At 41.1% G+C, this 72,089-nt stretch overlaps 1 protein-coding gene across 1 annotated transcript; it reads left to right on the forward strand.

Moving 5' to 3' along the window:
* Positions 1-22,272: 22,272 nt before the first annotated feature.
* On the forward strand, positions 22,273-29,390 carry MSX2 (msh homeobox 2; the record flags this gene model as incomplete). The annotated part of the gene is made up of 2 exons (XM_081316389.1): positions 22,273-22,609; positions 28,966-29,390. 2 exons carry the CDS (start codon positions 22,273-22,275, stop codon positions 29,388-29,390), a joined length of 762 nt encoding a protein of 253 aa, XP_081172515.1.
* Between the last annotated feature and the right edge of the window lie 42,699 nt (positions 29,391-72,089).

Genomic DNA, 72,089 nt, shown 5'->3' on the forward strand with positions numbered 1-72,089 from the left:
CTCTTACTAAAATCAGCGGAGCAGAAACTTTCCTACGTTCGGCTGGAATATGTACTAAAGCTCTACACTCTTTTCTTTAAATGTCTGGGATAGTTCCACTTACAGCTACAACTAAATGTCATTGGTTATAGGAATCTGATGTTACCTTCCTGGGAAGAAAGAGAATGTTCAGTTTATACATTCACTATTTAAGAAACATTATAACAATGGTAAGCAGGTAGACTTGAGAAGGGAGAGGAGGCTTACTTAAGGGTGTGATTCAGATTGGATTCAACCTGTAGCCTGGAGATTCTCCATCTTTTTTTCTATTTTCCTCTCCTTTTTAGTAGAGAAGATGTGAAATTATAAAAGTCAAAATACAGTATTAAAGAAAATGCTTAATATTTCTCTAATGACATCGTGTTTCTTGAATTCACTGTACATAAATCCTTCTATAAACTTCTGCACTCTCAGTAATAACTCTGTTCTTAAATATTGCCTCCAAGTTTCCTTGTCCATGTTCTCCTTAATTTTTTGATTATTAATGTTTGATCAAGTTTCATTCTGTAATAATGAATTTGAGAGTTGCATGAAGGACTATCAAATAAATATAGTATTTTTTTTAAAAAAATGAACATCCTGTGATTCTCTGGTGTACAGAAATACTAATTAATATCATACTACCAATTATGATAAAGAGGGAAAATTTTCTTGTAAATTGTTATTGAGGATTCTTCTTAAACAGGACTGAGCCTAGCTCTAAAAGCAGGAAATACCCTCGGTAACCTAAAACAGAACAGAGTTACTTGTGGCTAGGCTGGAGGGACATAGAACCTGTGAAGTGTTCAGGCAGAAAAAATTAGCTTATAGTTTTATTTCTGGTAGGGTATGGAAAGAAAGAAGAATGTGAAGGGATGAAGTCTTCACTCTGGACAAAGGAATTGAAAGTCTTTTTTCTTGATATATTTTCTTTTCTTTTCTTATTTTATCTGTAAGCTGCTCAGAGTCACCATGGAGCTGGGTGGCCTCAAACTTCAAATAATAAAATAAATAAAATATAAAATTAAAAGTTCATAGTATTCTCACCGATGACTCAATATCTATTTATAACTGAAACTGTCCTTGATTAGACAAACATTTGGAGAAAAATCCACCATAGGTATTAGCAAGTAAAAAAAAAAAACCTCTTGTGTTCAGAAGCAGCAGAGTATTTTTGCCTGCCAAATATTAGGTACCTGGAAACCTGGATCATATGAGAAATAATGCTAGAATTGCTAGGAATGATTAAGAATGAGTTGAGCTGTGGAAGGAGTCACTGGTTAAGGGATGGAGGAAATTGAACTTGAGAAGAAAAAGGACCCTTACCTATGGCTGTATAGCAGATTAGGTATGCTTACAGATTGGATTCAGCCTGTGGTCTGGAGATTCTTCATCTTTATTTTTCTCTTTTACTGGGCAATTTCTGACAACTGTATACATGGACCCAGTTCTACCACTTGAATTTAAAAGAATAAGTTTTCCACATTAAAAATAATAATAACAACAATCCTTGCACTTCAGACATTATTTTATTGAGTGGATGTAAAATGGGTTTCCTCTAGAATAACCTTCATCATTTCTATGATAGCATATTTATAAAGATTGCAGCTTTAAAAAGAATAATGTGAACACTGAGTATTTTTCAGCATATAGACAAACCGTTCTCCCACCATCAAAGAATCCTCCTATGTGTGATACTAGTTCAAGACTTCCTTTCCCTATATTTCACCACCTGGTATTGATATTCAGTGGGACTACAGTGACCTCAGAAAATAATAAACAGGCACAGATACCATACTTTCAACTAACAAGCATGGAGTTTATTTTATTTTTCCTTAAGACTTCCATACAGAGAAGATTTTCTGGGAGTGGCAGGGCTGAGAGAGGGAAGTTTGAGTTCTTCTTCCCCATTGCAATTTCTCCTGAATAAACAGATCCGCGTGATAATTAAAATTATGGTGGGAAAGACATCAATAGGCAGACGGGATTCAGGGAAATCAGTGTGATAGCTTAAAAAAACAGTTCCCTGCAGAGGATCCCCTACTTAGCAATGCCAGCAACCTAGCCCCTAAGTAAAATTTTCGGATAACTCGGATGCTGTTGTGAGGAAGAAGAAGAAGAAGAAGAAGAAGAAGAAGAAGAAGAAGAAGAAGAAGAAGAAGAAGAAGAAGAAGAAGAAGAAGAAGAAGAAGAAGAAGAAGAAGAAGAAGAAGAAGAAGAAGAAGAAGAAGAAGAAGAAGAAGAAGAAGAAGAAGAAGAAGAAGAAGAAGAAGAAGAAGAAGAAGAAGAAGAAGAAGAAAGCATTGCCTCTCTGAGTTCGGATTTCGACTCCCCAAAAAAGCAGAAAAAGCGGTTCTTGAGGAAAACAACACCCCGTCTCAACCTCCCCGCCCCCCCCCCCCCCACGGGAATAATACCACGATTCTCAGTCCCCTGGAAAAATAGGATTTCTAAACCACAAAAATCCATTACAGCATCTAAAGACAGAGTGCTCGGGAAAGCTCTGTTTTCTTCAGTCTGAAAGTCTATATACGCGAAACTGTCTGCATAAACCTGCATTTCGAGGGGAAGCATCGCCTGGTAAGGGTGCACGGGACTGCAACCCTAAAGACACGTGAAGAGGCGCTCCTGCCCCTTGAGCTGGCTTACGTTTAGCTCCGGTTAAGTTGCCAGTCCTCTCGAGAGGCTTGCGCGCTCCGGATTCAGGAAGCGGCGGAAAGCCCGGCGGACGCGCCAAAGGGAGGCCGTGGCCTCTGCCGGCCCCTGGGCTGCCCCGCGATCCGTCGCGGTGAGAGAGACACGGGCGCCGCCGACCCATGCAAGCTCTTTAAGTCTTCTCAATTGCTTCTCTTAACTTCCGGCTGCCAAGCCGAATCTGAAGGAAAGTAAAGCCCTACTTCCTGAAACACAGTGGGCTGACCTAGACTTTGGGAGGGTAGCCTTCCCGAGCCGGGCCCTCCAAAAAGATAGAATCGCAATTCCCATCATCCCCAGCCAGTGGGGCCGTCGGCCGGCCGGCCGGCCGGCTGGCTGGCTGGCTGACGCTGAAAGGAAGCTCATGCTTGACTGGGTAGTCTGAACTGAAACCCGACAGCGTTTGAGGGGAGATAGTTTAGGAAAATGTTTGCATCAGTCTCACAGGATAATACTTGGACGAAATGAACCCACCTCTAACGAGAAGCCCTGGAAACTAGCCCTGTGAATAAGCAAGCAAAAGAGAGAGAGAAAGCTGACAGATGTAACTCAGCAACAATTGTGTGTGTGTGTGTGTGTGTGTGTGTGTGTATACACACATGGATATGCATCTATACACCTACAAAAAGCAGAGTACCCCAAATCTTATCCCATAAGCAATTATATAAATTATATTAAATCTTCAATTATATAAAGTACATGAAATGTTTGGATCAGTTGCCATTTTCCTCTAAACACTTCCTTTTTAAAAAAATTGTTAATAGATTTTATGTAGTTAATAAGAAATACATCCAAAGACAGAAAAAAAAATATAGCAAAGCAAGTAGAAAAGTAGGTAAAAAGAAAAACCAAAAAAGAAGATAAAAGAAAAAAGAAAAAAAGGCAGCATTTTAAAAAAGTGAGTATCCTTTTCAGGAGTTATGCATACAATCCTGGTCAAACCACTACAATTTCGTCATAATTCCCAACTTTCTGTAACCTATTTTTTTTTAATCATCAATACCATAAATCATAAAATCATTTTCTTTCTGATCCAAAAAGTCCATAAAGGGTTCCAGTCACTGATGAATGTCAGCAATGACTTGTCTCTAATCAAAGAAGTTAATCTCTCCATCTCGGCAAGTTTTGTCAATTTCACCAGCCATTCCTCCATAGTAGGTAATGCCAAATCTTGCATCTGTGCTATCATACAATGAAATAATCTTCCATGGCTCTTTTCTAACTATTCAGCTATCAATCTTAAAAGGAAGGTTCTAGCTTTAGCTGAATATAAACTTTTAAAATCCTCTGAGTATATGTATATATTTCAATACAAATGTTTTTAGTGTTTCAAATGTTCACCAAGCATGATAAAATTCCCTTCATGTGGTTCACATTTCTAACATACATTTGAAATACTTTTATGCATTCTAGATAATTTCTCTGGTGTCATGTACCAATAACACAACATTCTGTAAAGCTTTTTGAGATCATAACATAGTGTAATTTCTACCCTTTTGCCACATATTTTCCAATTCGTCAATCGGTATATTATAACCAAAATTATTTGCCCATTTTTCTAAATACTTTCTTACTTATTTGACTCATGACCTCTGAACACTCCTATGTACAATAACATTTTCTATGGAAAAAATAAAATATTTTTTGTACATGGGGCTTGACTTTTGGTACATGCTTGCTGTGTGTGTGAGAGAGAGAGAGAGTGTGTATGTGCACATATATACACTTAGATCTACTTATTCAAATGTTACACATTCATTCTCAGTACAATCGTTATAGCTATTATGCTGTATTATTTTAGTTTTTCTGTTTTGTTCCCTGGCTTGCCTCTTGCCAGTCCCCATGACTTCTTTCTCTGCATCTCTGGTCTTCTTCATTCTTTCCTTACTCTCTTTTCACTACAGGTAGTCCTTGACTTACAACTGTTCATTTAGTGACCGTTCAAAGTTACAACAGCACTGAAAAAAGTGACTTATGACCGTTTTTCACCCTTACAATCATTGCAGTATCCCCATGGTCACATGATCAAAATTCGGATGCTTGGCAACTGACTCATATTTATTATGGTTGCAGGGTACTGGGCTCATGTGATCACCTTTTGTGACCTTCTGACAAGCAAAGCCAATAGGGAATCTGGATTTACTTAACAATCGTGTTACTAACTTAACAACTGCAGTGATTCATTTAACAACTGTGGCATTTCTGTGGCAAGAAATGAGACAAAATTCAGTTAACAAGTGTCTCACTTAGCAACAGAAATGTTGGAGTCAATTGTGAGCATAAGTCGAGAACTACCTGTATTTTTTAATGCCTTTTTCTTTTCATACATGTAAGCTATGGTGGGCAGGCTATGCTTTGGTTCATTTTTGTTATCATAGTCCAAAGGATCATATATCATGCCAAGGACTATTGTCTTCCCACCAGCAAAGTGAATCCTGAAAGAAAGACAAAAATGACATGTGGTGTTTTCTTATACATTTTTTACAACTTTTATAGATTTTTGCTTTGTATACAGTGGTTTTTCCAGGATAAGGAACACCTTCCTTTTGTTTATGCTGAAATAGCTGGTTTGTCACGAGCTTCCACATTCTGATGGCCACAGTTTTTGATGACTTCTCCTGTAGCCAAAAGGGAGAAAATGAAAAGTTTCTTTCTTGGTTGGGCCCAGCAGTGCACAAGCAGTGAAAGAAGAATGGTGTGTTTCTCCTATCCTTGCTGGCTCAGCAGCCACCTCAATAAATTCAACATAAATGTGTGGGATTTAGGTTTATGGGATGGAAGTATGAACAGCAGCAGTGAGAAAATACTGTGGGATAGAATTCCTTCAGTTTAACATAGGAGCATGATCTCCAAGTGGACAAGAGATATATACCAACATAATATTTCAATTTAAGAAGTTTCATAGTGATTTTAGTTTAGTTTCCAATCAGCAGAACAAATGTTTCACATGATCCTTTAGCATCCCACCTTTTCAGATGTGAAGACTAGCCATATGCTGACTTTGTAAACCAGTTAGAGTGGGCTGCAAAGCACTGTGAAGCAGTATATAAGTCTAAGTGCTATTGCTATTGCTTTATTACAGGTGGGGGAAAAAGCAGTCATTTCTCTTCAGATTTACTCTGGATAAAGTGTGCATCCAATTCTGCAGCCAGACAAAGCTTCTTTAAAATAAATGGCTTACTCAAATGGGATCTTTTGAAAGGCATAATGTTCTGATCTTATCTATGTAAGCTAAAACATCAAGAGAGTGGGATTAATCTAAAAAGTTAGTAGCAGCAGCAACAATAACATTCCTATATCATCTTAGAGAATATAGAACAGCCTTTCCTAAGGGGAGGGTGGGGGAGACGAGCCATTCTGACCACTGGCCAAGCTAGCTGAGGAATGATAAGAGCTGTACTTTAGAGCATTTAGGATGCTACACTTGGTCTGTTTTGTTTCTAATGAAGAAAGATTTCGTTCACAAAGGCTTATGACAATTATGTTACTGAGTCAGTGCAGCCTTTCCAAAATTGGTACAACCAAGCGTCCTGGAACAACAGTTCCCAGAATTCCCAGTACATATGACCATTGGATATGCTGACAGGGGATTCTAAGGATTGTAGATCCAACTACATATGGATGATGTCTCTGGCTTCTTCCTCACATCCTCCTTGTGGCAGAATGATGCCTGACTAGCCATTTTTGCAGGCCATACTATCCAAACGTTGTCTTTATCTCATTTCCAACTCACTACAAAAGCAGCACACATTCTAATTTAGCTGATTCTGTTTATAAGTATGTTTTCCATCTTCTTCAGATGGAAGTATTCACACTTATGCTGGTGATGAAGTAATTAAAAGCTGGGTTTTACTTGCTCCCATGGGCTACCTGAGGCTTCTGCAGACGTGCCTCTGGTCCCTGGGATCTGTTTTCCACAGCTGTTCTGCTTTTGGAAATGAGAATCTCCAGTTTTCTCAAACTGAGCTCTATTTAAAAAAAAACCTCACTCTCCCCACCTCACCTGCCAATCCTGCTAGGCTGCTAGGACTTGGAGAGATGGCAAGTATAGTGGAAGGGAAAAACTGGAAGCCAAGCAACTGCTTTCTCCCCCTTCTCTTATTAACATGCGTGAGGGGAGAAAGGAGGGGTGTTTTTGAAAAGTGTCCAGTGACCTTTTGGAAGGCTACCAAACATATGTCAGCACTCCTCAGACTTATCCATGTGGTGAGTGGGCACTTCCTGGCAAAGCAAAAAACCTCTACTCTTCTGCTCTCTTGGGAAGCAATACCAACACCAGTGATCAAGCAACTGCCTTTCTGCACAAAATCCTCCCCTGCCGATCAGGCATTCCAGCACTTAATCTTTAGGAGGAGGTTCTGCTTAGTGAAATGAGAGATATTCTGCCAGGCCAATTTGTGCCTGAATCATGGTGAGGAGGGAGGTTCTGCCCGGTAAAGCAGAAGTTTTATTACTTCACTCATCAAAACCACCAACACAGATGCACGCATACCCACACATGTACTATGTATTAGTTTCAGATCAGAGTTTGACAATTGGACCAACTTTATCTCCTTCAGAATAACAGAATGACATAGTTGGAAGGACCCCCGACCTCCTGCTCAAGCAGAAGACCCTATACCATTCCAGACAAGTGGCTGTCCAGTCTCTTCTTAAAAGCCTCCAGTGATGGAGCACCCACAACTTCTGAAGGCAATTTGTTCCACTGGTTCATTGTTCTCACTGTTAGGAAATTTCTCCTTAGTTCTAGCTTGCTTCTCTCCTTGACTAATTTCCATCCATTGTTTCTTGTGTTGCCTTCTGGTGATTTTGAAAATAGCTTGACCCCCTGTTCTTTGTGGCAGCTCTTTAGATATTGGAACTCTGCTATCATGTCACCCCTAGTCCTTTTTTTCACTATACTAGACATACCCAATTCCTGCAGCTGTTCTTCATATGTTTTTTGTCTTCAAGCCCTTAATCATCTTTTGTTGCTCTTCTCTGCACTCTTTCCAGAGTTTCCAATCTTTTTATATTTTAGTGACCAAAACTGGATGTAATATTACAAGTGTGGTCTTACTAAGGCTTTATAAACCATACTCATACTTCACATGATCTTGGTTCTATCCCACTGTTAATGCAGCCTAAGATTGTATTGGCTTTGTTGACTGCAATCACACACTGCGGGCTCATGTTCAAGTGATTGTCTACTAGGACTCCAAGATCCCTCTCACAGTTACTGCTACTGACCCATGATTCACCTAATTTATATCTGTACATTTGGTCTAGAACTTTACTTTTCTCTCCATTGAATTTCATTTTGTTAGAAAGGGCCCAGTGTTTGAGCTTGTCAAGGTCCATCTGGACCTTGAGCCTATTTTCTGGGATATTAGCTATTCTTGCCAGCTTAGTGTTGTCTGCAAATTTGATGTTCCCCTTCTGTTTCTTAAGGGGAAAGGTTGGTCATTGGTGGGGTTTTTTCACCAGCAAATGATACAAGGAGGAATCAACAATCACTATCCTTAAAATAATCATCATCGTTATCATTATCATCAACAACATCAACCTGATAATTATTTTAGCCATTGTCTATCCAGTGCAAGATAAAGGCCTCTTCTGCATGTTTTCGACCAATATGGTCCTGAGCTTTCTTTTGCCAATTGGGCCCGCAATACTTGCTGATGTCATCGACCCATCTCGTTTTAGGTCTTTTTTATGGACACTTTTTTTCAAGTGGGATCCATTCTAATGACTGACTTGGTCCACCTGCCATCAGTTCTTCTTGCTATGTGATCAGCCCATTTCCATTTCAGTTCTTTTACTCTCTTGATGAAATCATATACTTTTGTTTGCTCTCTAATCCATGTGCTATCTTGCTCTAACATATGCCAGTGAAACACGGACACTAACCGTACAATTGATACAAAAGCTAATTGTGGTACAAAGAGCCATGGAAAGATACATGCTCGGCATTACAAGACAAGATACAAAGACCTGCACAAGGACCCTTAAATTATCCCATATTAAAATCTGTAAGGACAATTGCTGCAGCAGAACCGTGTTCAACAATGGGGTCAGGCAGATGAGCTGGCATACTTTCATGCTGCCTCATGGACTGGAGGCAATTACACTGAAGTGGCTCTGAGGAAAAGCTCTTCGTCATTCCTTTCATAAAAGGACACAAATTCACTAACAGAATTGTAGCACAGACCCACTGAACTAAATGGAAGAGTTAACTGAGCTCTTGACCTTGCTTTTCTTCCTGTGAATTCAGTAGGATAAATATATATATATATATATTTAATACTGATGGGATTTGTCCTTTTAAAGACATTGAAAGCTGAGTAAAGTCCACAATATAAGCCACAAAAACAGAACCTAGTAAAATGTAAATGGAATCATTGTCTTCTAGATCTGTAGGAGAGCTGTATCAGTTTATGGTGGTAAAAAAAAATCAGGAGTCCCAGATAGTCCTCAACTTAAGGCTGTCACTGGGACAAGCATTTCCATTGCTAAGCAAAGCAGTTGTTAAATGAGACACACCTGATTTTTATAATCTTTTTTGCCAGGGGTGTTAAGTCAATCAGTCCACTTATTACAGTACATAAATCCAGTTTTCCCCATTGATTTTGCTTGCAGGTCGCTGCCTGTGAAGATCTCAAATGGCAATCACATGATCCCAGGGCACTCCAGCTGTCATAAATACATGCCAGTTGCCAAAAGCCCAAATTTTGATCACTAGACTGTGGGTCTGCTGGACTGGTTGCAAGTAACGTTTTTCAAGGCCATTATAAATTGTTCAAGGTTGCTAAATAACGGTTGTAAAGTTGAGGACTACTTGTAGTTGGAAAAGGTGCCATCAATCTGATGAAATGAGCTGCAGCTCAGGGAGGTTTTTGCTTTTTAATAAAAGGCATTTGTCTGACCAGGCTTCTGATTTCTTTTTTATTTTTTTCCTTCCAGATTGGGTGCTTAATAGCTTGAGGAAATACTTGCCATCTCTAAATGAACTGAATAAATGCTAGGGACTTGAACACAGGACCTTAGAAGCATTTTGTCACCTGAAATCTAGGTTTGGCATTTTTGTAAATCTATTAGAAATCAAAGAGGAATTTGGATGGATGAGTTTCAATGTCAGGATATCAAAGAACAATTTTCTTCTTGTTGTTTTTATTGAATAAATCCCGTGTTGTAATGTGCACAAAGTTTCTCCTGCTGGGGTGTAAATGTCTAAGCTTATAGCTGATCCTCTCTCTCTCTCTCTCTCTCTCTCTCTCTCTCTCTCTCTCTCTCTCTCTCTCTCTCTCTCTCTCTCTCTCTCTCTCTCTCTCTCTCTCTCTCTCCACACACACACACACACACACACACAGAGAGAGAGAGAGAGAGAGAGAGAGAGAGAGAGAGAGAGAGAGAAGTAACAAAGGCAAGATCTGTGACAGTTTGTAATATTGTTTTACAAGGTTATCAAGTGCTAGCACATGGACTATTCAGAACGGTGTTGCTGGACCATAAAACACACTTTTCTCAACAGGAACATCAGCCCGGTCTTCATTAAGCCTCTCTGACTGCGCTATTTGAATGCCTCTGATTTTCAGTCCTACTTATGCACAGCCTGGAAACTGAATTCAAAAGACTGCTGTCCCACTCCTAAGGACACGTGAATCCCCCGGGCCACTGTTAAAATAACAGAAATGGGAGGGAGGCAGAGAGAGCGCCCTTTGCCTTTAGAGCTGGGTCTTTAGCTCCGATTTCCTGACGGAGAAATGGTGAGCTAACTTCGAGGGAGAAGACTTCGGAGTGAAGCGCTGTGGTTTTGATTAAGCCTCCCCGCCTCCCCGCTCCCCTGGTTTGAACGCTGCCCCAGGCCGGCTGGGAACCAATCTGGAGGCCAGAGAGCCCCGCCTCCTCGCCTTGGAGAAGTCCTCGCCAAGCCTTCGAAATTGGCTCCAAAGGCAGCGAGGAAGCCGCAGGGCGCAGGCGCCTGCTGCCAGCCGCGTTTAAAAGCCGAGGAATGTCGCTCGTCTAACCTTCGCGGGAAAAAGCCAGGAAGGAAGGAAGGAAGGAAGGAAGGAAGGAAGGAAGGAAGGAAGGAAGGAAGGAAGGAAGGAAGGAAGGAAGGAAGGCTTAAAACGGCCATTCGCTTGACGTCTCTAAAAACAGAGAAAAGAAAAGACAAAGGACAAGCAAAATGTACAAGCAAAAGTGCATTTGAACTTTGTATATCTGCAAATCTGGACGGACTTCTCGGGACGTTGAAGCTCGGCTGAATGCAGTGTTGCTTTTGATTCCCAATTAATGTCCTTAAGACCTCGTTGCCTGAATATTTCCGATGAGAGAGATCCGTTTGCTTGAACGTCCTCTTTCTTAAAAGAGGGGCGAAGCAGCCTGAAGCTGCCACATGGAAAGTGGTTTCCCCCAGCTATGATTTCTTCTTCACCCCGCTATATCTAGAATTCAGGGATGCGTTCCTAACTTTATGAATATAAATGCTAGGAGGCTACAAACTACTAAACAAACAAACAGACAAACAAAAAAAATAATCAAACACGCCTGTGTGCTCTTAAGTGTTCGGGTTTTTTCACGTTTAGATGTATTCCTGAAGCGTGCCCAGATGCTTCAGGTGCAGCAGGCAGTGAACTGTAGGATTACTTATTTGACTACCTACCTACAATTACGTAGGTGATATTTGATGATGAATGATCGAAAGTGGGGTGTAAAAAGGAAGGGCCGGTGGAAATCAACGAATCTCTGCCGTGTAAGAAAATAGAGAGGATGTAAGAAGACGCAATTTAGCTTTTCCTCTGTGACTTGAACGGTGAGGAGAGGCAAAGCGATTTTAGAACACCTAGGAGCTAGGAAGGAAATTAATGGTAGGGAAATTCCCCTTTCAAACAAAAGACAAAACGCAGGTTCAGGTAAAACAATTAGTCAAGAATCTCTCTAATCATTTTACATTCAAGCCTCTGTAACTAAAGGTGCTTATGCCTCAGATAATTTCCTAAGGGAGCAGGTAGAAACCCTCGTATTTTGTTTTAGGTTTAATATTCTAATTCCAAGAACGTTCTAGCAGGTGCAATAATTGTTGCCAGTCTGTCGCTGTGAATGCAAGATGATTAATATGCCACCCTCTCGGGAAAACTGCTTCTCCACAGAATCTTTGTGGAACAAACGAACATTCCAGAAACAATCTAAAGCCGGGAAATGGGGGGGGGAGGTTCCCTTGATATTTCGGGAAGTGTCCTGCTCTCCCTCGCGCGGAAATGTTCGGCAGCTGAATAAAAGACTCCCGGCGACTTGAATCTCCCTAGAAACAGAGTTTAAGAGAGAGAACTCTTATTTTGGATCTTTCAGCTCTGTAGTCTAACCAAAAGAGTTTCTTTATGTGTTTATGTAGCCTTAAAGTTTTATTCCCAGTTTTTAAATACAATTTAATATTTTTTTTAATATTATTGTTTCTGAATTCTGAAATAGTTACTACTGAAGGATAGCATTGATTTTCTCACCTACCGGAAGCGAAGAAACTCATCTGCTCACATCTTTGATAATTACAATCAATATCTAACATTTCTAATAACAGTATACCTAGCATTTTACCAGAGAGGGATAGACCTAAGGCAGCAAAAACTGAAGGGGGAGGGCATAAAATCCTTCAAAGTGAGCCTATAAAATATCAGAAATTAAGCAGGATGCTGAAATTCTAAATGCTGGTTTTAAATAAGAATAACTGAGAAATTGTTGGGATAGGTAATATCTTCAATATGAGTAAAAAAAAATAATCCCCAATGGAATACTCTTGTAGTTCAAGCAGTTACCAAGAAATAAACCTCACTGGATTCAGTGGATATTAGCTCCTAATATCAGAGTACAATAGGAACCTTCATTTTTCTTCTTCCATCAGCTCTTTCCCTCCACCCATAAACATGGATATCTGATATGAAATTGTGTGCAATGGTACAGAAAGCAAACTCTTGTTTGAAGACAATTTACACTGATGGAGGGATGGCTCCAATTCTGTAATGCATATATGTGCAACTGATCTTATTGATTGTTTACAAACATGAATAAAATTCATGAATTTCCGTTGTCAGAGAAGGAGAAGGCTAATGAAGGCAAGGTCTCCTTGATTTTCAAAAGGGCATAAAAGTGACTCCTTGTACTCCATCTTTCTCTCTCTCTCTCTCTCTCTCTCTGTGTGTGTGTGTGTGTGTGAGAGAGAGAGAGAGAGAGAGAGAGAAAGAGAGAGAGAGAGAGAGAGCGCCTGGGATATACTTTTGTTCCTGGACATATCCACTGAGTAACTTATTAAGTTCATCCACTAGCCATACATGTCAAAAGCACAATCCCTTTGTTATAAAAGGATGGAAGAAAATTGTAAAAAAATCTAACTTCTTTTTGAATTGTAACATGGTTATAGCAATTTTGAAGAATACTAAGGAAGCCCAAAGTTATTGTGGAGAAAAAAGTAACAGAGCTGATTTACCAAATGATTGCAAATATGGATGCAATTGTTTTAGTTAACTACACTCTTCTTGAAGAACAAGTTCCAAAGATTCCAGTGGACTTTATTTCTAAAAATGCATTGTAACAGATCTTCCAATATTACTTGGAAGTAGTTGTATAGATGGCAACATGCTTCACTCTCAGATACATGTACCTTCTCCAGAGGAAGCCTTAAATTCTTCCTATTGACCCCTAGATCAATAAGATCCTTAAACCTTAACTTCCTTAAACCTTAACATCCTGAAATCTTGCTGAAATCTGTCTTACTGGAAAAAAACTCAGACTTCCAACTACCAAGTCCTAAAAACCTGACTCTGCTCAAGAGGGCATTAGCACCTCTTAGAGAGACGAAGTGTAGCTTTAGTCTCACTGGATAAGCAGCACAGGCCTGGCCAAACTGGCCCTTCCTTGGAAGCAAAGCAGCGCTCATACTTAGATATGTCTACCAGGAAATTTAAAACGAAAAGAAATCTAGTTGAAGGCAATACGTTTGTATGGTCACCAGGAAAACTTCTGAAGGTGTCCATTGTAGATGCTTTCTTCAGAGTTGGCCTTACTTCCTGCCTGAAAAGTTTCAGAGTTGTAAGGATAGCAACAAACTGGCCTTCTTCAAGGAAGCTTTGCCTGCCTGTCAGGTGGAAACCTGAGTGCTAAGGAGACCTTTGAATGGTGAGTATCTGGTGTGCTCAGCCTGTGTGGAATCTGCCCCGATACAGACAACCTGAAACTTAGAACTTAGTACATACATAATAAGAACCAAGGGAGGCCAAAATTCAAAGCAGAAAAAAGCTTTGAAGCTGGGAGCAGAAGCACCGGGAAGCTCTCCTACCCTGGATGTTTCCCCCCCCCTCCCTCTCATGGTGTCTGAAGATAAATGCACACAACATTACTTATAATTAAGCCTGTTTTCTACTGACTTCAGCTCCGCCCTTTTCGTTTGTTAGAAACTGAAAGGGTGGAGGGAAGGAGAAAGAAAGTCTATTCATCTTTGTGTTGAGATTGCAAAGACCAAAGATTAGAGTTTAGTCAATTTCCTTCTTTCCTTTGGAGTGAAATTTACTTCTTGGAAGAGGGGAGGGGGGAGGAAGGTACCAAAGGGAAAATGGATGAGTCTCCATTTGATTAGGAAGGTATTATTTTAAAACATGCTACTGATGCTTTAAGGACGAGAGTTTCTAAACAAGGGACACCTTTTTTGGGGTGGGGGGAATAAGATGTGGTTTTGTTGCCTCTTCCTTAGCCTGTCTCATTTAATATTTAATATGGAAAGACACATATTGCCAAGGATTCCCAAGGATTTCTTCTGAGCGTTATCTGTTTCTGTGTCCAGGCTTTTAGCTGCAATCTTACACACACGTTTTAAAGGAATGCTAGACAGACAAGGATCTCAGCTAGCTTCCCCCAGTCTAAATCGCTTCTGTCACATTTGGGACCACAACTTCCACCATTCTCATTCCATCCCTACATAATCTCCCAGAACATAGCTGACAGTGGTGAGAGTTGTGGCTCAACACGTGGGAAGGATTTTAGTCTGGTGAAGATTGATCTCTGCTCTCTACAAGCATATATTAACAGCTCAAATCTGTGTTGGCTTCAAGAATCTCACCTGCATCTATAATTTTATTGCAGTTGTTTTGCATGAAGAATAAAGTTTATGAAAATACAGTCCCTTCTTCTCATTTAATTCTGATCCCATTTTTATTTTCAGTTATTCACACACAATACTTACAAGCAACCCAAATCTGAAGTTGTCTTTAAATGAAGGGACCATATTAGTGGAAAAGACAAGCTATTTATTTCAACTCACTTTTTGAATTTGGTATTTGGAGAAAGCACTGAGGTCCCCATTTTTGGAAACATCGCGATTCCTAAGGAGATGGAGGGGGGAGGGGGTGTCACGAAAAGCTGTTTATACACAGAAGCATCTTCTTTATGCTTCATATGAATAGAGAGAGTTCGGAAATGTAGGATGGTTTTGATGGTTTTGATTTGGTTCACCTTTAGCTTTTTTTTCCCTTCTCCTGGGGCTTTCTTTAGAGCTACCGTAGAAGGGAGGAAAAAAGGAAAAAAGAAAAAAAAACATAATTTGTGTGCGCTTATGGGCGCACGAGAGGGGTGGGGGGGGAGAGAGAGAAAGCATGTGTCAAGAATCATTCAACACACTTAATTTAGCAATTGGATTAACTCATTTTTCTGGATTCATAGAACCAAACCAGCTGAGTTCGGGCAAGAAGTTAAGCCTCCGCCAGCAAGAGTAAACGCTTCTCCTGATGTGATTTGGGACAGCGGCTTTACAAGCACAGCCGGTGCGTTCTGCTGAGAAAAAGCGCTGTTTTTGTCCCTCTTCTTTCCCCCCCCCCACCCTCCACTTCTCCCAGTAGTTGCGATTCGGTGCAGATAAGGTTACGGATGCAACTTTCCCTTTGTTCGATTCGGGCTCCCGAGATCTGTCCCTTTCTCTCCTCTCTCCTTCCCTGCCGCCCCATTTACGGCAAGGGCACCTCTGAGAATCCCGCCACCGGTACCCAGCCGGCATCCCTTTCCCTCTTCAGGATCTTTCCAAACCACACACACACACACACACCCGTCCTAAACATCCTCCCCCTCCCGGACAGAGTCACCCCGGGGTGGTGGAATCTGCGGGCGGCCCTCCCCGTCCCAACTTCTCTGGGGCCGGAGCAGCGGAAGGCAAGCCGAGCTGGGCAGGCTGGCGGCTGCCCGGGGCGGGGCGGGGCGGGGCGGGGCGGGCTTGCTTGGGACAGCCCGCAGCTTCTGCTCTCGCTGGAGCCGGTCGAACTGCACAGCCACTTCCCCCAGGAGGTTTGCTTTCATCTCCCCGCTGCTGGCGCCTGCAAACAGCCTTAGTTTGTCTGCCGCGTCTCTCCCGCCCTCCTCCGTCTCTCGCTCCCTCCTGCTCGCCACCCCTCCTCTAGCGAGCGACTGACTTTCAGAAACTGGGCGCATATTTCCCAGCTGCTGTAATTGACCGGAGAGGGGCGGCGGCGGCGGCAGAGAGAGAAAGCGGAGGGGCGGCGAGGCGGGCTGGGGGGAAGAGAAAGTCGACGCGGAACTGTTCTGGGAGCTCTCCGCCTTCATGGGCCTCTCATCTCCTTCAGGAGGGAAAGTCCTAGAAGAGCTTGCCCCCCCCACCGCTACTCGGCCCCTAGCGCCGGCACAACGGTCCCTTGAGGCCTTGGCTGCTCCATGCCCTGCGCGATGTATTCGCATCCAGTAAATAATATTAAGACAGTTCACCATCGGCCCCGTTAATAATAACAATCAAAAGGTCTCTCACACACACACTCCAGGTTCTCCTACTTGACCAGGAGATCCCTAGAAGACCTCCAAGGTCCCTTCCGGCTCTATTCTATTCCATCACACCTAACCCCAAACTTGGCGGGCACATGAACTTTTTTTTTTTGGCAGTTTGATCCAACTGGAGCCCTTACAAATAACTTTCGGAACCTGAAATCGTAATTTCCGTCAGCCCCCACGGAATCCAAAGGTAGGTACTGAAGCGAGGCTCCTAAGGACATCGGCCTTCCCCCCCCCCTTTTTTTTAACGTTAGCCGGGCGCGTAGGACGGCACATCTCTCTTTGAATGTGATAAAGACAAGTGATAAAGTGATAAAGACAAGTTGCACAGCGCCTCGGAGATGGCTAAAAAAGTGTTCGTGGCAAAACAACAATGCCGATCTGTGCAATCCCGCTTAATTGCCCGAATCGCTAACTATTATTACTGTCACTATCAACCCGATAATCAGCCACAGTGTGTACACACTCTCTGTAGTACAGAGGCGTTTCTCAATCTCAACCATTGTCGGCAGAAAACAAGAAGCGCTTTGCTGGTGGCAATTCTCGCCTAAATTCTAGGAGGGACTCCTTCTCCTCTCCCTCTTGTATAAACGCCAAGCCTGAGGTAAAAAAAAAAGTAAACTTATTGGGAATCAGGAACCAAACTGGCTGAGTGGCGAAAGCGCGGCTGCAAGCGAATAGCGGGGCAATGTACTGTATGTATTCGTGCCTGTTCGGGAAATCTCCTCCAGTTGAAGAAAATGCCAGCGTTTTAAGGACTGCAGGCCAACAGGGAAGAAAATTCGGGACCCTTGCAGTTTGCGGCCAGGTATTAATTGTGGCCCGAACATTCGAGAGTGCAGTTCTACGAATTGCTCATCCCGGAGGCGGCTAGTTTAACGCGCGGCGTCAGTTCAGGAAAAGCAAGAGCCAGCCCCGCCAGAATCGGCAGCTCCACTTCTCTGATGCTGTCGGCTAGACGCGCATACGCCTTTAGGAAGGCATCCTACCGAAAGACAAACCCACCCCCCCCTTCCTTGTCAACGGGCGAAAGGCCGTCCTGCTGGGAAAGATGTATTGCTCTTTACAAAGACTGTGGCAGCCCGAATCCCTTCCCCCCCCCACTCCTTCCAGCTTTTGACTTCAAAGCCCCGGAACGGTGAGAGGTTGACGCTTCCACTGACTTCAGGGGAAAGTCCTTCCACGCGTCGGGCTGCTGCCCTCTAGGCGTTTGGACGCCCTTTGAACTCCTTGGGCCTGTATTGGATTCGAACTCTCCTCCGATCCATTCTGCTCAAGAGCAAACAACCTTCCCATCCAGCCCCTCCCTTTGGCTGTCTTCAGAATGGGGAGGGGAGTGAATCAACAAGCCCTTTCAAAGACACGGAGAGCCTTCCTGCCTTCCCCCCCCCAATGCATTTTCCACCCACCCCCCTCCGTTACATTTTCTCCATTGAACTCAATGGCCTAGCGAAGGGGGAGGGGGCTAGGGAAGTCCTAGCTACTGAAATAATACTTGGGGGTTATATGGAACGGATTATTTGTGCTGCCTTGAATGAAATGATTGATCCAGTTGAGCGTTTCAAATCCCGAACCATATAGTTGGGTCCCCCTGTCTCTGAAGCCTATGGGAATATCCCTCCCTCATTACCATCCTTTAACAAGGCCTTGTGTGCAGGGCGTGGGAGGTGGGTGGGTGTCTGCGAGTGGTGTTGCTATTTCTTCTCTTGCTACCTGTAATAAAAAAATAAAACAAAGCAAAACTTGCCAGCCACTGAAGTTACCAAATGTGGTTTGAATGGATAAAACTTGCAAATCACAAAACAAAACAAAAAAGGGACTCAGCTGGGCAGACGATCAAGCTGAACTCATAACAAAAAGAAGAAGAAGAAGAAAAAGGTGGGAGCAATAACAGGCTAGGAGAATTCAAAAGCCTTAACCTGTCCGTTTGAAGACACAGAGTCCAATACGCCCGAACTGTAAACCAGGTCATTTTGACCTAACCTGATACCTGTTCCCATTCATTGTGGTCGAAAGCGTTGCATTGACTCGGGGTAATTATCTGAAGCTTTTCGACGGAGCGTCATTAGCTTTCACATTGTTCCTGTTTATTCACATTGTTCTCGATTTTCATCAATTTTAATTTTCCTGTCACTGAGGGTGGGAGGAGAATCGGGATGCAGGCTGGTTGCCACCCCAACGGTGATAGTTTTGCAAAGAGGACTCAAGTCAACAAATTGGTCACTTTCTGCCACTCGGGTGTTTGGAACCTGTCTTTGGTTCTTGTTGGCTACCTGTTTGACAGTCCTGAGTTTTGAAAATAGCTTAAAAGTGGTACTGGTAGTAATAACTCAGATAAAAGAGGGTGGGAGAATTAGAGAAGATTAACCTCCCCAAGGTTTTATTTCAAGTTCTGTCTACTCCGGTTTGATGGAATAATTGATTCATCTACCTAATCTAAAATACTTCTCAGACGGAGGCATGTTGTACCAATGGAAGAGAATATCTGTAGTTCAGGGTTGAACTGAAAGAATCCTTGATGCTCTCCGAGCCTGGTTGTTTTCTTGCAGACATTTCATTACCTAACTGAAGATGTTAGCCTCCTTGGGTAATGAAATGTGGGAAAACAACCCAGCTCGGAGACAGATCGCTTCCAAGTTGGTCCTGGCATTCGCGGGGCTTGGTGCTAGGGAGGAGACCCAGGGGTACAGACGTGGGTCAGTTTGGAGGAGGTGTCCACACTTTTATCCAAGCGGCACCCCTTTGTACATAAGCAGAAGCCTTAAAAGTGAAAGGTGGACTTTAGAAGCTTCAGGGCTGGGTTGGCAAATGAATAAAGAACTTTGCGCCTTCTTCTCCGGGATTCAGAACGTTTAAGGGGCTGATTTGAATAACTTGCAGCTCAAACCCGGTGCAGCTTTCCTTAGGATGAGTTCAATAGCTTGTCATCCTAAATTACTACTGCTTTTATGCGATATGTAGCATAAATAGTAGTGGTAATAATAATAACAATAGTAATTGGCTGCAAGACCTGACAATAACAGCAATTACTTTGGAAGTCCATGTGTTTTCTTGCACAGCCTTTCAGGCTCCTGAAGGCACTATGATGAATTCCATAGGGGTGTTGCCATGGTTTCAACGGGAGGTGGACTGTCCACCCTCCGAAGTCCAGCGGTTTTTCTCTCACATCCACTGTTGGAAGTAATGGCTTCGGACTAAGGTGGGGGATGGGGGCGGTGGAAAACACCCGGATCAAAGCAACTGTCTTCATACCCCGCAGGAGAGGGGGCAGCCTTTATTTTCGCCTGCCACTCTGACAGCCTTCTCATAAACAAGGAAATGGTGATCTCTATCATCTTGTGTAAGGCAGCAAATTAGGGTGGTGTTTTTTTTTTTGAGCATTAATGATCAAATGAAAAAGGCAACAGGTCTTATTTCAAGAAGAAGTGAGTAAGCAAGCCAAAGCCATCTGTTTCTCCAAAACCACTAGAGCGGGCTGCTCAAAAAAAGTCCGGGGAAGCAGAAATTCAGATAAATTCGGTGTGCATAGACCTCTCCTCCGATAAAGCTGCAGGCCGAGGTGCCGGAGGGGGGTGGGGGGGGGAGAGAAAGGTTTGGCTTGAAATACCATTCGCTTTTGTCCTTCTAGCTAATGATGGAAAGTCCAGCAATGTTGGGGAGGCGCCTAATAACTGCGATAATGGCAGATTTATCATTAAAACCAGCAGTTTTACATAACCGACCAAGCGCCAGTTCTTTATTTCTCCCAGTCTCTTTATCCTCTGGGCTGGCTAAAGAAAGCTGGAAAGATTCGAGTCGCCTTCGCTTGAACTAATCCTAAATTAACTCCTTGGAAAATAAGTGTTTATGAGATCAAAATAAAAGGGCATCCCTCTTTCTCACTTTTTGAGAATGGGGGCTCGAGACCGGAGAATATTGTTCTCCTGTTGTGGTTCTGCCTCTCCCCCCTCTCGAAAACACCGCCATCCGATCGCCCTCCCCACCGCTTCCCCAGGCTGCCTGCCTTCTTTTTAATAGCCACAATAGTTATCAGCGAATGATTAGCTAGCTATCATCAACAGATTAAAATTAATTGCCAAGCCAAAAAAAATGATCCACTTTTCTCGAGCTGCTAATTGCAATGCCATTTAAATTGAATCCACCTCCTTGGCCTTAATGGCACGTCGTGGTGGAGGAAAAAAAGCACAGGGTGACAATTGCCCTCCTTGAGGCTGTTTGATGCGCTCAAAAGTGAAAGAGTGCCGACTCAGGCTTATTAAAAATGCATCTGTTTGTCATCAGGGCTTAGGCGCCTGTTGCAACTGAGCATTACCGACATAATTATTTTTTAAAACATTTTAAAACACACACACACACACACCAAAAACCCAGGTTCTCTCCAACACGCTTATGTGTCCCTTAGAGCGGCGGGAAAGGATTCCTGGACAAAGTGAGAAAGCGAACTCCAAGTCCCAGGTATCTTGGCGAGGTGGTGGGAACAAGTCGGTTGCCTCTGATGAAATCCCCGAAGATCTGCAGCCTCGGGAGCTCATCCCGCCTCCCACTCACTCCTTCCTTCCTTCCTCGGGGCAGTTTCGTCCTTGTCCCGCGAGGGTCTCCTTTTATCGTTCGGAGGGGCAGAGGAGTTAGCGGAGGCGTTGGAAAGGCCTCGTCTCGGAGCACCGCCGACTCGCGTCGGGAGACTTTGCGCAGCTCGCCGGTTTCACACACACCCCTTACCCCAAGGGAGCCTCAGTATCCCGGGCCGCGCTTTGAGACTGCGTGGGTTTCGCTTCCACTAAGAGAAGCTCTGCCCAGAGGACGTCCATTTCACCTCCCTAACCTGGAAGTGATTCGTGCCATTGCCTTGTGCCACCCTTCCTCCCTTCTCTTCCTCTCCCCCCCCCCCCACCCCGACAGCAGTGGCTCTCTAGAGTAAAAAGAGATAATTATTTTCCATCGAGTTCTCGTTGCATTTTCAGTATGGGCAAAATAGATGGCAGCCTTATTATGTAAACTCCACAGTTCGGACTTGACTGTTGTCAGGGGAAACGGCTGTCTAGTTTTCAAGTGATTCTGGTTGAAAACCCAGCGGTCTCTCTCCCCCTCCCCCCCTTTTTTCCCAGGGTGAGAGAGAGAGAGAGAGAGAGAGAGAGAGAGAGAGAGAGAGAGAGAGAGAGAGAGAGAGAGAGAGAGAGAGAGAGAGAGAGTGTATAAAGGGGGGGGGAGGCTGAAATCTGCTCTCTGAGTTTCCTTTTGGTATCATCAGTTCTAATTACTCCACTGACTTTCCTGTTGTTTGGCAGGGTTACAGAGCTGGAAAGCTCCCTAATAACACAGCTCCGTTTGCTGCCCATGTCATTAACTTCTAATTTATTTAAAAGGAGGGGGGGGGGGAAACTCCACTTATGCTCCAGGCCGCTCAGAGCCAATCACATGAGTCACCGCCTTACGTCGCCATCCCGGACAGCTCTCATTTGCTGAGCCGCGCTTACTCAACTTCCCAAAGGAGGAAACAGCCAGAAGTCTCCCAAAAAAGGGGAGGAAAAAAAAAGTTGGGTCTGTTGTTGGGGGCTGAAGTGAGCGGAGGTGGTGCGTCCAGGAGCGCCTGAGCGAGAGATTGATTGAGAGGTCTGGACTCGGGAACAAGAGGAGGAGGAGGAGGAGGAGGAGAAGAAGAAGAAGAAGACAGGCGGAGGAGGCGGCGGCGGCTGCTGCGGCGGCGGCAGCGGCGAGACGAAGGGCGGCTGCTTCTCTACGCAGGGATCTTTGCGAAGCTGCGCCGAAATGTCTTCTCCTTCCAAAGCCAAGGAGGTTTTCTCCTCGGACGAAGAGGGCCCCGCTGCTGGGCCCGAGGATCACCACAAAGTCAAAGTCTCCAGTTTGCCGTTTAGCGTGGAAGCGCTGATGTCCGACAAGAAGCCGCTGCGAGAAGCCAGCGGAAGCCTCGAAGGGGCTGGCTTGGGTACTTCTAGGAACCTGCTCTTGCCCACTCACGTCTCCAGGGAAGCTCCCAGCCCCGGCGGGCTTACAAAAACCTTCGAGACTTCGTCGGTGAAGTCCGAAAACTCCGAGGATGGCTCGTCCTGGATTCCAGAGGCCGGCAGATACTCCCCTCCCCCAAGTGAGTGCTTTAGCCTGGGGGAGGGTCGAAGGGCGCTAGTAGAATGAAGTTGGGAGACCAAGTCAGCGGTGTGTGTGTGTGTGTGTGTTGGGGTGTGTGTGTGGGTGTGTGTGTGTGATGTGGCTTCACCCCCCTACAAAACTGCCATCCCGCCGTTGTCCGGACTTTAGAACAGCGGGAGGGGACGGAGCCTGCGAGTTTTTGTGTTGTTTTTTTTTTTTTAAGAAAAAAAAAATTCCGAGAAAGAAAGCATTTATCAGGCTTGCATCCCCCAGGCAGGCTTCACGTTAGGCAAAGCGCTTCGGTTTGCAGGCGAGCGAGGCTCATGTCCGATGAATAATTTCGGCGCCGTCTCTCGGCCTAAAGTTTTAAAACGGCTTCTTTTGTTTGTGTGCCGCGAGTTAACGTTTTGACTCGCTGGCGACGCGGCCTTAAAGTTTAAGCTAAAGCCGCCCCCTTTAAGCTGCCGAGTGCCCGGAACTGTCCAAAGAGACGCCGCGGGCCTGGCGCCACTCACTGACGCTTCGCAGTTCAAGGCTCAGCTAGATCCCGTCCACCACCACCACCACCCGCCCCCAAGTCCGAGCGACTCTCTCTCTCTCTCCCCCCCCTCTCTCTCCTCCCCCCCCCTCTCTCTCTTCCCCTCTCCCCCTCTTCCTCTCCCCGATCATCCGGACCCAACTTTGCCTATAATTTTCAGCTTCTGCTTTTCGAGAGCAGAAAGGAGCTGCTCACGCTGTCTTGCTTAGACCTCAATCACCCCTCGCCACTTTATTTCTTATTTATTTATTTATTTATTATTTAAATTTATATACCGCCCTATTCCCATAGGACTCAGGGCGGTTTACAGGGAAAATTTGATACTTGATGCACTTGGACGTGAAAATTTTGTCCAGATACTTGTCACCTGCCCGATCCCCGACATGCAAGCCAGAACCCGCCGGTGCGAGCCGCCCCGTGACCCCCCACTCCCTCCAGTCTCCCCCCCCGCCCCTCAGTGAAAAGTCTGCTTCTCTGCTTAATTCCCTTAATTCAGTGGCTTTACCCCCCCCCCCCCTTTCTCCATTGCTCCTTCCTTCGCCGCCAAAATCGTGGCTTGCTTTCTAGCGGGGCGAGGGACGATCCTTGCGCTCAGCGCCCTCCGGTGCCTTCTTCCGTGCACCTGTAAGCAACAGCCGCCTCCCAGGCTTCGCTGATTGCCTTCTTTTTGCCTAGTCCCGTCGGCAGAGTCCAGGCCCGGGAACCAAAGAACTCCGGATGGTGAGGAAGGTTCGCCTTGCTCTTTTATATAATCCGCCGGCAACTTCCCGCTCCGCTTCGCCTGGACCGCGCGAGTGATTCGCTCGAGGTCGGCTGGGTCGGAAAAGGAGCCTCGGCAGCGTCTCTGCTTAGGCGGTTCAGCCGCACCTTCTTTCCTTTTTCTCGTTTTGTCTCCAGGAGCCTTTCTGCCATCCTGGTACACCTCCCTAGCTCGTCTCAGGCAGGCTTTTGAAATGAATATATTTTAAAACTCTCTCTTAACCGAGTTCCCCCTCTCCCCAAAAATCAACGGAAGGAAGGAAGGAAGGAAGGAAGGAAGGAAGGAAGGAAGGAAGGAAGGAAGGAAGGAAGGATCGCTCCTCTTTTATATTTTTGACGCGAAAACAGTTCCTCAAAAGATACTTCTTTCCCCTGTGTCAGCCTCTTCTTCTGATTCGTTGGAGGAGATGAGAAAACAACTTATTTTATTTGCAGCTCTCTTAATTCCAGAAAATGAGTGCAAACAAACTGCAGTGTCTTCTCGATAGTCTATCATATTTTTTTATGGCCCTTAGTGCTGTTTTGGTCTTACATCTGACAAATGATGGAGTCTGGCCAATGAAAACTTGTGTCAAAAACTGGGTTTGTTTTTAAAGGTATTGTGAGACACACTGTGCTTACCAGTTTTAATGGAATATATTTTCTACTACGTAGGTTTAGAATCAAAGTACACTTTAAAAAAACAGAACAAAAAAACTATTGTTTTATACTGTTGAGTATAAAACACTTCCAAGGGGAACCTTGTTTGGAGGGGAAAACACATAAAGTAAGATAACCTATAGCCATCCATTTGTTTTCCCACACACCTTTCTGTAAAATCATCCTGAAAGCAGTCAAAGATTGTGCCTCTTTTTCCTATTTGGTTCTATTGCCTGGTCATATTCAATCAGTCTTAATTCCTGAGTAAATATGGACAGGATTGCACCCTGATCATTCCCTTCACATGATCAAACAACCCCAAAACAGTCTAAATGTGACTTGCAGCCCAATTTAGAAGGTCTGCCTAAGCAAATATGGAAGGATAGTCTTGAAAAAGTAAAGCAAAGTAAAATAACTTCTGCTAATTGACATTTCTGCTTATTTTTTTTCCTATGGAGTGAATTCAGATTTTAGAAATGATGAATTTAAAAAAAAACCTTTTAAAATAGTCCCAAACTCATCTTAAATCATTTTTACCTAGAAATTAAAATTGCACTAGATTCCAGTATGACCTAAATGTGTTTTCAACTGAAAGAAAAGTGAAATGGGAAAAAAAAAATCATAAGACAATATTACTTTCTGAAAGGTGGAGTATTCCTGCTTGAGAGTCTGTCCCCTTTACTGAATTATTTTGACAAGTAATCTTACCTCTGTATAATCAAAACATAACTTTTGCTAACTTCAGTGGAATTTGCTCCCATGGATTGTATCTTAAAGTCTTCCTGTAGTATTCAGGCCTACTAATTTGCAAATTAACTCTCATTGCTCCTGAAGAGGGAAAAACTTATCTGGAGGAGATCGGGTCTCATCAAATAACCAAATAAACTGAAATTCACCTGCGGTATAAGGGGGAAAAATGCCCCAAATTGGACTGTTTGGAAGGAAATGCCTCTGATAAAATTGCAAGGATAGTTTCCAGCTGTTGCTCAATATATATTTTGTAAATAGTAATAAAACTTTTTTTTATAGTTATACTATGGTGATGAACTGTGGCAATAAATGGAATGAGACCATATGACAGATGGCAAGCTGCTGTAGAAGACAATTTAAAAAATACAGCAATTATAGTGATTATATATTTTTATAATGCACATCATATTTTAAAAGCAGATGTAATGCCATTTGGAACCTTAGTTATTAACCAACTTCCATTAAGTAAAACTACTGATTTGTGCTTTATTGCTTCAGTCAGAAGATATATACCTTCCCTTCTTGTCCTCTCTATTATCAATAGGGGCATAACACTCTAACTGAATTTATGTATACTTTCCTAACCTAAGCCCAGTTAAACCAAAGTCATCTATGCATTTGAATAGTTTGATAGTTTAGCACATTCTTCGTAGCTTACCAAAACTCTTATACAAATACGAGAACATATTAAATGTTGCCTTCTGATAACGTCTTTGAGTCAGTAAGATTTCTTCATTTACAAACAATTTATAATTTTTAACAATATCTTAAACCACAAAAGCCGTTCTTCCATTTATCAACTTTATTCATCAACATGTAGAATCATTCTTTACTGGACCACTTGTGCTTTGCTTTAGCTCGGGAGAACTGAGGAAAATTGAACGATTCTTTTAATATGGATCATAATAATAAAAAAAGCTACTTACATTATCAAAAACCTATTCCATTCACAATTAATACACTTTAAGATAAAGCCTTTATTTCTGCAGCATGTTGGTGACATTTACAACATAATCCTAAATGAAATATGAAAATAACTTCATTTTTTTTAATTTCTGTGAAAGATTTACTTGGGAGTGGCTTCTCCCTAAGTGTGCACATAGGAGTGCAATCTTACTGTATTTCATATTTCTGAACATTCTTTCTAAAGACCAAGAAAAGATTGGCAAGCGTTAAAGAAAAAAAGAGCCCTTACAGACCAGTGACATGACATCTTTAGCATTGATTGTGCAGTGTAGCAACTACTTACTTTGTTCTTGAATTCCACACTATTCTGGATTTATACTACCCTCTTGGTCAAAAACTGGCTAAACACCTAATAGGTTCTGTGAAAAATAGCCTGTGTTATTTGTTTGTGGAGTAGGAAGCTAGGAAATTGAGTCAGTTCAGGAAACCATGTTAAGGATATGCATAGGTAAATCTGGCATGTAAAGATAGCCAAAATTTGCCTCTTCCACCACTAGTTCCCTTGAGCTTATTCTGCAACCCTAAATATGTTTATAAGGGAGCAAGCCTAAGTTGAACACAAGAGACTCACTTTTGAGTAAACCAGCAGAAGTTTGCACTCTAAGTTTACAAGTGGCTTCCTTAAGGCTGATTTTCACGAAGTGTGTTGGAAGTAAGCCACCATGATTGATATGGCACAGTAGGAGTAAGAAATGTGTGGGTTTTGATGCTGGCAGTTATTCTTTCTCCAAGGAATTGGAAATAATAGTTCATATTATTGAACCTCTGGATATATGCAGAGCGTGCTGCTGAAAAGAATCGCAGCCTCCTCCATTAAAGGTCTTGAGTAGTAATGGAATATGATAAATCTCATATTTGTTCAGAATATATATTTTCAGGATTAGCACATGTCACAAAAAACTGTATGTTAAATCAATACATCGGCTTTTTGATCTCCATCTCTTCCCCTCCCACCTGCCACTGCTGCCTAAACATACAAGAAACTAAATTAATTCCATCAGAGAGGCGATAATCTACTCTGTTCAAACATCACATATATATCAATCAAGCCTTAATTTCAGTGGAAGTCATATAAGCGAACATAGACTTGAACAAACAAATTAAAAAACATATCAGCTTTTATACTAGTGCCTGTAGGCAAAACTTCAAAAATATTTCGGCTAGATAAATCATAACATGTAGTGACTGATGTGATATCTAGTTTTCTACCACTTACAAGACTTAAAAAATAAACTCACCTAGCTGAGTTTCTTTTAGTATTATGTTCCCCTTTTGCTTATAACCTATTAAAATTCTTTTTTCCCCAAGATGCACTAAAATGAACATATAGGCAGCATATGATGTGCTTATTCTTCCAAATGGAGGCCTTTCAGTGTCTTCACCTTCCATAAGTTTCTTTACTGTTTTATTGGACTATTGTACGCAGCCCAGGGCCACTTTCTGTGAGATCGTCAAATCAAAATTAAAAAAAATAACTTATTTTATCCAGGCTATCTGGCATGGAATAAATTATTGCAGAGAGGACTATGTATTGACTATGTAACAAGCTGATTTCCTTCCTTCCTTGATGTGATATTGGGGATACAGAATATGAAAGGATAAACTTGGGCAACACTTTGCCATATAAATTGTGGGCTGTTCTGTCACATTGCACATTGTGCAATGTTATACTGACATACTGTTTCTAAATATGATAATTCTCAGTAAATCACAACTTTTGTTCTTTACTCACTTTCTTGGAGAAATACACATGGTCACTGGATTCCTGTAGTGGAATGAGACATGTATGATAAATGTTAAACTTTCTTGGTAAATTCTAATATTTCTAATGGAGGAATTTAAAGTATTGCTATAAACATATAGAGCGTTCTTAATTATTCCATTTGCATTGTTTTCTAATGGTATTGCCAGAGTGTGCAAAGTGTACACTTCAAACTGGGTAGTTGATACTGTGTCAAACACATGTATTGCATAGATAAACTGAAAACAACAATTGGCTACATATCCCTGTCAAGTGTGTGCTTGGTGATAAACCCCAAATTTGGCTGCTAAGTAATGTGTGTGAAATAGCTCTCACACCAGGAGAGTTTCTAAATAGACTGTTAAGGACAAAGCAACTCTTGTGCCTTTGATTTGCTAAGTTGCAGAAGATTTTAAACACTGTAGATAAAGACTCTGACTTAAGTGGATTATATTGGCTAAATTAATAAACACAATGGATTGGATGGGTGATTGCTTTGATCTAGTGTAATATTTTAATGTGTGGGCATGGGAGGTTTATCTGATAATTTGATTTTGCTAAGAATCATCTTAAGACATTCACATTATGAAATAAAAGGATATTAGAAGCCAGAATTTCACAATTAATTCCTTCTCCATTTTAAAACTTCCGTAACATCTGGAATGTTCTTATTCTATGTTATTTCACATACTCTCATCCGTGTACTTTTTCAAAATGGAATGTTTTATCTTATTGGCATCAGTGTGCGCGTTGCACATTTTGTGAAATAAGCTTAGTTGCCACTCCTGTACAGGCTTTTATATTCCTACTTCATTAGGCTATGGACATTATATTTTCCCCAACAATTTATGCTGTTTATATGCTCTATAATGTATAAGGAAAAAAAAGTTGGTATTCCTAGCATTTGGCCATCTAATTCTCATCTCATCAAGTAATTGGTCTTTGTTTGCTTTACTTCCAGGACACCTGAGTCCCACAGCCTGTACGTTGAGAAAACACAAGACCAATCGGAAGCCTCGAACACCTTTTACAACTTCCCAGCTGCTAGCTTTAGAGCGCAAATTCCGTCAGAAGCAGTATCTATCCATTGCTGAAAGAGCTGAATTCTCAAGTTCCCTCAATCTTACAGAGACCCAAGTCAAAATATGGTTCCAGAACCGGAGGGCCAAGGCAAAAAGACTGCAGGAAGCAGAGCTGGAGAAGTTAAAAATGGCAGCGAAGCCCATGTTGCCATCTGGTTTTAGCCTCCCTTTCCCTATCAACTCGCCTCTCCAGGCAGCCTCTCTCTATGGAACATCTTATCCCTTTCACAGACCTGTGCTTCCCATCCCACCTGTAGGACTCTATGCTACTCCTGTGGGCTACAGCATGTATCACTTATCATAAGAAGACCAGAAGAAAGGGATGATGGAGTGTACTCAATTAAAAAGTGCTGTACAGAACCGTGACTGGTCATTTTTCACCTACTTGTAATGTGCCTTATCAAATATATACCTAGGAGTTTGAACCCAGAACCCGTATTCCGCAACTTGGGAACCAACCAAATGTGAGCTCACCAGCTAGAATCTGATCTTGAATGAAAGTTTTTTTTTAATATGCAGACTTTAAGGAATATAGTTTATTTATATATTGCATAGGGAAGGAGGATTAGAGTGATAACTATTCCCATGAAAATGTACGATTTAATTACGAAGTTCCCAGTAAACCTGTGGAATATCATTCACACTCACACTCACACACGCACACACCTTGAAGTGAGAAACTTGCAGTCTTTTCTTATGCCTGTTTACTCAGAAGGAATATATCTCACTTTGTTCAGTAGTACTTATTCCCATAGAGTGGTGTGAGTGCAGGCATGGAGGTAAAAATGCACATGTATTCTTTGATTGATTAAGGAAGCTTAAACATATAGATGATCTTTATTTATAAAACCAACTTCAGAAATAAAAGCTGACTTGAGACTGGGTTGGTTTCTGTATTTCTCTTTGGACCCTTCACTGCATTCCAGTCCTGGAAACTGAAATGCAACTGGAATGCTTCAGATGCAAAAAAACGGTGGATGGGGTGGATTGTTGATCTGATCTGGCAAAGTGAGTTTTCCATTCCTTTATAAAATTCCATCCCGGAATATTTCCTGTAGAATGGCACCCATGAAGTGGGACTCCCCATTTCCATCTTGTAAAGGATTTCTACAGATGCAACTTTTGCCAAGTTTCTGTCTGCAGTTTATTCTTGTTTGTAAGGCAGCCTTCCGATGGCTACAGGGGTATGCCGTGGCAGAGGAAAACCCGAGAAGCCTCTTTTAGATTTGTCTTGGTCCCAGTTGCCCCATGTCCATTTAATCATTTAAATCAAGTCTGTGTTCAAATGACATTTGGATATTGGGAACAAACAGGTTAGTGATAGGAAAAAGAGGATATAAGAGTTGTGCATACGTGCAGAGACATGATGAAACCAGAGTTGTTTTGTGTTGCAGAGTTGTTTTGTGTTTATTTCAATAATCTTATGATTTAACCATTATTAGCTTGTAAAAATGAATTAAGCTTAAATGAGTCTTGACACACCACAAATCCAGAGAATGAAACAAAGCTATGAGAACAAAGTTGTCTCGCCCACTCTAAAGGTAGGACGGCTCTCCTCTTTTTGACTTATTTCAGAGGTGGGCAGGGAGGAAAGAGTTCTGCTTGGCATATAAGGTACTATATAACCCATTGTTTTGTTTTATTATTAATATGGCTAAACCTTGTGGTAAAGTGTCTACAGAGGAGGCGGGTTACTGAAGACCAGATGTTTCCAAGTTGTGTCTTTAGCATGTCCTCAAGAGCGGGAAGGAATCTGCCCTGCTACAGGCTACGTTGTGAATCTTTTGCCTATTAGTTCAGTGCTGGCCTTTTACCCACCCCATCCCTAGCCTCTATGAAAATCCCTTTGAAAGGGACGCCTTGTACAATTTTATATATTTTATTGAAGATTTATTATTTCTTATCTCTTTATTTAGAATTAAATTAAAAAAACATCTTGTTTAATGGTGTGTTGATTTGTCAATGTGTGGAGTGAATTTGTTTCTAAAAAGGTCAATTTTGTCTTGTCTGTCCTGGGTCAAAATCAAAGACTTGGGGGGCAGGTCAGAAAAATTTTAAGAAAATCCAAAAACAGACATTGCAAGCTTGTGAGCCGCCCTGAGTCTTCGGAGAAGGGCGGGATATAAATGGAATTAAAGTAAAAAAAATAAAAAAAATAAATTACCAATTTACTTCTAAAGAATTTTTCTTTGGCACCTTTACTATGGACTTCTTCATTACTAGAGTTTGTGATTTTGGTAGGATGACTTTATCAAGATGTTCAGAAGGGGGAGAGAGGTGAATAGAATTCACTGGTTCTATTCAAACCGGTGACATCTTAGATCTGAATTAGTTGCTTTCGGAGTAGACAGATCATTAGGGCCTGCTCCCTAATAAGTATTAAAAGGTTTCACATCCTGTTGGGATCTATTTGCAGGGTCAGATTAGGAGATCCTAATAGTGAGGGGAAAGTTCCCAAAGGCTGTTAAAAAAAATCCAGCTTAAGGGATGTCAGACAACCTGGTGGGTGACAGAACCATGCACACAGTTGTTTTCTCTTAAAGGATCAAAAACATAAGCACAGTCCATAGGAAAATATAAAGTGATCTTTTACCACTGGAAATTGCTAGATAAGAATTCATGGAGATGAGAGAATGTTACCTTAATGCTTCCAATCTAAAAAAGTCTCTAGGCTGCAAACCTGCACACCTTTTAACAGAGAGTAAACTTAGATTCTGTTGAATTCAGTGGCTCTGTGTGTGTGTGTGTGTGTGTGTGTAATTATACTAGTACAGGACTAAGACAATGACTTCACCGTCCTTGTCTTTGATCAGGAAGTGCCTCTTGTGTATTCCCAGTTAGTTCAGCTGATAAGTCTTGTAGGGGTTTTATTTTTGTCATGAAGGGACAAATTGTAATAACAACAATACCTTTTGTGTCATTTCTGACTTCTGGTGGTTGTCTAGAAAAATTCCTGCAAGATTTCAGAAGTGGTTTGCCATTTCCTGCTTCCTGGAGCTGTGAGAGTGTGGCTGGCTCAAAGTCACCCAGCTGGCTTGGTGCCATAGGTGGGACTTGAACTCCCTTATGGGGGTCTCCAGGTTTCAAGCCTGGTGCCTTAACCACTTCACCAAACTGGCACTCAACCAAATTGTGACTTCTCTTTTTGTCCATGGTTCCTCTTGGGATTGTCTTCAAAAATCATACTTTAGAGATATGGAGCTTCACAATCTTGAGATCTGAAAAACCATAATTTGAGTGGAACATCTGAATTTATTTTGAAAATGAAACTTCTAAAAAAAAGAAAAACAGACCAGGTCAGCACTACCAGTTAATTGCTGGGGGAATGTGCTGTTAAACAATAATCCTGTAACCCAGGCCCTAATCTTCCACACAGTAAGTTCTTGCAGAGGAAGCCCTGCTGAGTTTAACGGATCAAATTCTTAAATGCATAAGAAATGCTCAGAAGGGTTTCACACCCATCATAGTCTTATGTTTTTATTAAAGAATAACTCTCACTAATTTCAACATGGCCTGCTTCCAAGAAAAAAAGAAAAAACTCACATAGAATTGCACTGTTTATGACATCTGCAGCATCCCAATTGGATCAGTGTCTTGGCGTGTCCATTTTACAAATTGGAATGGCTTCCTTTAGGCCACCGATTGAAACTCTGCACCAGTTTCCTTAGCAACAAGCCCTTCTGTAACTTTGAATGAACAGCCTTACACTGCAAAAGTGGCCTGAGTTTGCAGCAAGAGAAGAGAGATGATCCTTGATTTGGGTATATGGGAGAAGCTCCGGCCCTTTCTTGGAGAATAATCTGGCCTCTCCAAGATTGTTCCTTCGCAAGGGTGGTATGATAAAAGGATCCAAAGGATCTGCTTTGACAAGAACAGGAGGAGCACCTAGATGTTTGTGCAGAAGGGACAAGTGTCTACACTGCCCAAAATATACAAAGTCTGCTTTAGTCCATTGCAGGGATTGTTTTGAGTTGTCTAAACAAAAGCCTGGAAGAAAACAGATTAAACCCCTTTACCTCTGAGCTATCATCAACTCTTAGTCTCTAATTTCTTCCACCCATGCTCTCCATGGTCTGGTCCAATTATTCCTCTAATATGTATTTTTAAAAAAAGTACTCCTGAAACATACAACAACAAATAATGTCAACAGACATTTGCCAAAGTGGATGATTTTTCTTTGTATAAAGAAAAGGGGATTTACAGTTATCAAATCTATACCTGCTAGAATTAACCAGACTCCACTAGTTTCCACCAATTAAGGGCGCAGAACTCTGGAAACATTCACAGCAAGACCAAAAGCAAGATTGGCCTGAACTGAACATTCACCGAGAGTCGATGCAGTTCACTTAATTAACGTAATTAATGACGGGGGGGTGGGGAGAAGGGAAGCAAGAGGCTCCAAACCGCCTGGCTTTCCTGAGAAAGGGTTGCCGCGAAGGGTGGGAGATACCACCGAAGACGGGCCAACGGGGTTGGGCGGGGATTCCCGGGAAATCTCTGCGCTGGAAAGTCTCGGAGGGCTAGGAGGCAGGGAGGGACCGCAAGGGCGAGACCGCTCCCCAGCTGCTCTGCCTCCCTCGACACTCCTCTAATTTCACCCCGGCGTTTCTGTGACTGCTGCGATCTGAGCCGAGCGAATCGCACCTTGCCCTTTATGGGCAGATTCTGTCGCGGCTCCAAAGGGAGCTGTCCCGGAGACAGGCAGATGGTTGCCGCAGCTCCTGGGAGTCAGGAGTCCCCCCCCCCCACCCACCACCCACCCCCTCTCCGGCCTTTTCGTAGGAAGCTGCGAAAACTATAAAAAGGGGGTAACTGAATCGGAACCTCCGAATCGCTATCAGAAATTAGTTCTCTGATGGGGGATCGCAGAGAAACAAGATCTTCCTGATGGTATAAGCACAACGATCCCGGTCAAAGCAGACAGTAGCTGGGGCAAAACTTGGGATTTTAAAAAGAGAAAGCGGAGGGAATCATCCGCGACGTAAAACCTAGTTCAAATCTTGGGGAAGCGCGGTCCCCAGGTTCGAAAGCAAATTCCCCCACCGAAGCCGTCGACATTTCTTCGTGGCAGAACTCTGGGCTTAAAGGTCCTCCGGCGCGACAGACCCTCAACGGAGTGGCGCTGCGGGAGCAGCGTCCCCTCTAATCACGGTCCGGTCCTCCCCTCCAGCCTCCTTCTCCTCCTCCCCCCCACCCTCAGGTTGTGCCAACGCCGAGGCTCTGTTAATTCTAGGCGTAGGTTCAGTCCGGGCTTATTAAAAAAAAAAGGCAGGTTGATCTGGCACACCGGTTTGGTTCTCTTTCTCTCCCACCCGCGCAACCCCCCACCCCCAGGGATGGGCTCTCTTGAGTCCGAGCTTGCAAACTCCCAAGTAAATCCCGCTGGCTTCTCCGGGACGCGTTGTGCTGTGTTTGAGTTCCCTCATCTTCCTAGATCTCGAACAGATCTGCTTTATTTCGGACTAATTTCTGGGGGTTGGTTGGGTTGGGCTGGGCGGGGCGGGAGAATCTCCAAGAAAGCGCTTCTCCGGCGCGGTTCTTCCGGAAGATGGACAACTTTGACAAAGGCATTTCCTCACTAGTGACATATAGCATCGCGGCGTCGGGGCGATAATAAGCTTCCCCATCGCGGCGGCAGGGATGTTCCCTTCTTTCAAGAGGCTGCTTGAAGTTCTGTCTCTCCGAACAAGCGCTCCCTCTAAAGGAGGAGATGGCCATCTTCAAATCCCCCCCCCCCCACACACACACCTTTTGGACTGCTCCTTGCGGACCGATACAGGGATGCGACCATCAAGGCGTAGGTAGGCCAATTTCCCTCCCATCTGAGCCACCCCGAGTTCATGAAATCTCCCCCAGGACCAAGTCCTGTGATGTGCATTTCGGACACCTTTCCAAACAGCTTGGCTTTCTTCAGGCAGCAGCTTTCCTCTCGCCCGAATCGGCCGCTGGTTCGGGCTTGAACCTCGAAAATTCCGAATATTTAACGGACAGTCAAGGAAAAGTTCTTGGAAGTAGACACTTCTCTATTACAGAATAATAAGCGCACACACCTCGTCGTCGTTGCTGTTACTACAATAACTACTCTTCCCAATTACCATAGGCTTTATGACCTTGTGGATCATAAATGACCTTGTGGGTCATTTCTAGCAGTCCAACATCAAGGCAGGTTTACGCCCATACTGGGTTAATTGTAGGAAAAGGATTTTTCTAACCTTGTGGTTGCATGTTTCTTTGAGCGGAAGTTCATCTCCGACTCAATTCATCTACTTTAGGAATTCCTTTGGTGTTTTCCTTGGATTGGGTTGCACGCCTCCCCCTGTCTCTGTAGTGGCTTCCCTTCCAACTCCTGGCCCCAAAACTGTATTGCTCGCGATGAGCTCTCTCTGCCTTTTTTCTCTCTCTTCGGCATTAGAATCCCCTGGGGGGGGGGGAACAGGTGGGGGCTTTTTTGTTATTGTTGATAATTCTAGGGCACAGGAAAGCTAAAAGCAAAACAATTCGATCCTATGCCTCGACTAAAGTGAAATACAAATATTTATGTGCAGTTTCAGAAATGGGTCCGAGTGAATACAAGAGATCCCGTTCCCCGTGAAGACAGAAGGAGGAGTCCTTTCGTCCCGTGGCACTTGCTATTGCAACCCATCCCCATCCCCACCCCCTTTTCCCTCTTTAAAGTAAGTCTTGCAAAGGCTTACTTTATATGTTATATGCCTGGCCAGTATAGGTTCAGTATATGATGTAAAACTTGCAAAACTTTCAGAAACCTTTATCAATCGTATCAATAAGTTGATCTTATTTCAAATCCTCACAGCGTAGAAGAAATTCTCCTGAAAGCCCAAGAGGTCGCTAACTATTACTAGGGAGGACTCATTTCTGAATCTGCCCGATCTGCTTCGGGGCTCAGGCGAGACAAGGCAAAGAAAAAAAAACCTTGGAAATCGCATTCATGCCTTCCTTTCGCACTGAACTCAGACTAAAGTGAACTTAAAAGAACTTGCACCTGCACTAAGAGGGGGAGGAGGAGGAGGAGGAGGAGGAGGAGGAGGAGGAGGTGGTGGTGGTGGTGGTGGTTTTTGTTGTTGTTATTGTTGTTTTGAAAAGGGGAACACTCAACTTGAAAACAGAGGGCTGTTTTCTGAGGCAAAACCTGGTCCAGGAAGGAGAGTGTCTCGCCTGTTGATTTTCACGGGATGTTTTCTCTACTAAACCTCGTGTTACAAAGAGCTGCCACAGTACTCAGACCTACGGAATCCAGTTAGGATCCCACCTGGGTGGGGGAGAAATAGAGAGACAGCAAAGACGGTCCCCAGGCAAGCGCAGCTCTTCTGCCTGCCTCTCTCTCAATCTGATAAACCACCTGGGCTGGACCCCTCACTTTTCAGGGAACAGGAGATCCGGCTTAGCCTTGCAGCTCATTGAGCTTGGCCATTATCCTATCGAGGAAAGGCCGTGTTCCGTCCCTCTGGCCACTAACTATCAAGTTCTCGACTTCCATCTCAAGGATATGGGGAAAAGCAAAATGCGTGTTGCGAGAGGCGCACGCTTGTGTTGTTGTTTCTTTTTCTTTCTGTTTGCTGCATCGCAAACAGAATTCTGGAAGAACTGATTCTGGAAAGGGAAGGTGGCAGAGGCAGGTTCTAAAAAAAGAAAAAAAAGTCCTCCTTGCCCTTAGGTAAAGGTAAAGTTCCCCCCCCCCCCCGCACATGAGTGCTAGTCTTTTCCGACTCTAGGGGCTGGTGCTCATCTCCGTTTCAAATCCGAAGAGCCAGCGCTTGTCCAAGGACATCTCCGTGGTCATGTGGCTGGCATGACTAGACACCAAAGGCGCACTGAATGCTGTTACCTTCCCACCGTAGTGTCCCTATTTTTCTACTTGCATTTTTACGTGCTTTCGAACTGCTAGGTTGGCAGAAGCTGGGACGAGTAACAGGCACTCGGGATTCGATCCCGCCAAACTGCCAACCTTCTGATCGACAAGGTCAGCGTCCTGACCCACTGAGCCACCGCGTCCCTTACGTAACCACAAAAACCTCCCTACCTGCCGCTTTCGGGGGGGAACCTTCTCGATCTCTAAAAATCCCGAGGACACCCCTGCCCTCTCCCACCACAGCAGTGAATGCCAGGGCTTTTATTTTATTTTATTTTTTTTATTTTGTTTTCGAGGGCTTTCAACTCTCCGCATTGCCTTTGGAGAAACGCCTCTCGCCCCCATCCCGCACGACTGTTGGTGTCCGTGCCGGCCAGCCTCGGGAGCGAAGGGAGCAGGTTAGAAGCCGCGCTTGGAAACGAAGCCCGCTTTCTACCCCTCGCAGCGGGGAAAAACAACTCTCCGCTGCAGAAACAGCGCTTCTTTCCTTTCTTTTAAAAGAATGCCCGATTCGTCTTTGAAATTAGGAAGAAAAAAAATCACAACGAGAAGGAGGCCCACGTTCCTTAGAAAGGGAATTCCCCTTTCGCTTGAAGTTTCTTTTTGCTCTCTTCTCTCCCCCCCCCAAGATTCATTATTGGGGTTGCTTTAGAAACGTTTCAGGACGAAGGAACGGGAGGGAAGGGAGAGTTATTTTGCTTTTTAATGAGCTTGAATAGCCGATTTTGGACTATCAAGGTGTTGTGCTAAATAACGAGTACCTTGGAAACAGCAAAGAGGTGGGGGGGGAGAGAAAAAACGCCGTTTGGAATGAAGTAGAAACAGCCGAGATCTCCCATTGGCGAGCCAAGAAAAAAATATATGCAACGAAACTAATTTAAGACTGTCAAAAACTTCAAAGCTGAGAAAAAGAGCTTCTAAAATAACGTCCCTTGATAAGGAAATAATAAACGCGCGCGCGCGCACTCACACGACGCCCCCCCCCCCCCCACACACACACACACAAAATGTCTACTCGATAAACTCCCCTGGATCTCGAGGTCTGGGCTATATTTTATTTGGTGATGAAAGCACTTTGATGTCAGTGTATTCCAAACAATTATTATTATAATTTGAAACAACCTGGTGTTTTCCATTACTAACGGCTTACGCTTTGAAGTTACACCTCATAATTTCTTAAATTAAATAAATCATTTTAAGTTTGCACTGGGAGCCTTTTAATAGCAGAGAAAGGAATATCATTGTCTTATTGAGAGGCAATTGCCGCGGCTCCAGTTTGGCTGTAGCTGGGGGCAAAGTGGTTCTCCCGAACAGACATACTTTATTAGCCTCCCATAACTCTTGAAAGAACATTTTTATATTTTCTTTGATTCGGCCCCCTCCCCCCACCCAGCGCTTGTTTTCAAGCTGTCCCAACCTTTAATTACTGCCTAATATGAAAAGCATTATTTTTTAATGCTGTGTAATTTACCAGAGGCAATAGGCCAAGCTAACAATTGTGTTTACGGGACTTGTTGTTGTTTGCAACAGAGGCGAAGAGTGCGGCTTTCAACCCACCTTTTTATGGGTGGTTGCACTAATTAAGACAGTGGCTGGGACTCCCGGGAGGGGAGGGGGCTTAATATTGAAGCCGGCGGGGACGGAAGGCTTTGGAGAAGGCCGGATCCCGCTGGCGCCCTCCTCCCCGCCCCCTGTGCCGCCTCCTCTTCTGATTTTCAGCTCTCAAGTTGTTTTGATCCTTGTTGAAAGTCAGCGGCTCTTGCTTGCTGCTGCTCCGCAGGCCTCACCGAGTGCTGGGTGCGCGCGGGGGGGGGGGGAAAGAGTTGAGACAAGAACTCCCCACAGGCTTCGGATCCGGACGTTCTTACTCCAGGGGAGGCGGCGCCCCGTCAAATCCCTTCAGGCAAGCTCCCACAGGCTTGAGGCCCTCACTCCGCTGGGACAGCAGCCATCCTACGCAGCTTGATCTGTACAGAGCAGAACGGGGCCGTTGGCTCTTTTTGAACCATTGACACTTTTCTCTGCATGTAATCCCAGCACGTGTGAATGAATTTAGGCCGGTCTCTCTTGTCTATGGCTTGTCCTCCTTTCTGGACTGCTGGTGCAAGCCCACCTGACTACACTATGTCCTCATTTAAGTTTATTCCAGCCCTTATATCTCGGGCTGCACAGGGAGCATTGGGCTGGGGAAGGCTGATCCAAGGCCACCTCAGAGGACCCCCTCTTCCAGGCAACTTTATCTACTCAGCACCTGTTGCAGCACCTTGTGGACCTAGTTCACGAGACACCCCTTCCCCAGGTCGTTACAGCTGCTTTTACACGACCTGCTAAGCTTGGTCAGACAAAGCTCTCTTCTGTCAGCTTCTGTGACATTAAATGTACCCGGCAAACTCAGTTACTTAGTTGGTAATTGGTAGGTGGTGGTAGGATGTATTGAGAAAAGACCCCTGGAAGTGGGTTAGTTCAGTAACTTGGTTAAGAGGGTTCTGTGATCGGAGATGAATAGCCTGCATCAGGTCCCAGTGGAGGCTGGGATGCGCCCTCTCGAAAAGTGGGATCCCAGGCCCTCCTTCTGAGCTGGAGGTGTTGTTTTTTCCCCCACTGGGTGAAAAATACGAGAGGTTAAGAAAATGGGGGGGGCAAGGGCGGCAGCTCAGACAGTTCTCCCTCTATCCCCAAAAAGTAAAGCTTTCCAGCCAAAGTTTGTTTAAAAGCAGAGGACAGACTGTCATCTCGGGAATCAAATATTACACATAACCAGATACATAGAAAGCATGTGAGAAATGACTTCTGTGTATTTAGATATAGTGGCCATGTCCTGCATGGGAAAAGCATGCTTCTGAATACTCCCTCGTCAAGTTGACCCCCAAATGTTTTGAATTTCTCAAGCTTAGGAGCATTTCTTTGAATGAACAGGCTACGTAAAGGAAGTAGGAGCTGCGACTTTGCCCCCAGGACAAAGGAAGGAGCAGTAGTTAGATAAGCACAGGCCTTGCTTTGAGAAGGCTAGCTTTGGACCCATTATATGGTTTCTCTGGAGTATGAGAGAAAATGGCTTGGGTTTCTTAGTTTAGTGGCAAAGGTGGGGATTTTAAATTCACGGGACAAATATTGTTAATTTGATGGATTCCTGTGTCTTATTTAGAAATCCTTCATTCCCATTCCTCTCCTTCAAAGACTCAAAACAACTCAGGTTTCTTTCTTTGCCTCCAAAGTTCTCCAGGAGTTAGTTTATCTTCACGTGCTATAATGGAAGCATTCCAACCTATCTTCCCTCATCAAACAAACCTGGTTTGCTGTCCACACTGCCCTGAAAGGGGCATCCTGGAGAAGCCCAGCACCTGTGGATTTCAAACACCTACGGAGGACATGCACCCCCTTTTCAGCTATACCCCTGGAAATACTCTTAGATGCCTCCTACTTAGTTATCAAGATTGCCATGTCAGCCACCACAGCTTTAGGCATCCTCAATATTTAACAGTATTAGCCATCTCCCTCGAACAGGACCTCATGTGTGAACAAAGGCCAGGTAAATGTTAAGGAATTGCTCAAAGTCACACGTTTGGGGATGTCTTTTAAACCGTGGTTTTACGGGGAAGGAGGCTACGCAGAAGAAATGAGTTCCAGCATCTGTTCCGTACTCTTAGGGGGATTCAGGTTGGCGGAAAGAAAATTGTCCCGCAGGCAAAAAAGCTCGGCCTTTATAGGATGCCCCCCCCTATAGTCATTTCTCCCGGAGTTAACAGCAGGTCTTAAAAGTTTGGGTTGCTCTGCAAATCCCTGAACGGGCGCGGGGTGGATGCTTCTGGATCTCCGTTCCTTTCTTTGGAAGCTCGATGGGTAAACTTAGCTAACCTCTAGCTAGATTCGCATCTTCCTTATCGTGGTTCATTCATTGCAGTTTATCTAATAACGCACCCAACACATCAAGTCATTCAATGTTTAAAACCAGGCTGGCTAGGTTCATTCAAAACACGCTACACCCAAAAGGAACATTTTGGTTTAGCGAGAGGCGTGAAGCCAGAATAGTTTGACTCTCAACCTAACATCCCTCATAAAGTGTTGTGAAGCTAAAACAAGGAGGGTAGACGGGGCGGGAGCACTATTTCTATTGTTTTGAGTACTTTGGGTGAAGGTAGGTAAACAATAACAATGTCAACAGCCCAGTGACCCCTACATCCTGGTCTCCACGGCCCAATTTGGCTGGAATTTGGAAGCTCAGCGTCTTCCCGCGGTTTCTACGTACTAAGAAGGGAAGAGCCTGGCTGCGAACCGATGACGGCTTGCAGCATTGCGGCTTTGGGCTCACAAGAGAACTTCTTCCCTTAAAAGATTGGGAAGGTTGAAAACGATGGGGAGAACCAACGCACCTAACAAACTCTCGAAAGTTTTATGAGCGCAGGCGCAGTTGTTCCCAAGGGGATGGGGAGGGCCGCGAGGAGCGGTTCTGCAAGCCTTTTGGCCGCGCAGGCGCAGCCCTATTTTTGTTTTACTTTAGCTTGGTGTTTGAAACGGTAGGCAGACGGGGTTTCAAAGAGCGGAGTCAGTCACCGAGGAGTTTGCTTTATGTTCGGGCGGATCTCTGTCTCTCTCTTTCTCTCCTCCCCCATCGCCTCTCTTCTTCTTAGTTCAACTCCTTTAAAAAGCCTAATCCGCCCAACTCCATTGCTATTTTTCACGCCGGGCTCCAGCATTTCTCGGCTAAGCCTTTTTCCTTTTTGATGTAGCGAGTCAATTGAGGAATGCTGGTCTCGGTTATCAATCACCCAGCTGGGGCTTAAAGGGCTCCGACTAATCAGATTTAATTGCTCATGTAGCGCCACTCCTGCCCCGGGCCACGACCGACTTGCTCAATTAAACCCCCAAATACCTCCAATCAATAAATAAGAAACGACAACACGTTTAAGGGATTTATCCAGCCAAGGAACTGAACTGGAAACGGATTACAACCAAGAAGGGGCCTTTCATAATTAAACATACCCCTCTTTCAGATGGGGAGGGGGAGGGAGAGGAGCAAGGGGAGAGAAAAGAAAAGGTTTCCTATTGGAGAACTTGTGATGCACCTGCTTCTTCTTCTTTTTTTTAAGGGGGCATTTAATTTATTATTTAGCTGTTGTAACCTCCAAAACAAACAAACAAAGGAAGTAACAGACCAGGTTCAAATGGGGGACAGTGGGAGGGGATTTGGGGAAAAATAATCCTTGACTTGCTTGCTTATTTATGCATGTGTGAGTACTTAGGTAAGTGGCTCCAGCATGTATTTGACAAGTTCATTTAAGAGTGACACCAGCACAGTTGTTCATAGGTGTTCTCTCCTCATCTGTCCATAAAATTAATAATAGCAAAAGCAACATTTGTATTTAGTTGATTAAAATGTTTTGCTTTCATTATCCAAGTGTAATCCTTACAGCCACTGTTTAATACAAATCAGGAATTATCCGACAGGTTGTAACTGGAAAGACTGAGGTTGAACAAGTGGACCTAGCCTATGGCCACCAAGTGAAGCCACAAGAGGACATAGATAATTCAGTATAGGAACTTCTTGATTTTTAGCTGAGTTTCAGACACTCTAGAATAGATTTAATGCTGTCATACCTCATTCTATTTAAACACGATATTTTTTAAAAAAATATATAGTAAATATTTTTTTTAAAAATACCACCAATGCAGATTATCTGTCTTTCAGTGAAATGCATTTATATACAAAAGGCATCTCAACTTCTCCTACTATTCTTGTTTCATCCACTCTACATAGATAAGCAAGAGACAATATTCAAGAACAAGGGATGATATAAATTTAAGCCTACTGGATATGGTATAAGAAAATAAGTAAATTACTTATTTACTTGAGATCTTAGAAGCAAGGGTTATCAGAGATAATTCCATTACTAAGGAGCAACCTTCAAAATGGGGATATCCCAGGATATTGCCACTTCATTTCTCACATGCAAGCTTTAGAGCTACCTCAATATGTGTTTTTTTTAATTCAGGCTATAGAGTTTACATATATACATACATTCTCCCTCTCAAATAGGAGAAGGTATACATTCAATGTCTGTATAAGTCAATTTATCTATAGACCAGTGGTGGGATTCAAATATGTGAACACCCAGTTCTCTGTGTGGATGCCACTTCCGGATGTCCATTCTGGGCCTGGGCAACAAAAAATTAGCTACTGGTTCTGCCGAAGTGGTGTGAACTGGCTGAAACCCACCACTGCTATAGACATGACTTAACCTTTCTATAGGCATTTTGTGAGTTATTTGGTGTGATGCTAATGGAGAGTTCCTGGAAAGAGAACTAACTGATCCTTTCACAAGAAAGGCAAAAGCTTGGTTCTTGAGCTAGGTGAATGAGAAATGTAGCACTGTTCTCTTAAATCTCTGATTTAAAATTGAGAATTACAACAATCTTGAAAAATTCAGGGAAACAAGCCAAAAATGTTCACTGCAGGGATCCATTTGTCTCTAAGGAATAGGTAAACAAGTCTAGCCAGAAATAATCTTTATTTTTCCATGTATTTTTTAATTTAAGTTTTATTGTTAATGAGGCTTATTTCTCTGTATAAACTCAATAACTATGTCAGATGTTATCACTTCCCAACATTGCTTCCCATAATATCAACAAACCAATATCATCTTATTCTGCTTGGAGACTTTTTCTATGGGAGATCCTTTTGAATTACTGTATGCAATTTAGTCAGCTCAGAATTTTTATCCTGTTATCACTGAAGGCTTAATATTTTAAGTTTTATTTTTTAAATTAAAAATGCTGCAAGTTATTGCAAAATTTAAAATTAAAATTGATTTTTAATTTTCTTTTTAAAAATAAAGTTATATATTTTATATATTTCTTGTCAGATTGACCTATCTTTGAAAAGTAAGAGGGGGATAGGAATGCTTTTGATTTTGTATAAAACTCAGAGATGGCATTATAGTATTTATTATTTTAATCTTTTTCTTTTTAATTTGCTAGGAAAGCAAATCAAAGGTTGTGAGAACCCTACTTCTTTCATATACAGAGGGATGGAAACTAATGAAGGAGAAAAGCAACCTTGAACTAAGGAGAATTTTCCTGACAGTGAGAAAAATTAACCAGTGGAACAACCTGCCTCCAGAAGCTGTGGATGCTCCAACACTGGAAGTTTTTAAGAAAAGACTGGACAGCCATTTGTCTGAAATAGTATAGGGTTTCCTGTATGAGCAGGGAGTTGGACTAGATGACCTCCAAAGTCCCTTCCAACTCTGTTATTATTATTAGTGGAGTAGAGGAGGAGAAAGTGATGGCAGCATTAACTCTAAACCACTACTCCAAATAAGAGGAGGTGTGACCAGGTTGCAAAGATCCACAAGAGTCATAGAACTTCTTGTGTAATGGCTCAGTTGTACTGCTATGGTGTCTTTTATGGGATGACATCATGATATGTATTATATTACCATAATCAGGAGTGTCAAACTCGCATCGTCACATGATGTGTTGCGACGTATCATGACTTTTTTTCCATTGCCAGCAATGGGGTGGGCGTGGTTTCGCCATGACACATCTGGCCCATGAGCCAGCAGTTTGACACCCCTGCCATAACTTCTATGAGATAGCTTACAAAGTGGTTACATAACAGCTGTTTTAGGCTAGGTCTGTCAAATTCAGCAGACATCAGTGAGGCTTCTGTGCGGCATAAGGGATTTCTTCATGTATGAGCTACAAAATAGGAATGGGGATACTTAGGCTGAAAAAGAAAAAAAAAAGAGCTTAAATTGTGAATTGATTGACTAGACATTAAACATAGATCTAACCTTAGATGTTTTTAACAATGGAAGAAACTTCCTCAAGATATGGTGAACTCTGTTTTACTGAAGATGTTTAAACAAAGGCCAGAAGGCCATCTATCCAAAAACTGTAGTAGTGAACAGTGAGGTGGACTAGGTGATCTTTAGTACCCTTCAAATCCTTACATTCTTTGATTTGATTCTCTCAGCACAAATTATGATTGTTATTACATATATTATTCTCTCTCTCTCTCTCTCTCTCTCTCTCTCTCTCTCTCTCTCTCTCTCTCTCTCTGTGTGTGTGTGTGTGTGTGTGTGTGTGTGTGTGTGTGCCCAGATTGATTCAGAGAATCAATTCACACTGGCAATTCACAACTGGCAATTTGATTCTGATAATCAGATCCTAAATAATCTAATTTCTCTATGCTATTCAAAAATTTGGGCTGTTTTCAAATTGATTTGTCAACTGATCTGAATTTAATAGGATCAATCTTCCAAATAGTATGGGAAGTTTAAATCAAGTTGGATAGTAAACCAAAACTTAAATGATAAGCTGAATCATGGTAGCTGTGATATGCAGAAATTTTCTAAAAATCAGGAAGATGGATTTAAAATGAGAGGTGGTTAGATTTTTCTTTCTGAACTGTTTGTTGGGCACAGTTGCTTCATATTCTGTTTGCCTTCAGTTTTCAAAGCAGTTAATCAACCCTTTTTAAATTCTCCATTTTGTAATAAACATTTTCTCAATAATCTGCTGTCTTTGTTCTGGGAACATCCTTAAAGCTTCTGTTTTCTTCTGAGCTGGAGAGGGAAGAGTTTAAAATTAAAGTTTAAAGTTAAAATTAAAATGGAGTATAAAGTGTAATAAAATGGATTTTGCTATTAGGGACAATTTTGTTAGAATGTTATGATACATCAGAATTTGATGTGGTAAAGCTGATGATATATAGACATTTTGGGACTGAACTCTGTCTATCATGAGTAATAGAATAAATGTGTTGTTTCAAATTAAATTTCTCCATCCTTCCACATCTGGAAAGCTACACACTTGATTAGATGCAGGACACACTGGAGCAATCGGCTGATGCTGTTGTTGTTGTTGTTGTTGTTGTTGTTGTTGTTGTTGTTGTTATTATTATTATTATTATTATTATTATTATTATTATTATTATTATTATTATTATTATTATTAGCTACTTTGGTAATAGTTAAGGCACCAGACTAGGAAATGAATTCTGCACCTGCCTTAGGCATGAAGTCGGTTGGGTGACTTTGGGTCAGTCACTCTCAGTCCCAGGAAGGAGGCAATGGCAAACCACTTTCAAAATCTTGCCAAGAAATCTAAGGGACTAGTCCAGGCAGAAGTTATCAGTGACTTGAAGGATTATTATTACTATATGGTTGGTCACATAGTCAGTCAGATGTCTAGACTGGATTTGGCATTTTTGTCTACTTATCAAGTACTTCCCAAGGATCTGCGAAGGGGGATATTGTTGTCTGATGATGTTAAAGGCATTGCCACAGGACACGACCTTTTCCAAGTAAATCTGCCTTTTGCATTTAACTGATGTTGATTTTGTCAATGCCAATGGTATTCAAGTGGTGCTCCAGATGTTTTTGTGATTGCACCCAGGTCTGTCAAATTCAGACTGCAACTGCTGGCCCTGGTTGCTCAGCCAAAAGTCCTGACTCCTGTAGCCCATTTATCATCAGATGTCCAGGAACTCCAATGTCCATCTGGCTTCTCATCCTCCTCAGAGCATCCTCCCACAACCATGTCAAGGTAGTTCCTCACGGCAGGATTATTTTTTATTTATACTGGAAATTATCAAGATAGATCAAACCCAATTACATTAGTAGTAAAGTGTCTATTTTAGAAAAAAACATGAGGTTTTGAGAAACAGCCAAATACAGTACATTTATCAGATTGAATGTCTCAACTCTGAAGATAGTTGTCACCATAAAATTGGACATACTTTCTTTGTACTTAAAGGGTTCAGCTAAGCCCCTAAGAGAAACGGTGGATTCATTTTTCTTTTTTGAAGTGATGATGGTGGTTTGACTGCTCATGAGTCACAAGGATAATAGCTGTTATTTTAAAGAGTGCACAGGAAGTAGAAGAAAGGTTATCTGATGTTCCCATCTTTAGTACCTGCCTGATGTTTAAGACTGTCACAAAGACAGCTTGAGGTTAATAGTTTTACAGAAACATTAATTCTGAACGGTAGCAACCTTAATGTTATCTCCAATACAGGGAAAACATTAACCGCAAGGAGAAGCAAAAAAAAAAATCTGGCTTGTTTTCATTCAGATTATGCTGCCAACATTTCTTATGTATCTGTAGTACCTCCTTTCATTGATATTGTGATTGAAAATGTAACATTCAGGGACTACTACTACTACTATATCCCAGGATAGCAATTAAAGAAAACTGAAGTCCTCTTCTCTGGTGAACGATATCTATTTCTGGCCAATGTACAGGTCCTGCATACTGTCTGATTATTGTTGTACTGTATTACTGTACTGTAAATCCCAGCATCATATGCAGTCCCTGGACACCATTTTTATTGTTTGTTACTGAAAAATTTCCCTTTATGAATAATGAAAAACTTTGGCCTGAATTTCTACAATTTTGAGGCAGGAAATACAAGCAAGTATAAGCCCTGTGGTGAAATTCTCATGGATATTTTACAGTTAAGAAATCAAACTGGGAAAAAAGTTTCCTAATCTCTTCTAATATTGGAATGAACTAATAATGTCCATGTTGCAACCTGCCATTTCAAACTTCTTGCCACTGGAGGTGAGATCTGCCCCCACCACCTTGACCTTCAAGAAGGACCTCAATTGGCTGGGATCCTTAATGGGGGCCCTTTATGCTGAAGGTGGCTGGTGGAGTAACAGAGAAGATCCCACCTCCATACTGCTCTTGTTTTTGGTTTCTAGTTTTAGCTAATTCTTGTTAATTTTATTTTTTTGATATTTTTGCCTTTATTGCATTTTAAGCTACCCAGAGTCGCTTGGATAGCAAAATGGCCAGCGTATAAATAAAATAAATAAAAATAGTCCACCTACATTCCACCTAGAAGCCTAGCTGAGGAAGCTGTATCTAGAATTCCTATGGCCCACTAAAATAGTCTCCAAGTAACCAGAGAACAGCAAAACATGGCTCCTGCCAGGTCTTTTCTTTGTTTTATTGCTGTTTTCACAGGAGAATGTTACAGACAATTTTTCTGTCCTAAAGATATACATGTACATGTACATTTTTGAGATATACATCCTCAAAAATAGAGGAAACACAAGGAGGTAAACTGAATTGCTTTGCTGTATCTTATTCCTGCCCCAGAACTGGCAAGAAATCAGATCACTCTAAATCTTTCTGCTATGCATCTGTTCTGTATTGCTGTGTCCATTGAGCAATACCACATCACTGTTTACGTTTGGTGATTGGTGGTTCCCTTGACTGAAATTCTAGCCCTCTCAATTTTATCTCGGTGAAATTAGGATAAATGACAGTGGCTTAAATAGCTGGTCTAAAGAAGATATGCACTAGTGCAGACTTAATACGCAGTTTAGAAGAAATTAGTCTTTCTTGGTAAGTTTGTCTTTTGCTGATGCAGAAGATATCCTTAAACATTTGATAGGTCTATGGCTTCTGAGCATGAAAAACACCACAATTTCCTATTTTGTGTGCCATTGGTTAGAAGGATCCTCCCCTAGCTTCAGTATAATTGTTGCTGATGGTATGGCACTGGTCATAACTGAGCCAGATTGCTTACACTTGGTAAACACTCCAGCACGATAATTACTGGTAGGCTGCCATCATCCATATGTAGAGTGGCATTTGGTCATGTAACTGTGGATCAAAATAAAATTGTGTGCTGTGTGTTTCCTCAAAACCTATTCCAGTTGTGAGAAAGCTGAACTTTCTCTCATACTTTGGTCACAACATATTAATAACAATCATTTCAGAAGGCAATTACAAATTACTACTTCTGAACTCTTGTGTCAACTTTCCTTGATGGCTTACTCAGCGCAATATTGTTGCCACACAGATCTCAGATTTGCATTGCACTGTTTATATTCCATTTTCCAGAGTGCATTAACCAAGTACTTAGCCTTTAGGAACATAGGAAGCTGCATTACATTGCATTACATCAGTCTCTTATATAGTCATCCAGACTTGTCTTCCTCCAAATCTTCACGTCCTTTAGATGAATTGGACTGCATCAATGGAAATTAACATGTTCAAACTGATTACATTTACTTTGAGAGTAAATGTGATGTATTTGTAGCAGAGAAAAAATTGGCCATCTAAATTTATTAATAATAATTATACATTAATTATTAATGCAGAAGAGGAATGTTTTGGACACCTCCAGCACTGTGTGAATGTGTTGACAATTGAAACTGTACAGGAATGGACCTTACTGGTATAGATTGTTGTTTGCTGCTCAGTTGTGGTTGTCTTCATTCCCGTGACCGGCTGATTTCCAGAGATACCCAAAAAATGCCATAATGAGTGATGGAAGGTCATTTTGGAGTATTCTGAAGTTATCTTATCTCAGGGATATTTTGCTTGTCATCGAAACAAAGAGCATTCTAGAGAATGGCTGAATAAAGAAAAAAGAGAAAACGTACTAGATATCAAACTGCTAAAATAACTGAAAACTTAAATGCACCTTTAAAAATTGTTAAAATCAGAAGCTGAAATAGTTAAAAGCTAGGAATGTCTTCAAATTTTTAACAAATGAATTTAGTAAACTTATTCCTAATTGATTTCGTAAGAGTGAGTTTATATACCCTCCTTTAGTTAACTGAGCTGAAAAAGGAGTGCATTCCAAGATAAATTAAAACCCACTTTGTCTTTTAAAACACCTGTTGCATACTGAGTTGACACTTTCCCAAAGTTATTGCATGATGATCATTCACTGTCAATTCAGGGAATATTAAATACAATACTGCATAGGCTTCTCCCCTCAGCATGAATCAGCTGAAGCCGATTTGCACTAATTCACATCTGCCATTTTCTTTCCTACTTGTTAGTTGTGGAGAGGTCCTCTTTCACATTTTCTTTAATTTTTTCCCCCCATCTCAAATAATTCAGACATTGACAAACTTCAACTGTAGTTGAGAGCCAGTTAATATGTTATGTATGGTAAACCACCAAGACATTGGCAGTAGAAAAAAAAACAACCACTGTCTTTTTCTATTCTTTCATTTTCTTTATCTGAGTAACAATCCAGAAGAAGATCCATTCTGATCCAGTGATCTCTTTGTTCACTTGGGAGACTTTCTTAAGGAACTTTACCAGAAGCTGTTAGAAAGTACAAGCATCTATTGTCAGCCATCCAAATGCTTATTAACACTTTCAAAGAACTCTGAAAGGTTAATAAGAGAAGACTTAGCTTTGAATAAACAAGGACAATTATCCTTTAAACAAGACTTCTTGTCGCTATTTGATCATCTTTAATTGTAATAGCGCTTCCCCAAATATCTCCAGAACAGATGTTAAGATAAATCATCTCAATTTAATTTCCTGGCTTCTTCTTGAATCCTTTTTAAAATTACCACATTTGACTACTTTTCTGCTTATAAGGGATGATCTAAAGGGATGAGAAGGCTATGATGATGTTGAGGGAAAAAGCATGTAATTGGAGGCTTTTTATTATTATTTCTGTCATTAAGAAACCAGATTCCAGAGCTATCATTATAATTACAAATATAAATGCAGAATTTGTAATAGAATAGGCAAGAAAGATTAAAATAAATCCAAGTACTTGTTCTAAAAACATGCACGCATCATCTATTCAGCTAAGACTTTCTCAAAGTCAGAAATGCCTTAGAATTGATGTTTAGGGGTTTTTATTTTATTTTATTGATGGCAATATATAGTTATTTGATGTAGGAAAATAACATTAAAATGGATACTAAAACAGGGGAGTTTTAGTGCAAATTGATTATTAGGGCTAGCTTTCAATTGAAAATTCCAGTAATTAAACAAAAATATGTGAATTTCCTATACTCTGCCAGTATTTTTTTTTTAAAAAAACATTTGAAAGTTTTCCATTGTAAGGAACAAAACTTTTACAGAAGCCTCAGCTGCAAAGCAATTTTCACATTGTTCTGTGGGGTTTATCTGAAGCAGGCACAGGACTACAACTCTCTCCTCCTGACTTCATGATTGCAATTTGCAATGCAAAACCCAAATGAAAGGTGCAGCCAAGATCCAGGACAAAGGAATGATCAACTCACTCTTAGAGGAATGTCTGCCCTAATGGCTGCCTGCTGCGAGAGAGAGGCTGCTGGGCAGAGCGCTATTGTCTATTGAAAGAGAAAGTGGCTGGCCAGTCAAATCAACTTTTTTTCATTCCCACTTCAGACAATTCCAGCTGCAGACTTTGTGGCTTTGACATTTGCCAGCTTCCCCCCCCTACCTCCCGCCCCCATGACCTGATTAAAAGTTGTGAAGAATTCATAAGCTTGTTCACTGTTTTGGGAAATTTGGTAGCTCCTGATAAAGGTACTTACTGCCCAAATGGTTGAAATAAAAAAAAATGATAAAGGTACAATGAATATTCAATGATTTTTTGGGGACTCCCGAGTCTAATAACAGAGGACTCCTAAAATCAGAGGACAATATGTATCTGCTGCCTAGAGAGGGGATCTGACATTTAAAGGTGACAGATATCTAGATATTGCAACATAATTTGGTTCCTGCCTAGTGAACTGTCCAAAGTTAATCTCCAGAATTCTTAATTTTTTTGAAAAGAAAACTTCTGTTTTCTGTCTTACAAGATAGCTGTATATCCTTTGGCTCAAATTTCACATTTGTGAAAAAACAATTCCATCGATCTGTCCATCTGTCCATCCATCCACCCACATCTTCTGTGAGCTAATATTCTGCACCAGCAAGGCATTGTAGCTTTTCAGTGGCATACCAAAAGTGAATCTAGAAAGAGTACAGAGAAGAGCAACAAAGATGATCAGGGGACTGGAGGCTAAAACATATAAGGAACGGTTGCTGGAATTGGGTATGTCTAGTCTAATGAAGAGAAGGGTGAGGGGTGACATGATAGCAGTGTTCCAATATCTCAGGGGTTGCCACAAAGAAGAGGGAGTCAAGCTATTCTCCAAAGTGCCTGAAGGCAGGACAAGAAGCAATGGATGGAAACTAATCAAGGAGAGAAGCAACCTAGAACTAAGGAGAAACTTCCTGACAGAACAATTAACCAGTGGAACAACCTGCCTCCAGAAGTGGTGAATGCTCCAACACTGGAAATTTTTAAGAAGAGACTGGACAGCCATTTGTCTGAAATGGTATAGGGTTTCCTGCCTGAGCACAAGGTTGGACTAGATGACCTCCAAGATCCCTCCCAACTTTATTATTATTATTATTATTATTAAACTTCAAAATAATGAGGTCAGACAAAACCTAACCTTCATTTCCATTTAACATAGCAACAGTAGCATGATTTTTTTAGTCACCTATTTAACTTTCTTCTCTCTAAAATTACAGATTGCTACCAGTTTTGAAAATCTCAAAATTCTGAGGCATCCGGGGGGTGGGCATTCAAAAATATTTGTGGAATTTGCTGCATGTGACCCTAAAAACCACAGTTTGGACATCACTGTTTAATCTATTACTAATCTACAGGCTTTGCAATTTTTCCTGTTCCCACTTTTATGTTTAGCTTTACGTCACAGTGTGATAAAATATTTTGAACAATCTGAAAGCTTGCTTATTCATTGGTCTACTGCAGCTGCTGCATCTGGTTCCACTCCTTCCTCTTGTAACTGCTACTTGGTGTGAATCAATGTGGAAACTGGGCTTCTGCAAGCTCCTTTCATTATAGCAAGCTATGGAAGTAGCTCTCAACTAACCATCATTGGCGACCAGTCAAAGTTACAATGGCACTGGAAAAAAAGTGGCTTACGACTGGTCTTCGCACTTGTGACTGTTATAGAATCCTCACAGTCATGAGATCAGAATTTGGATGCTTGGTGACCAGCATGCATTTATGACAGTTGCAGCCTTCTAGGGTCATGTGATCACCATTTGCTAATTTCCCAGGGAGCTTCTGACAAGCAGAGTCAATGGGAGAAGCTGGATTTGTTTAATGATCATGTGATTCACTTGACAATTGCAGTGGTTCACTTAACAACCCTGTTTAAAAAAGGTCATAAAATCAGGTGTGACTCCTTATCAACCATCTTGCTTAGCAATGGAAATTTTAATCCTCAATGTGGTCATGAGTTGAGGACACTTAATTAATTAAGTTAATTCCATTTATATTCTGTCCATTGGGCACTTCAAAGCAACTCTGGGCAGCTACTTGTATTAGAGTATTTTAGTTAATACTATATAGGGAATACATGGAAAAATTATTTAGAAGCCAGAAATTGTTGAGGGAATACAGGAATTTCCAAGGAGAAACTAAGCCGCGCTCCCGTGCCTCAGCTATATTTCTGAGCGGACCAGGAAAAGTGGTCATGGTTGCTATTTGCATAAACGGCTTGAATTTTTTCTTCAAGCTGCTGGCCTGGGTTTACACGGGCTCTGCGAGCATGTTCTCCGAAGCCATACATTCCTTAGCAGATACGTGCAACCAGGCCTTGCTGGCGTTGGGGATCAGTCAGTCTGTGAGGATACCCGATGAAAGCCATCCGTATGGCTTCACAAACATGCGTTACATCGCATCTCTGATCAGCGGCGTTGGCATCTTCATGATGGGGGCCGGTCTCTCGTGGTATCACGGCGTAATCGGGCTGCTCAATCCTCAGCCGATAGAATCCCTTCTTTGGGCTTACTGTATTTTGGCAGGATCTGCTCAGTGGGTTAGGACACTGAGCTTGTCGATCGGAAGGTCGACAGTTTGGTGGGTCGAATCCCGAGTGCCGCGTAGCAGAGTGAGCGCCTGTTACTCGTCCCAGCTTCTGCCAACCTAGCAGTTCGAAAGCACGTAAAAATGCAAGTAGAAAAATAGGGACCACTGCGGTGGGAAGGTAACAGCGTTCCGTGCGCCTTTGGCGTCTAGTCATGCCGGCCACATGACCACGGAGATGTCCTCGGACAAGCGCTGGCTCTTCGGCTTTGAAACGGAGATGAGCACCGGCCCCTAGAGTCAGAAACGACTAGCACGCATGTGCGGGGGAACCTTTACCTTTACCTTTTTAACAGATAGTATTATATCTCAAGCTGTTTCATTCTCCTTTATTTCTCCCAGATAGTGATGAATAAATTTAATTGCATTATGTATGTCCAAACTGAATGATTTTTTTTATCATTATATGGATAGAGGCAGATACATCTTCGCCCCTTGTGTCTTCCTATCTGTGTTTTACGTAATTAAAGAGCTACATGCAAAATTCAGAACACAGTAAAATACCTGTATAGAAGAAAAAAATACATTTTAGGTCACGTGGTGATTTGAGAAGTGTGATTTTTTTTTAAAAAAAGAGTGCTTTAAAATGAATGAAACCAAATGAATTTATTTCCTATTTTTACTCCAGATGGCTTCTCATGAAGTTGTCAGAAGAGAAGGCTTTTGCAGTCCAGGGCAAAAATCCTATATGAGCTCAGAATGAAGTCTATTGGCCCTAAATAAGGTATAAAGCAATATTTTTTTTACTTTAAGAGCTAAATCTGTGGCTAGGTTAGGGATCAGAGTTGCCCTGTGGATTAGTAAAGATTGTGCATGCACTCAGACATGAAAATTCCTCTCTTTCTCTCTGAAATATCTTACGTCTTCCTGAACTCTGTGTTCAAGATCTCAGGTTTCCTGGTGCCAAGGGTAATGGGAATGTAGCACTCCAATCATGTGTCACCTGGAGAAAGCATGGGTCTCTTATGTGCCTGTAGACCACCTTTTCTTATTGCCATTAGCAGCAGAAAAACAGCACAATGTCATGTTTCTGTGACGTTATGCTAGCCATTCAAGAAAACTCTTGGAAAATCTCTTGGTTTAAGGATGTAAGTAGCCCTTCTTAAATAGACAGAATTGCGGTCTGATTTAGTTCTGTATCTTTTTTTCTTATGGCATCTGAAATAGTCATTTCTTATGGCATCTGAACTAGTTGTTCCTGATACTTAAAAAAATAATAATAAAGGGTTAAAGTCCATGTCCTTGTGGCAAACTATAAAAGCATCCAGGATCTTCCAGACTTTTTTAGACAAATACTGCCATTAATTCCCAGGAGCCTGGCCAATTTAGGGAATAAATATATCTGGAGGGAACTAGTTTGAGGGAAGCTGTCCTATTGGCGGTGTTCACGAATAGCAGGTTTTAATTATCTGTTTTCCATTTCTTTTACTGTTCCAGTCTGATCAATTTTTGTTTTCATTTCCTTTTCTCCAAGACGATGTCCATTATTTAAATTGCACCATTAAAAAAAAAAAACTACTTTTCATCAATGGACAAATGGAAAAACAAAGATTTTTTAAAGCACATTTCAGGAGAGAGCTGCCATTGCTAAGAAGCTTTTATCGAGTACTTTGCCTCCTAGCAGTTCACATATTAGGGTCACAAGATAAGAACTGTTTCCCAGATACAATTCACTTACTTTGTACTTCACCTCTAATGGGCAGTTTGGAAAAGAGCGGTCTCCAACATGTATTTAAAATGATCCATTTGAAAGATAAGTAAATTGTAGCCACTCATTAAACCCAGCACTTCATGCCACACTGCAAACATATATTTAACTAAGAAAAGAACAGTACTGGGACCTCTCTATTTTCCTCTTTCCTCCGGGATCCTGAAATGTTGTGATTCATAATAATTTCCAAAAGCACTTGAAATTACAGACCAAACCAAATTGCTAAATGCTGCAAGGATCCAGGATCTCAATGCTTTTTCAAATGGAGTAAGCACTTTCCACCCAGCTGACAGGCCTTGTATCTGGATTGCTTTGATCAATAGGTTTATCTGATCGCTACACTGGAGGGGAAAAATGTTTTGAAGAGTGGCCTATAAATTTTTTAGGCAAAGAAAATACAGCACGGTGCATGTGGTGGTGTGGCTCCCTAAGGGCCACAAGGAGCTTTACAGCTCAGGTTGAGTATAAATTTATTTATGACTTAGAAGGAAAACCCAACCAGTTAAATTTGGTGTTCTACCATTAGAGTTTGTATAAAAGTGCAGCCCAGCTTGGGGTTAGCCATCTACATTGGGCCACGTCACCTAGAAATTTCAGAGGATTTAGTCTAACACGTTAGCGAAGCAGTTCAGAAATTAACAACCTTAGAGATAGTCTCATATGTGTTGTTGCTCATCAAGAATTCAAAGGGAATTTTTATACAATGATTATATTCAGAAGTGAGGTAGGTAATAATCTACTGGAGAGTTGTGAAGATTGCAATCTATCCTTGTTTCTGCATCAAAACAACAGTCTATGCAGGAGACATTACCAGGTCAAAGCATTTATTTCTATTACTTAGATTCATTTCTTGATTAGATTGTAATTAAAGAAATAGAGGCTGATTTACTTTCCTGGTGACTTTAGTGTGTAAGGATGCACAAGCAGCTATTAGATGAATGTCTCAATGACTGTGTTAACACTGCAAATGAATTTGGCTGAAGCCATTTCCACTTCGTTTTCGGTTGCCACAGAATTGGGAGAGGGGATGTGTATTTTTAAGTTTAGATAAAACAATAAATTGTCTTGTGGGAACCAAGGTTATTACTCCTGAGTTTTGGCGGGCTGAAGTTTCCATTAGAAAGCCCGCCAAAGTAGATTATTGGGCAATGTGATTTATGACCTATTACTGGGGTGGGAAGTTCAACTTTGTAACATTGTAACTTTTGGGAGGGAACTTCAGTCTTGGTTTCACTTTTGATCATACTGATACTATGTAACCAATAAATATGTTTAAGAAAACCTCTTGCCTTGGAGTTCTGCTTTTACTAGTCTCATCTATCAGAACTATGACATTAAACCAAGACTCCAGTTCATTTTTAAACACGGGGTCCTGAGCCTACCTAAACCTTTGGGAGGACGACAAAAACTCAAGGAAGATTACATGGGGGGGGCTGTGTGGAGAGAGTTTCCTCCTTTAAATTTCTGGGAGTCTACCTCTGTGAAGATCTGACCTGGAAAGTTAATACAACCCAGGTGGCCAGAAAGGCCCAACAGAGACTCCACTTCCTCAGGGTTTTGCGGAAGAACAGGGTAGAACAACGGCTAATGACTCTCTTTTACCGGTCTACTATAGAGAGCGTCCTCTTATACTGTATTGTGGTTTGGTATGCTGGTCTGACAGCCCCGGATAGGAAAGTATTACAGAGGGTGGTGAGCACAGCACAAGATATTGTAGGCTGTCCCCTGACACCACTGGATGACATCACGAGGGCTCGCTGCCTTGGAAGAGTGAGGAAAATTCTCAGGGATGACTCACACCCTGGATGGTATCTCTTTACTCTCCTACCATCGGGTAGGAGATATAGGAGTATAGCCACCTGCACCAACAGGCTGAAGAACAGTTTTTATCCATGGGCTGTTAGGCTTTTGAACGGGAAATAATTTTATAAACTTTAAGTATGATTGACTTGTGAGGCTGGTGTGTTGTGCAATTAGCTCACCTGGTGTAATAAGATGGAGGGTTTGTTGTCACTGTGAGTTGGGGGGGCACGAAGGGAGGCTCAGCCAATCTCAATGTGTACATGGTTGTACTTTGACAATAAAGGTTCAATAAAGATTTCAAGATGGAGAAGAAGAGGGAAACTCATTATGAAATAAAATGAATTCTTGATTCTAGAGTGTACAAGGGGAAATTGCAGTATTTAGTACAGTGGAAAGGATAACCATTATCAGAGGCCACTTGGATTAAAAGTACTGATGTCAAAGCTGATAGATTTTTTTTGATAAGCACCCTAATAAGCCTCGGGGAAATTCCTAACTCTAACTATTCTTTGTCTATAGGATTTTTCTTGGGGGAATCCTACTGTCAACTCTGCAAATGAATTTGGCTTGAAGCCATTTCCACTTTGTTTTCTGTTGCCACAGAATTTGGAGGGGGGATGTCTACTTTTAAGTTTAGACAAAACAATAAATTGTCCTGTTTATTGTTTGAGACTGCATTCTCAGACATCACATATATCGTGGCTAGTCCATAAGTATGATCTTGGTTACTGTCACAATTTTTTATGACACAATAAATCAGAATAGCTTTCAAGGTTCCTTTCCTTTTCTTAGTTATATTTGGATTAGAATGAGTTTGGTTAAGAAGACTTGTGGTTCTCCAGCCTTCCTTTAAAAAAAATGCAAAACATATGACAACATATTCTGGTGCTCTCTCTTTCCTACGAGCAATTGTGCAGATAAACAAGATTAGATTTTGATTTATTAGTCTTATCAGCAGTGCTTTTTTTCTAAAAAAAAGTTGCTGGAACTCTCATCTTGGTGGGTGCAGGAGGTGGGGGGGCTGGCGCTGCTGCGGTCACAGGTGCGAGCAGTCTTGGTGGCGGGCTCCCCCCCAGGGCCAGAGCCAGCGCGGCTGGTGCTGTGGGAGCAGCTTTATATGGCAGGGCTGCGCGGGGCAGGCAGCGGAGGTGGTGCGGGCCAGGCGATGCAGGGCAACCACTTAGGCGTGCAGGGCGAGGCGCAGGTCCAGCACCAGGTAGGCCACCAGCCTGGCTGACATGGGTGAGCACAAGGAAGGAGTGCACATGGACTACGCAGAACCCACCTCCCACCCCTTGTCCTCTCTTACTTACCTAGTTGAGATGGTGTAGTTGGGCAGCAGGGAGGGATGCAAAGTTCCTGCCAACTCGCTTTCACTGCAGACAACTTGCCGGTGCAACGTTTGCCAGCCAGGTCTTTTGGCGCGCTCAGCAGCAATTCCTATTGGCTTTTGAAAGCCAATAGGCTTTTGAAAGCCAATAGGCTTTTGAAAGCCAATAAAGGGAGTAGCATAGCTTGTGCGAAAGCTTTTTTTTTTGTGCAAAAAAGGTGCCGGAACGCCATTCTGAGCGTTCTATGAGAAAAAAAGTCCTGCTTTTATGTTTTAAACTTATGATTTTAAAAATATATTTTTTCTATTGTAAGTTGCCCCAAACCTTGCCATGTGGATTTCATAAAAATATTATATAATTGGTAAATAAAGGTAGAACACATGTTAAATATACATCAAATGATAATATGCTTCCCTACAAAGTCAATTCTTGCTCAATGACAGACCAAGGAGTTAACTTGGAAAGGCAAGAGGAAAATCTAGAAGAGATCTGTGCAACTTGTAGAAGGGAAAGGCCCACACTGATAAATTAAAAATCTGTGTGGTCTGCAAAGGAATGCTGGTAGGCTAATCAATGATTTGGTGACTAGAGGAGCATCTACAGTGTTGGAGTTCGTGGTCATGGTAAGCCATGGAGGCACTAGGCAACGTGACTTTCAGGGCAGTGGTGGTGATCTTATTACTTTTTTTAAAAAAGTCTGTGCTCTGTCCAAGGGTGCTTGGTAGGCTGCATGTACAGGCCTGGTCTAGAATTTATTTTGGAGCATTCAACTATCTAGAGCAGGCATGTCAAACTCATTTTCTTTGAGGCAACTTTTTATAAAAGAATTGCCATTAATTTGTTTTAATAAAATAATTTAAACCAAATTTTCACTTGATTTCAGATTAAACAAATTATATTGGTTGACAATGAGATTTTTTTTTAGTACAATTGCCAAATGCAATAAACTGGTTTTAGGTATATGTTACTGGAAGGAAAAAGCAATCCCTGCTGCGTTATTGATCCCAGAGAAACATTTGCATGTATGCAGGTATCCTTAGGGTGCCATAGTTATGGATGGGAAATATTGGTTGCAAAGTTGGCATTTCTGGATGTAATACAGATATTTTGGACTTATTTTTGTTTCATTGCATGTTTGATATTTTTAAAAAGGCATATCCTACTGACTATGCTTATGCACATATGTAACATGATCACTGCTTGTCCAAAATTTTACTATACAGATAATACCACCAGAAATTATTTTAGCCGTTTTAATAAATGTTGTTATTGATGTTAAGCTCACCAGGGAAAACATCATATATTGTTATGTATATACTGTACTAGGTTAATTATTTAAAGACTGAAGTGCAACATAACTAGATTCTAAATAATCTATTTTTCAAAACACACAACAGTCCAAATAGTAAAAGTAAAGTCCAAATTAAGAATATTTCATTCTTAAGAATTGTTTATATTCAAAATAGTTTTCAAGAGTGTACAAAAGATACTATTTTTTTCTAGAATCAGCTAAATTAGACATATTACATTGAGAAAAATGTTTCTCATTTCTTTCCTGTTACCTTTGATTTCATTGCAGAGATGTTAACATAAGAAATAGATTATTTTGTTATCTAATTTTACCTTCCAAAAGACAGAAGCAGATGAAAAATGTGAGGTTCTTTCCTATTGGCTTTTTTGAATTAGCTGTTTTAGATTCTAAAAGTTTAGTTCCTAAAGAAGTAATCCTGTAAATAATTTTAATGTCCTCCTCTAGTGCAGGCTCTTTTATGACTCAAGGACTTCAACTCCCAGAATTCCTGAGCCAGCATGGCTCAGCTTGGAAACCTCTCCCTTTCCCCTCAGCATGGCTGGCTCAGGATTTCTGGGAGTTGAAGTCCTCTAGTCATAAAAAAGAGCCAAGATTGCTAGCCCTGCAATAGGTTTAGGAAAGCCAATAAGGGAGCTGGTTTTTTTTTTTTTTTGCAAAAAAAGGTGCTGGAACGCCGTTCTGAGCGTTCTATGAGAAAAAAAGCCCTGCTTATCAGAGTGGAGTGAGAAAGGATTGACCTGTATAGTATTTGCAAATACGTACCATTGTCTTACAGAGAAATATCAATGTGAATCTCTAACTATCTAGGTTCAGCAGGTTGCCTTCAGACTTGAGAATATTTACAGTAATGAAAAAAAGGGACACTGTGGTGAGCAGCATCCTTTTCTTCTTTTTAATGTAGAAACATGTCAACCCAACTTGCTACTGTGCTCATCACTTTCCACTCTCTGTGTAGTCATTAAAGGCCCCCTTAATCATTATTTAGGGATGCGGTGGCTCAGTGGATTAGGATGCTGAGCTTGTCAATCAGAAGGTTGGCAGTTTGGAAGGTCGAATCCCAAGTGCTGCGTAACAGACTGAGCGCCTGTTACTCATCCCAGCTTCTGCCAACCTAGCAGTTCGAAAGCACGTAAAAATGCAAGTAGAAAAATAGGGACCACTATGGTGGGAAGGTAACAGTGTTCTGTGTGCCTTTGGCGTCTAGTCATGCCGGCCACATGACCACGGAGATGTCATCGGACAAGCGCTGGCTCTTCGGCTTTGAAATGGAGATGAGCACCGGCCCCTAGAGTTGGAAACGACTAGCACGCATGTGCGGGGGAAACTTTACCTTTACCTAATCATTATTTGAGGCTGTGAGATGCTGGTCTACACCCCTAAGGTTTAGCAACAGTTGCACTAACACCAATGAATAAATCAATGGGTTTATGCTCATGCAAGACTGATTTAGAAGTTGTGATCAAGTCTACCTGCAGCGTTGAATTAATCTCTTTTGATTGAAGAGCATAAATGGAAACAATCTGTTGCAGCAGCAGAGACTCCTTAGGACTAGTAGGCTTCAAAATGCAAGAATATAGAATATATTTTGCTTATAGTTGCAGATAAAAGTTTACTACTCAGGTCACTGAACATGTGAATTTGGATGACTGAATGGAGAATGTGAAATATTAATACATTTAATATTAAGAATTTGTTCCCTAAAGCTGGGTCAAAAGCGTCTTCAAACATTCACTTCCTCTATGTTACTTATTCACAAAGGAAATGGATTGCTTTGTCCTCACTTTAATATAGTTTTATTATATATTTATTAATTCATTGATTCATCTACTTAAAGTTGACTAACTACAGTGAGGCCTATGGAGAACTGGAGCAATTGCTTCACTTTAATCTGACTTTCTGATAGCATCACATAACCAAACTTATTTGAATCTCATATTATCACATTTCTGTTTTATTAATTGAAAATGTACTACTACATGCTCTCTGACCTGCTAGGATCACTTTAAGAAAAAAATTATACAACTACACATGCAATCATACATAGACCCAAATAATCCTGGTCTGCATATTATAGAAGGTTCTTGAATACGAAAACAGAGTATTTAGGACAGAAGTGTGTATGTGAGAGGGGGAAGGGATTTATTAGTGTTTTTCATAAATGAAATCTTCTCAGTCTCCATTTGTTTATGGATATAATTTGACATAGATCTCCAATTGACTGGTATATTTCCAGTGGAGGGAATGCCTATCAACATTTCTACTTCCACCCCAACTGGAACCTCTCTAATATACTCTTACTTAAACAGAGAACAACTTGTAATAAACTGTGCTGAATGTTAAAGAATCTATTTCTTTCTCCATGTATAGGCCTCACAGCTAATTATTTTCAGTTGGGCAGACTATTTTCATGAGTTCAGCTTAGTCTGTTGTATACTTAAGATAATAGTTATTTCAGCCTTGCTATAATGATTAAGGCAGCCACACGGAGTGATCATAGCAAGTAATTGATTGCTATGATGAAAGAATAGTACATGATGACACTAACCCTTATTGGCTTTGATGCTTATTAAAGAAAATCTCTGTAGCAGGAGCAGCAGCTCCACCTGTGCTGGAGGGCGAGAGCATTATTGGCAGTATTTAAAAGCCCATCATCTTCTGGACATATTTATTCAGCTTTGCTTAGTAATCCAAATTGACCTCACTAATTGCCTTGACTCTTTAAAGGCCAGCAATAATTTGTGTCTTAGAACACAATGAACATAGAAAAACTTTAGCTCACAAATTGTACTGGCATCTGCTATTAGAATGCTAGAATGCTGGGTAACTGCTTTAGCCCAACTCTTTTTATTGCTGCAACTTATTCCCATCTGAAGGCACTTAGTGGTATACTTAAATTTCTTAATAAGATAATTAGGCTTTAAAACAAAATTTGGGTTAAGTGGTATCATAATGAAATAAGTGTATCATATCTCATCTTTAAACATGTTAGCATGGCAGTTCACAATAAAACATGTAAAATGTCATAAAGTAAATATATAAAAATGAGTTTTAAACTACAAAACACACACACACACACACACACACACACACACACACAAAAGCCAGAATCACTAGTTCAAGAAGAGTTAAAAGGTTCAAGAAATAATTAAATAAGCCCGCTTGGCTTCAGAAAGTGAATACTCCATAAAGAGTGTTTTAAAGTTGGCATGCTATTACTGAAAAGCCCTACTCTCGAGAAATGTTCCATTGCACTGTGCATAGTGAAGAAATGGGAAGAATTTAGACAGTTGACCTTTAAACATTTTGATCCAAAGCTGGGAAAGTTAAGGCCAGTTGTTTGAGTAGAAAGACTGGAGAAAGTCAGTGACACCTCTATATAATTACTGTGTTAGTTTCCAGTTCCCAAATTAAAATGAATCAGAATAAAGCAGAAGTTTTAATGTAGCAAAGAATATTATATTGGGCTAGAGTCCCTTTTGCACATTCATATCAAATTAATGAAGGTGAGTAAAGATATTTCCATAGATATTTTTCTTCTCATGACTCCTTCTTAGCTGTAACCTCATTGCTAAAGTGATGTCTCCATAGTTATACATATTATGGTAATTTCATAATAAAATCCATTCAGTGCAAAAACCCAGACTAGGTGCCTGACTCATCCTCAAAGACAGGCTACAGTATTTTCCTTGTGTAAATTACAATTACCTGTTGAGAAAAGCAGATATAATTTTCTACAGTTTCAGTTTAAGAAGAAATAGAGGAGAGATGATAGTAGTATTCAGTGCTTTTTTTGTAAAAGAAAAAGGTGCCGGAACTCACACACATCATACAACCCGCTTTGCCTACCCTACAAGGTTCCATCCAAAAAAGGTGCCGGAACTCCGTTCTGAGCGTTCTATGAGAAAAAAAGCCCTGGCAGTATTCCAGTATCTGAGGGACTGCCACAAAGAAGAGGGGGGTCAGGTTGTTCACCAGAGCACCAGAAGGAAGGATGAGAAACAATGGTTAGAAGCTGATCAAAGAAAAAGCAACCTAAAGGAGAAACTTCCTGACAGTGAGGACAATCAACCAGTGGAACAGCTTACCTCCAGAAATTGTGGGCGCTCCATTGCTGGAAGTTTTTAAAAAGAGACTGGACAATCACTTGTCTGAGATGGTATAAGGTCCTCCTGCTTGAGCAGGGGGCTGGACTAGAAGACCTCCAAGGTCCCTTCCAGCTCTATTCTATTCTATCATTGGATATTTATACTTTGGAACTTTTATTTTATTTTTATTTTAATCCCATTTATATCCCGCCCTTCTCCGAAGACTCAGGGCGGCTTACAATTTAAGCACAAACCAACATTCAGATTCTCTTTGGGATCATCTTGAGAGTTATTCCTTGAGTGTATTAAAATCATGTCATTATCAGTGGAAAACCTGCATTGTAGGATAATTCCAGTGAGAAAGTACAGTCTAAATAATTTTTTAAAAAATAAATTTCACCTCTCAAATATTATGATGGATCAATCAATTCCAAACAAGCCATTTAAAAACTTTTCAGCATTAAACAGAAGTTTGATTTACCACAGAGTACTTCTTAGTGGAATACTCAAATATTTGTGATTTCATTGTGATTGTTGTGTTTAAAGTAGCAACAGTTAGAAGTTCTGGAAAATTACTGCAATAACCTTTGTTTGTAGAACACTGATTAAATGTGCTACTTATGCAATCTTTAGAATAGGAAGCTTGAGTTTTCTGTCCTAGTACATTAATGGAAGGTTGAATATGATATCATCATTCAAAATTTATTTAATTTAATTTAATTTGGTATATACCTAATACTGGGAATGTACAGAGTGTATGTGTCTTTAAAATACAGCAGTTGTCCAGAATCCTATGAACAATCTTGCTGATGTCAGTCCTAAATACAATAGTAATTATACAAGATGAAACAATACGAGATAATGTTCCAGCTTCTGAGTTACATTTCCAAGAAAAAAATGAAGTTAATATTATTTCATCTATATTTCTCTCCTCAGAATAGATTCAAGGTTTGACTACAATCACTTTCTTCTTGGAAATGTAAAAAAGGGTAAAGGTTTTGCCAAATGCCTATAGAACTCCCATGAAGAAGGTATAAAGGTAACTATCTTATTGCCTCCTGTAAATGGATAATCAGTGGCCTGATGCTTCAGAATGTGGATGTATAATTTAGTCATAATATGTAATAGCCATGGACAGATTTAGCCACACTACAATTGTCTAGCTTACCTTTAAGACTATGGGTGGGTCCGAGAGCCACACTTGATATTTATGTTTTACAAGGGAGCAGAGCTCAGCTCAAAGCAAAAAGTGGACAAAACCCAGACAAACAACCACAGCTCCTTTAATTCTTTTTTTTCTTCAAAAGATAATGAAATGGTTGATTTTTTTTAACCAACACTAAGTTTCAATTGAACCGAAAGTTAAGACCATAAATAGTCAAATGTTGTGGAAGGCACCATTCTGAATACTGATGACAAATTGACAAATTTTGGCAGTGATTAAAAAAAGAGCCTTGATGACAAAAGGTATTGATATGGGAATACTTACACCAATCTAAGCTTATGATCACCAGTTAATCTTAGGGCAGCAAATTATGCCTTTAAATCAATATACAGTATGATGATAGGTTCTAATGGTCTGTTTTGAATCTACTTGCCAAATAGAATTGAAGGAGCTTCTTGGATGAAACGTGAAATATTTTCAAGGAAAAAAAGATCAAGAAAGTCCAGTTGCCTTTTGAAAAGCAGCTTTGGGACAGCCATGACCTGGATGATTAAGAATCTCCATAGAAACTTGCCAAATAATTTAAATTGGTGACCTCCAGTTTTAGTTTTTTATGTAGGAAGGGGGAAAACCTTCTTGATTTCCCCTTCTTCCACAGCATGCATAATTTTCTAAATCTTTATCAAGTCCTTTAATCCAGGGTTGCCTTTATCATGAAAAAAAATGGGCTGCCATCCTAAACACTCTTTCCATGAAGAAAGTGCCAATGAACATAGGAGAATGTATTGTTGAATATTTATAAACCTGCACTCAAAAACAACAGGAACAATCCCAAAGCTGCAAATGCTTTTTTTTTAAAGAACTCTGTTTCAATAATTCAGAAATGGGTAAAAATAATTAGTTCTTTGTTTAACATCAAATGCTATTCTTAAGGGAAACTTTATCCACTCTGATTTTTTTTAAAAGAAGCTTCTAATAGCTTGCCACTAATGTTAAATTTCAGAGCCATAAAATATATTGGAATATATATTATTACATAATCTTGTATAAGATAGGAATGCTTCTAATGTTCAATAGCCTTAAATATTTTTAGCTAGGCTAAGCATTAAAAAAGGGAAGGGCAAAAATAAATTAATGGCACATTCGGCACTCAGTTTTAAACCATCTGTTCTCCTACAGTGAGTTATGTGGATCCAAGGGGGGGAAGGACACAGAGGGGGGACTCCTTGAAGCTAAGCTCCGATTTTCATCAGTGAGCTGTTAAATTAGTCCTCATGCTTCACAGGACTTGTTTTATTCAATCTTCCTTTATTAAGAACACAGGTTTGATTCTGTGAAGAACAAATTCTTCTAAGATCTTAAAAGGAAAAATGGTTGTAAGCATGCTTTTATTAGGCCTGCCTTACTGAATAACCAATACAGCATGTTGCTGTTATGGATCATCTGAGTTGGAGTGACAGGAAAAGAATTTAGAGAAGGAAAAAAGGAAAACAGTGGGGAATGGAAGCAGAATTTAACACAAATACTGACAGCTGACAGCTCACAAGGCCAGATTTGATCAGCTGTAGCTAGGTTTTCTGCTGAGACTGATAGCAATAAATGAAAGTCTATTTTTATTTTGGCTTCCTGACTAAGAAATAAAATTGGACTGATTGGAGGGTCATACCAAAGGCATATCTATACTGGAAAGATAAACAACTTTCATACCTGTTTATCCCTTGAGACCCAACTGTAACTAAGGAATTCTGGGGATTGTAGTTTATGCAGAGAGAGCAGGTGAAACCACACTGAATTCTTTCCTATCCAAACCTACTAATTTGGAAATATTTTTGTTCCACTTTCTGAGGGAAGCCATGACCACTACACTGATTCAAATGTCCTTACATTTATAGTGCTATTGTACTTTTGGAGGCAGAGTTTAATTACTTGGTGGAGTGTGCTATAAAGATCACTGATCTTACTGTTACAAAAATAAATTAAAATATTTGACCTTCAGCAAGGAAACATGTATACTGGAACTATTCCTCCTTGCATCAACGGAACAAAATTTTGCTCCTTGATGTGCAGTGATTTATGTTTTTTTTTAAAAAAAAATAATAATCATGATTCTTGAAAAGGGGTACAGAAATTTATATTTCATCTTTCCTGCAAATTTCTAAAAGAACAGTTGTATTTATCTGTTGCAGATACGGTTAGCTGAAACATCTTAAAGCAGTGTTCCTCAACCTCAGTGACTTTAAGATGTGTGGACTTCAACTCCCAGAGTTCCCCAGCCAACATGCTGGCTGGGGAATTCTGGGAGTTGAACTTCACATATCTTAAATTCATCAAGGCTGAGAAACACTATTTTAAAGACTGGCATATTTATTGTCCTATAAAGTTTTGTGAGTTCCAGTCCATATCATGATGTGTATAAGTCTCAGGATAAGACCCACTTATTGTCAAGCTTAGAAGAGCAGCAAAAAGAAGGAAGGAAGGAAGGAAGGAAGGAAGGAAGGAAGGAAGGAAGGAAGGAAGGAAGGAAGGAAGGAAGGAAGGAAGAACAATGGAAGGTGGCATGTAGCTTTTTAACTGCCAGCTCTCCACCTCCATAGATCTGATCCTTGAGATTGGAGATCTATTGACTTTCCCATTAATCAGGTACTACAACCAGTGGTGGGATTCAGCCAGTTCGCACCAGTTCAGCAAAACCAGTAGCTAATTTTTTGTTGCCCCAGGCCCAGAATGGACTTCCGGAAGAGCATCCATACAGAGAACCAGTTGTTCACATACTTGAATCCCACCACTGACTACAACACATAATGTCTGAGAAGGATAAGTGTTTTAAAATATATCCAGTGGTCTTCTGGAAGTCATACAAACATATGTAAAAATCTTGCTGTTCTCTCCACATACCAGGCTTATAGAAAGGTTGGGGGGGTTGGGGGGTGCAAAGAGAAGAAAAGTCTGGGACAAGAGAAGGGGTAAGTAAGTCTTAATACTCCCCCCCAATAACTGCTCACCTGATCCAGAGAGGTAGGAATGGGTTCATTTCTTTAATGTCTTCAGTGATTAGGCACAGTATCTGATGTATGGGGTGTGTGGCAGCTTTTAACTAGATGGCAAGAAAAAGTGGGGAGAAGTGGCATTTTAACTAAAAATTCTCTGAATCTGTACACTTCTGCTGCTTCTCCTTCATTTCTCTTTTGTAACCCTATCTTTCACCAATTCTTTTCTTCAGTTTTTGTAGCCTATGAGCTCTTTAGGTGAAAGATAAAGAAAATGTGGAACTCCAGATTTATTGAGCTTCAGGTCCCATCACTTCTTGTCAAGCATGACAAATTATGAGGGCTGAAGGCAGTGGTGGGATTCAAATATGTGAACAACCAGTTCTCTCTGTGGATGCCACTCCTGGAAGTCCGTTCTACTGTAGGTCTGGGCAACAAAAAAATATCTACCAGTTCTGCCAAAGTGGTGCTAACTGGCTGAATCCCACCACTGGCTGAAGGATATCACAGTCTAATAATTTTTGGAGGGTTGTACACCATCTGCTCATCATCTCTGTGGGCTGAGGGGCAGAGACACTGAACTAATTGGGAAGAAATAAAGAAGAAGTGGAAGATGGTATCTATTTCTGAAAAGTGTACTGATCGGGAGCTAGGTTTTAACATTTTATACTGATAAGACATCTATATCTATGTATCAACTATAGAAATCTTATCATGAGCATCTTTCAGGAACAGCAAATATTTATTTAAACTTACTAGAAGCACAACCCAGATGGATCAATGGATGCAAGCTGAATTTGTCAATAACTCCTAGTTATTATAAAAATAATGCAATGTTTAATCAATTTAGAAATCCCAGAACTAAATAGGATGGGTTTGCTGAAGCCACAAGACTCAGATGTTTGTCATGGAATGATATGATAGAGCACTTCCTGGATGTTTTAGATTACAACTGTCTTCATCCCTGGCCAATACACCAATTTGCTGATTAGTGATACTGCATGAACTATCTTGCATATTTATTTTGGGTTAGTTGAGGTAAAGTATTTTATTTCAGTGATCTCCCATTTGCTATTAAAATGTAGAAGAACATCATATTATAGACAATCCTTTGGTAAAATACCAAGAATCAACATAAGAACTTAGAAGAGATATTCAGCTTCAACAAGAAATCTTCAAATGTGTGAAATCACTAGAAGGGTATCATTCAGCAGAACTTCCACAATGATGCAAAAACTGAGGTAATCTTTCCCAACCAAATGTCTTACTGAAAATCTCCCAATCCTGTTAAGATGCTCTGTGTTTCTACTGCAATTACTCATGCCTTTTGTACAATCCTATCAGCTTCTTGAAACTTGTCAGATATTTCTCACTAAGGAATCCATTTCTGCTGCACGTTTCACTATCTTCTATCACTAACACAAATAACGACATCACTTTAAAGACAGATTATACAGATATGCTGCTCAAAAACTCCAATATTGTTTTCTAGGACTGTGTATTTTTTTTTCCCTTGAAAGAGTTGCTTTGGAACATGCTAGAATACAATTAAAACACTTTTTCTTAATTGGAAGAAAGCAACCACATATTTTCCCAGGCTTCTGCTAATACTTCAAAACCATTTCTGCAGGCAAGTTATCACTTCATCACTTGATAGGGATTTGCACAGACCTAATGAGAAGGAAGGACTCACTGGAGAAGAGCCTAATGCTGGGAAAGATTGAGGGCAAGAGAAGAAGGGGACGACAGAGAATGAGGTGGCTGGATGGAGTCACTGAAGCAGTAGGCGTGAGCTTAAATGGACTCCAGAAGATGGTAGAGGACAGGAAGGCCTGGAGGAACGTTGTCCATAGGGTCGCGATGGGTCGGACACAACTTCGCAACTAACAACAACAACAAAATGATTTCTATAATCACTACTATATTTATTTATCACTGAAATCTCCCAGGACGATTAAAGATTAGATAGAAGATTAAAAAACAGAGATGCTTTTGATCTGATCCAGCAAAAGCTTATGTTCTTTGGGTTTTTTTAGTAGTTATGTCTCCCACAATGGATATTTGCCTTCGAGTTATGTAGGTTAATGAAGATAAAGGCAAAATGTCCATCATTGTTATTGATAAAAAGTCCAATGAGTTAAGAGATTAGAAACCTTTACTTGGTTCAGAGTATAACACCTCAGTAGTGGACTCAGGTCTTTAAACACCCAAGATAAGTCTAGAGAAAAACACTGCTAAATAAACAAAATGTACACAATTAAAGCGAGACATCAACTCAGTATCTCTTGTGTCCTTGAAGAGCAGGGACAGCATGTGGCCAAGTGGACCTTTGCAAAATCTATCTTGTGTGCATTTTTGTGTGTATTTTAAACTGTCCACAGTTTTTTGAGATTTAGGCAGCCTCCTACTTCTATGAATACATCAGATCCAGGATCAGGAAGTTTTACAGTCACTCATGCCTTGGATTTTGCAGTGTGTTTTACATGGGGATGCAACTGGTCCAGAATGCAGAAACTCAGCTATGCCCAGTTTGTACTTTGCAGACTGCACTTGCTTCCCCAATGCAATTCAAGGTGCAAATTGCCATTTTAAAGTCCTTTATATCACAGAGCCAGATTATTTGAAAGATTGCCTGTCTTCAGTTGAATCCACCCATTCCATGAGATCTGACAGAGTAGGCATGGCCTAAGAGGAATTCTTGTTGCCTTCTGAGCTTGGTTGTTTTCTTTTTTTTATATACAAGTTTTATTGATTTTTTAATATTTACATATACATGTATTTGTGAAGCAATATGGTGGTTGGGTAGTCAAAATAACAAATAACAAGTTGTAAATAGTTCAGGTTACATCAACAGGGATTCCCTCTCTGATTCCCTTAGTTATCACATATTCAAAATAGTCAAGTTAATACACTTCTAGATGTAACCTAGTCAATTAACAAAATTTTCAATATATTCTCACTAATACATATCAATATCCTGTTTTTAAATTTTATCTAATTGCAATAGAATATTCTAGAATAGCCTATAGTATACAAAAGAAAGCTTAATTTTTGGGTAACCCACAATTCCCTATTTCAATAAAAAATAATTCTCTTGTCTACACAACATACATTGTTCGTTACAAAACATTCTTATGTTTTACCATTAAAGTCTAGTTTTCATCTTAACAAATCACCAATTATTAGAAGTATATTTTTTATCTTAACCGTTCAACAATTATTAAAATACTATCTTTTATATATAAAATTCTAGATTCTATAATATAGTTCGAAAGTAACAACTAATATATTCTATAAGTCATCTTACCCGTACATCAATTGTTAAAATACTATCTTTTGATATATCATTCCAAATTCTATAATATAGTTCAGAATTATATTCTAAAAGCTTACTTTTGTTTTCCCTTACAGATCTAAAAGCTAAATGTAGAATCAGTTATATTTTTTAGAGATTCCCCTTAATCCATTGAAAGGTATTTTTATACTCTATATTTAGGAATCTCAAAAAAGAAACAAGTTCAGTTTTTTAAATCTAACTCTTGCCTTCCTTTTGTGCCAATCAGGCATCTTGGCATCTTTAAATTCTAAAATGTATCTTCCTTTCTTCCTATAGGGAATGTATCCAAATGTCAATTTTGCAAAGAAAATGTCCTCTTTGTAGCCATTGTAATTTTGCTTTGATAGTTCAGTTTTTGATGATTGATGTAATATAGTTGTCATTAGATCAGTCAAGTCTTTTTGTTCTTCCAATTCTATCTGGGTTAGGTAGAAAGTAGTAGCTGATGTTATGGTTTTCATTTGATTAGTTGAATTCTCAATATAGTGTATTTGAAGGCCTTTAGTGTCTTCACCATTCACTCTTAGTATTGCTTTCTTCAGGTGCTGTTGCTTTTTGAGTTGTAAGTTTTGTAGTTGCCATTAAAGTTTGGACTCTAAGGTTTTCTGTAGGTTGCTTTTGTTGTTCTTTGAAATCTCCTATTTTAGTGTTAGTTTCCACTTCTTCTATTTGGTTTTGGGTTATCTTTTCCTCATTTAAAGTCAGAATTTGATTTGGTTGCTTTTTTGTTGTCAGATTTTTCTTGCAGTTTGGCTTT

The sequence above is a fragment of the Vipera berus genome (assembly GCF_964194415.1).
Source record: "Vipera berus genome assembly, chromosome: 2".
Classification (NCBI taxonomy): domain Eukaryota; kingdom Metazoa; phylum Chordata; class Lepidosauria; order Squamata; family Viperidae; genus Vipera; species Vipera berus.